At 32.0% G+C, this 58,487-nt stretch overlaps 3 protein-coding genes, 2 long non-coding RNA genes and 1 other non-coding gene across 6 annotated transcripts in view; 1 reads left to right on the plus strand and 5 right to left on the minus strand.

Moving 5' to 3' along the window:
- LOC138339635 (uncharacterized) overlaps positions 1-1,859 on the minus strand; it is a 3,711-nt gene extending 1,852 nt beyond the window's left edge. The window contains exons 1-2 of the long non-coding RNA XR_011212504.1: positions 1,511-1,859; positions 1-1,403 (exon numbers count right to left, since the gene is read on the minus strand). The exon at positions 1-1,403 is cut by the window's left edge and continues 1,852 nt beyond it. This is a non-coding gene — a long non-coding RNA (uncharacterized lncRNA). The remainder of the gene's footprint in view (positions 1,404-1,510) is intronic.
- A 14,838-nt stretch (positions 1,860-16,697) lies between these two features.
- Positions 16,698-17,755, minus strand: LOC101255763 (uncharacterized). The gene is made up of 2 exons (XM_069291079.1): positions 17,275-17,755; positions 16,698-17,194 (listed from the first exon to the last, which is right to left on the minus strand). The coding sequence occupies exons 1-2, from the start codon at positions 17,753-17,755 to the stop codon at positions 16,698-16,700; spliced, it is 978 nt and encodes a 325-aa protein (XP_069147180.1).
- Positions 17,756-18,247: 492 nt separating this feature from the next.
- TRNAR-ACG (transfer RNA arginine (anticodon ACG)) lies at positions 18,248-18,320 on the minus strand. Its single transcript has one exon. It is a non-coding gene; the product is annotated as a tRNA-Arg (tRNA).
- A 702-nt stretch (positions 18,321-19,022) lies between these two features.
- On the minus strand, positions 19,023-27,058 carry LOC101264999 (mitochondrial fission 1 protein A). Its single transcript, XM_004250859.5, has 5 exons — positions 26,849-27,058; positions 20,246-20,384; positions 19,874-19,995; positions 19,539-19,602; positions 19,023-19,464 (listed from the first exon to the last, which is right to left on the minus strand). The coding sequence occupies exons 1-5, from the start codon at positions 26,939-26,941 to the stop codon at positions 19,370-19,372; spliced, it is 513 nt and encodes a 170-aa protein (XP_004250907.2). The 5' UTR covers positions 26,942-27,058; the 3' UTR covers positions 19,023-19,369.
- Positions 27,059-37,702: 10,644 nt separating this feature from the next.
- On the minus strand, positions 37,703-39,169 carry LOC138339516 (uncharacterized). Its single transcript, XR_011212312.1, has 3 exons — positions 39,030-39,169; positions 38,240-38,354; positions 37,703-37,837 (listed from the first exon to the last, which is right to left on the minus strand). It is a non-coding gene; the product is annotated as an uncharacterized lncRNA (long non-coding RNA).
- On the plus strand, positions 38,509-47,389 carry LOC101265304 (uncharacterized). The gene is made up of 9 exons (XM_004250860.5): positions 38,509-38,794; positions 38,885-39,009; positions 40,509-40,616; positions 40,718-41,365; positions 43,713-43,783; positions 45,820-46,275; positions 46,356-46,445; positions 46,534-46,631; positions 47,071-47,389. The coding sequence occupies exons 2-9, from the start codon at positions 39,000-39,002 to the stop codon at positions 47,141-47,143; spliced, it is 1,554 nt and encodes a 517-aa protein (XP_004250908.1). The 5' UTR covers positions 38,509-38,794; positions 38,885-38,999; the 3' UTR covers positions 47,144-47,389.
- The last annotated feature ends 11,098 nt before the right edge of the window (positions 47,390-58,487 follow it).

The raw sequence follows: 58,487 nt of genomic DNA on the forward strand, positions 1-58,487 counted from the left end.
GAGATTGATAATCATGTTAGATTCCAAAATTCTAACAGAATCATAATCTTGTCCCTTTGTTGTAATTGTCGTCAAATAATCGTAATAAATATCATATTGATCAGAAATATACTCTGGGAATCTTGTATTCTCATCAATTTTCTTCATGGTTTGCAAATTCCCCAAAAGACCTTCTGGTAAATTCCCACTAAATCCATTAGATGAGAGATCAAGAATTTGAAGACGCGTAAACAAGTTTGTATTCCCTGAAGATTTGATGGGACCATGCAACTTATTTGATCTCAAGCTTAAAATCTTCAACTGAGATAGGTATCCCAACCAGTTTGGAAATGTGTCATTCAACTGATTGTTACCTAGATCAAGTAGTGTCAAATACTTGCAATTGATCAAAGATCGTGGGACTTTCCCCGTTAGCTTATTCCCGCGGAAACTAATGGCCTTTAAAGAGTTTCCAACACTAAAAGTTGTATTGATTGTCCCACTAAGTCTGTTGTTGCTCAAATCCAAATCAAAAAGGTATTCATTCATCTCAACCACGCATTGTGGGATTGTTCCCTCCAAATTGTTACTTCCCAAGTCTAGCGATATCAATGTTTTCATGAAGAAATATATCCACTGATATTATTGTGTGAAAGGAGAAGGAATTGTAGGCTCTCCTGGTTTAGGAGTGAATTCGGAATAGGACCTTTCAGCTTATTTTGTTTTAGAGTAACGGTAATTAATGTTTTGGACTTGAATTTTTCCACTGAAAGTGTTATTGCTCAAGTATGACCCATGTACAACTCATGAAGTGAAGTTAGATGGCTAAATGATTCAGGTATCCTATCAGCAATATTCACACTATGGAAGTACAACTCATGAGTGGTTGTGGGAAACCTAACCGGGATTGACTGATAAATGAAGGGATTGTAAGGTGAAAAACTCTTTCGGGCAATATCCCATGTAACTCTGTGCCTGAAAGTTGTAGAGTTGTTAAATGAGAAGAAGATGTTTACAGATTCTCTCTTAATTGGGTCAAGTTCTCAAGGAGCAGTTCAAAAGTGTGAGGTACAAGACTAAGCACAGTGTAGTTTAGAAAGGTGACAAATTTCAGAAGGAATTAGACCTGTAAAACTAGAATGCGTCAAATTTGAAAACTCACCAAATTTAGGTAAAATGATTAAAAGACAAATCAAGCCTTTTTAGATTGGAGGCTACTATTGGAATGAAACTTGCCTTGAAGTTGGCTGCAACAGAGGTCACTTGTCCTGTCGTCTCGTCCCATGAGCAGCAACTTGTGCTTTTGTTCCAAGAAAGAATTATTAGGATTCATGGCTTGAATTGTATAATGAGACAAGGATGAGGATAAAGCAAGTTGACGGAGACAGGCAAGGAATACAAGTTTTATACAATCCATTTCTGCACTAAAATGATCAAAACTTGTTACGTTGATAGAGAAGATATCTATTCAATAATTTAGATGAGGTATATATAGCACAAATTAAGCAAAGAAAAATTTACTACTAGTTACCTCACATAGTGCGCCACCTCGAGCTAATTTTCCACAAGAACCGACCCGCTGGCTGATGGAAGACGGAGCAGGAGTCCAGTTTGGTACAACAATGTCCGCGTTATCAATAGCTTGGTCCAATAATGTAACCATCCAAAGACTATATAATTTAAATTTTTCTTAGTTTGTGTATAGAACGGGGATTAAAGTTTGATTAATCAGAAAAGACAGCTATCATAGTAAGCATATAATATTTGGTTCATAAACCTTAAAGTTGAAAATTCAATAAGTTTATACGAAGCATCCTGCATTAATTCACACATGACAGTGATGCTCAGGTCGACCTGTCCTTTAATATAAGTCAATTGGTACCGTCTACCTTTCACCAATAGAGAGATTTATATGGGAAGAGTTCTTCCAATATCATCTATGCTAGGATTCTAAATATCGACAGTCAAAAAACCATTTGTTGTTAATGGGAATATTTTCATAGGGTCATTTTCGGTCAATCACAAGTGAATGCAGAAAACTACGAATAGTTCAATTCAAATGAAAGCAACAACACAAACTTCCACGACTTGTACATAACACATGCATCTCACAAAAAATATCGTTGTTTTACACTTTTAACGACCCTCTGCACGACTTTCATAAGTGGGAAGAACTCAAGTCAAAAGTTGAATTACGGTTTTACCCTCCTATAAATTAAAAAGTTATAATTAGTTTAATTAAACAATAATGACTTTTGAATTTTCTTAGATTAATTCCTACTACTATTATTATTATTATTATTATAATAATAATTTACGATTTTACCCTCCTATAAATTAAAAGGTTATAATTAGTTTAAACACTAATGACTTTTGAATTTTCTTAGATTAATTTCCTACTATAATTATTATTATTATTTACGATTTTACCCTCCTATAAATTAAAACGTTATAATTAGTTTAATTAAACAGTAATGACTTTTGAATTTTCTTAGATTAATTCCTATTATTATTATTATTATTATTATTATTATTTATAATAATAATAATAATAATAATAAAAGTGAAAAGCTTTTTACTTCAAAATCGGATTACCATTTTACCCCTACTATAAATTAAAATGTTATAAAATATTTAATTAGTCAAATATTAGAATTCTCAATAAGTTTTCTCTAATATATATTTGTATTCATAATCGAATTTTTATTCAACTTATAATTACAATATTTAATATGTATTAACCTCTCACAATTGAATTATTATTATTATTATTATTATTAAAATATTATTTTGCACACCTTAAGTATAAGTTAAATAAAATTCAATTAATTAATTTTTTAATTACATAAATTGAACAGGATTTGGAAGTGGAAAAATGGTTCTTTAATGCCCAGAGTCATACATGATTAATTGCTTTAATTAACACATCATGTATTACTTTATCAAACTCTTACAATTCCTATAATTTTTCTTCTCATTTTCTTAACTTGACTTATCAAATTCTAACACTTTTAAATTAGTAATCAATCTTTGTTAATATAACATCAGTAGAATTTGAATAGTTCATTAAGTATTTAAGTGTAGATTAATTAATATTATGTCAAAAGGAATTTCAAAGAACATAAAAAAGCACTATATAAAGGTAACAAATGATTTCCATTTTCTTCAAGTTTTGTTTCTTTAGTTGAGCATCTGACCTTCCTTCTAAGTTTCTTTCTTTTCCCTTAAATTTTTCCTTTTGCATGAACTAGAAAATGGAAAATGGAGAAACATGTATAGTTGATACATGTTGGAATTGAATAATTGTCATATCGATTTACATGCAACATTCAACATTCATTGAATGATATATGAAGATTACTATCTCCGTAAGGAGTGCTAACAGAAATTAATGAGCTATGAAAATGAAAAAGTTGATTTCTTTGAAATACTAATTTTAGAATTTTCATTAATTGGATTATTCTTATAATGTACTGTAATTATAATTGCTTGCGACTATAGATAAATGCGATGCTATTTGTATATTTGGAGGGAGTTATAAAATTATCTTGTAGTATGCCTTCATGGCATCATGTGTTTGGTATTGAAAAAATTATTTTATAATTTTTTGTATTTTTGTAATGTTTCTTTATATGTATCTTCATATTTGAACTTACTAATTTATTTTATAGAAATAATTAGAAATATATGCATCATATATAAATATAGTATCAATATTTTTTAAAAAAAAAATTCTTTCATTTTGATATGATATCATTGAATAAAAACTATTTTAGCTGCCACAAAATATATGAATCTTCACTTGAATAGTCGGATAGATTTATTATTACTTTTTCTAGCCGATATGCATGTGTATATATATATATATATATATATCATTTTTTTTATAGTTTAATCAATTGATGAACAACTATTTATTTTAATTCTTCAAAAATAATCTTAGTTGCTTTTTTTTGCTACTTTTATTTTCAAAACTAAATATACATGTAATTTTTAAAATATTATTAATGAAAACACGCGCAACGCGCGTGCACAGAAACTAATTATACTAAAAGTATGAAGCTCCATAGTTGAAAGTTGAATTACAAAAATATCCCTAATCATATTTAAAATAACCACATTGTCTTGATCATTTAACTAATGTATCAAACTTTTTCTATTACAACATTTATATCTTTTATCTTTTAAACTTCAATCAGTTATATAATCTTATACTCATTTCATATTCTTTGCACTTTATAAAGTTACCACCCTGTCAATTTATTTATCATTTTATTCTTACTCCTATTCTATTAGACTACACAAAAAGCGATTATTATCGCCCTCAAATTTGTTGAGTTTACCCTAGCATAAGGTAATATTATTTTTTTTTCCTTTGAACAAGTTCAATTTCTGTTTACTGCTTAAATTTGGTTTGTGTTTATGAAATAATGTGTATAGATAATATTTTTTATTTTATTTATTTCACACACTCTGTATTTTTAGCTTGCTCCAAAAAGTATCACCGTGGGAGTAGTTGTTGAACCAAATTCGTTAGTATGGAGTATATATTTCATGAGTCTGATTGTAAATCCAACTTTATTGGTTTCATTTAGTGTCATTTTTGTATGCTTTGTGGCCTCTCAATTCTTATTTAGTATGTATATTTATTTTTAAAACATTATTAGTACCATACCTAAAGTTGCTATCTTCGTGTAGAAATAGAATAATTCCAAGGATGTATCTCATTTTGTTACATGACAGATGAATAATATTACATTACAAATATATGTTGCATTTGAATCTACTTTTTTCAACTAATGACTGTTCAATTGCTGAATAGAGTATTATATACTTCATTTTAGGAAGTCTATATTAATATATTAGGATGAGACACGTGTCTAGAAATTAATTATATTAAAATTGAGAAGAATCTAAGTCAAAAGTTAAATTACAAAATTATCTCTTGACTATTAATTTATTATCTTGAAATTATTTAAAATAATTTTTTTATTAATATTTATTAGTAATTACAATGAAATTATTTATTAATATTTATCTTGTAATAACATGAAATCTAGTCTAGATTGAATGAATAATTAAAAAGATGAAAACCACAAATCATTGTAATTACTAATAAATTGAGGCAATTACAAGTCATCTCAATAATTTATTACTAATTCATTCATAAATAATAACACACTTTTAATATCTTAGTAATAATAAATCAAATAAATAAAATCAGTGGCATTAATCGAATAAATGGGGGGTCACTCTTTTCATATGCCAGTAATTATTCTAGGATATACATGTACAATTGAAATATATCTTTTCACATTTCAAACATTTAATTATTTCCTTATATTTTAATTAAGAATTAATTTAAGGAAATGCAAAAGTCATCTACATTTTTATTAAAATGATACAATTTAACATTTAAACTAAATAATTAAATGTTTTATAACATTTTAATTTATAGTAAGGGTAAAATTGTAATTCAACTTTTAACTTTTTTTGTTCCTTCTTATAATAATATATGATTATTAGTGGTAATGTTAATTCTCTTATTAAGTGTAACTATGATTTGCGTTTTTCATCTTTTCATCTTTCTATATATTAAAGACTATTTTAAAACTGAAAAATATAGAATTTAAACAGACATTTTTACTACTATTTAAGAACTAGGTGATAACCATTGAAAAATGAAAGATATTGTCATTCAACTGATAATTAAAAAACTATTACATCTATGATAGGCAAAAAAGACATGAAAAAATAGAATACATGAGGTGGGGAGAAGAACTTGAAGACTTCTTTTTAGACATTGCCTAAGTCTCATATCTTTTTCGATATATATTCTCCTTCACGAAGATTATTGTTGTTTCTAATTTTTTTTGCATTTCTAATAAACTCATTTTGGTGTTGTAATTTTTTAGCTATTATTATGAGCTTTTGAAATAGATGTATGTATGAAGTTCAGTGTTTAAATTATATATCTGTCAGTTTTATATTTTAGATGTAATTGCTTTTAATTTTGTATAATTTGATAGTACTATCTTTTAATTTTAGAACCTTAAATGATATAAATATTTCACTCTATCGTTTCTCATTAATAAGTGTGTATGTATTTTTAATATCCATTTATGGCTATAAAGGGTTATCACTAATATTTAGATCATAAAAAAGACTTATATAAAGTTAAAGAAGACTATATTATATTAATTAATTTCACATACTTTTTTGCTTGATGCCAAATACGCAAGCCCTTTTAATTTATTTTTGTTGATACATGAAATATAATTGGTAAAATTAATATTGTTTATCTAAGCATTTTCTATTTGATAGCACAATTTTATATTATGTAACAATAGTAAAAAATAAATGTGCAACGCATGTTGTCAGAAACTAGTATTATTATAAGTGGAAAGGTTTTTCTTTAAAGTTGAATTACAGTTTTGCCCTTATTGTTAATTAAAATATTTTTAAAACCTAATTAATTAAATATTAAGTAATAATATTTCAATTATTTTTTAGATTATGAGTTATTTATTAGCATGATAATTAAATAATTATTAATTATATTGTATAATGAATTAGCCAAAAGAAATAATTACAAATTAAATGTAAGAGCATGCATGATGAAGAACTCAATCACAAATTAATTGCAAGTGCATGTATGGTGTGATAAGGATAAGGATATAGAGTCCTAGTACGTTAGTATGTTTTGTTATATACATAGTTATTTCTCTTCTCTTAGGTCTCTTACGTTCAATAGACTCATTTATCTTCTATACTTGTTCATATATAAATGTCACACATTGTATCAATAATATTTAACGATTTCATAATCATATACAACTCTTATATGGTATCAAGAGCCTCCTAAACACTTTGACGAGTATATCCGATCATTTTTCTTTTCTTTTTTTCCAGCTTCCAACTCCTTTTTTTCAAGAATGTCTGCTACTCCCTCCTCCTTTTCCAACTCTCCAGCAGTCACTCTCAATCAAGGGGGTGTCATTCAGCCCTCTCAATTGATCTCTTTCAACCCTGCGTCTCAGCTATCTTTCAAGCTAACAGAAAGTGTGAATTATCCAACTTGGGAATCCCAAGTTACTACTCTATTGTTTTGCTATGAACTTCTTACTTTTGTTGATGGTTCACTTCTCATCCCAACTATGCATATTATGGACAAAGACAATACCCGAATTCCTAACCCCAACTTGAGATTGTGGCAGCGACAAAACAGTCTTATTCGCAATGACATTATGGCATCCGTTGATGCTACAATCGCCCCCCTTATTGCCCATGCTTCCACTGTCAAAGAAGCTTGGGATATTTGTAACGACCTGTTTAGTCGTTTTGAGCAGCAGATTTTATTTCTGGGAAAACTGTCTTGATCGACGGATCCCACGATGGACCGTCATGGGCACGACGGACCTTCGAGGGGGTCTCGTTCCAAAACACTTAGAATTCTGAAATTTGGATACTGAGATCGACTCTCTGAACTTCGCGACGAAATGGCAGGACGGACCGTCACAGGCGTGACGGGCCGTCACAGACCCTTGGTAAAAATCTAGTCTCTGAACTCTGTGACGGAAGCAGCAGGACGGACCATCGCAGGCACGACGGGCCGTCACAGACTGCGTAATCCCAGGCTGAGTCGGATTTCTTTAAATGTTTTAAGGGACGTTTTGGACTATTCCTGCTTATAATTATAAATTTAGTGGGTTAATGTTAATAATTTAACTACTTGAGGGTTAAAGGAGATAACCTTGAATTAATTAATGGATTAATTCATCATGTTTTATACTTAATTATATGCTAATTAGGGTAAAAGAAAGAGGGTTGAATAAGAAAAATAGAAAGAACAAGGAGAGGGAAAGAGAACGATCGAGAGAAGAGGAAAACGAAGAGGAAACAAAGCTTTGGGAAATTGCTTGCTTGATCACGAATCTTCAGTGGAGGTAGGTTATGGTTTTTATGCTATTCGTAGTAGACTCTTAATAGCGAATGATATGTGTTGGGTAGTATTGTAAAACCTTCTATATGCTTAATTGTGTGCCTACATGATGTGATTATATAATTGTGATGAATAAGCATGATGAGTCTATTGAATCTCTAATCCTAAATTTACCTTGTTAATGATGATGCCTTGGTATAAAAGAAGGCTTGATGAACTAAAGTAATGAGATTGATGATGTCTTGGTATAAGAGAAGGCTTGATGAACTAAAGTAATGAGATTGATGATGCCTTGGTATAAGAGAAGGCTTGATGAACTAAAATAATGAGATTGATGATGCCTTGGTATAAAAGAAGGCTTGATGAACTAAAGTAATGAGATTGATGATGCCTTGGTATAAAATAAGGCTTGATGAATTAATAGAATGAGATTAGTGGAGCGGGTGTCACGAACCGACACGTAGAATTAGGGGATCGGGTGTCACGAGCTGACACGTAGAATTAGGGGATCGAGTGTCACAAACCGATACGTAGAATTAGGGGATCGAGTGTCACGAACCGACATGTCACGAACCGATACGTAGAATTAGGGGATCGAGTGTCACGAACCGACACGTAGAATTAGGGGATCGGGTGTCACGAACTGATATGTAGAATTAGGGGATCGGGTGTCACGAACCGACACGTAGAATTAGGGGATCGGGTGTCACGAACCGACACGTAGAATTAGGGGATCGGGTGTCACGAACTGACACGTAGAATTAGGGAATCGGGTGTCACGAAACGACACGTAGAATTAGGGGATCGGAGTGTCACGTTCCGGCACATAGTAGTAGCGGAGCGGAGTGTCACGTACCGACACAAGAGAAATAAAGATAATGAATCTTGAAAGATGTTAATATACTCAATTTAATGAACCTATTTCCCAAATGAGTATAGTATGGAGGTTTGCGTCCTCATGGGTGTACTTGGCGTACTTATTAATGATTATAGTACTTGTTGTTGCTACCCGTTGAGTATTGTAGTTGAATTTATGATATTATCTGATATATACTGTTTTCTATTTTGAGTTAGCCGATGATATCTACTCAGTACTTGTGGTTGTACTGACCCCTACTTGTAATTGTTTTTCTTTGTTATTTGTGGAGTGCAGCAAACGTACCGTCATCTTCAACTCAACCGCAACTAGCCAGTCTTCGTCACACCATATTTCAGGGTGAGCTAAAGCTTCTAGCTTGGACTGGATCTTCTTCTTCATGTCTTGATGCCTTGAACTTCCGACATGGACTAGCTTTTTACTTATTTTAGCTTCTTAGATTAGTAATTTGAGGATAGATGTTCTTGTGATGATGACTTCCAGATTTTGGGGATAATAATAGTTGTTGAGTTTTTAGAAGTTATTTAATTGATTTTCAGTAATGAGTTTAAGTGTTCCGCATTATATTTCGTCATTATATTGAAATGTTGGGTTTTGTATTGGTTGGTTCGCTCACATAGGAGGGTAAGTGTGGGTGCCACTCGCGGCTCGATTTGGGTCGTGACAATATTATCCAAACAACTTATGCGAGCAAATCTCACTCAAGAATTTTCAGTTTGTGCAATACTCTGGCCTATGTCAAACGAGACGCACGCTCCATCAGTGATTATACGAGAGAAATCAAGTCCATTGCAGATGATTTAGCCTGCAGTGGTTCACCCGTTAACAATGAGGAACTTGTCATTAAGGTCTTGAGTGGTCTAGGTCCTGAGTACAAGGAGTTATCTTCAGCAATAAAAGCTCGTGATAATCCTATCACATTCGAAGAACTCTTTGATAAACTCCTTGCACAAGAGATGTTCATCAAACACTCAGAATCAAAGGTCGACAAACCCATGATCACTGCTCAATTTCATCAGCATTCCACCAATAATGGATCCAAAAATCGACAGCCTAACTCTTCTAATTGTAGGAACACTTCTCCATCAGGTTCCTACAACTCTTATAATCAATTTTCTACCCCGTATAACAATTCATTCACCCAGCAAAATACCACCAAAAGCAACACTCAACGAGTCCAATGTCAACTTTTTGATAAGTTTGGTCACATTGCAAACGTATGTAGGTCCAAGTCACACAGTGCTACTGAAGCATATGCTAATTTTGTCAACCGTCAGTCTTCTGCTTCCAATTCTCCAAGCCCTTGGGTTGTGAATTCTGGACCGTCGCATCATATTACAAACAACTCTCACTCTCTTCAGACTCCAACTGAGGAACGGATGCGATAATTATTGGTGATGGTAAAACAATTTCTATCACTCATATTGGTCACACTACTTTTTATCTTCTCCTAATCTTGCTGCCAACTTTCTTTGAAAAAATGTTCTTTGTTCTCCATCTATTAAAAAGAAGTTGATTTCGGTTGCTCAATTTTGTAGGCAAAATCTAATTTCCATTGAATTTTTTCCTTATTCTTTTGTTCTGAAGAATTTGAGCACGGGGGCATGTCTCCTTCAAGGCAAGAGTAATGGTGATCTCTATGAGTGGCCTACTGACATGACCAAATCAGTCTCTATGATGATCTTTATGTAGCAAGTGTTGTTGCTGAGTTAAATTGGCTAACCAAGCTACTGCAAGAACTTCAATTCAAGCTGCCTTGTCCCCCTCAGGATTTTTGCGATAACATTGGTGTCACTTACCTGTGCCATAATGCAGTCTTTCACAGTCGAATGAAACATGTCGCAATTGACTTTCATTTTGTTCGTGACCAAGTGGAAAGTGGAAAAAATTTCAGTTCATCACATTCCTACAGGAGCTCAACTAGCAAATGTCTTAACTAAAGCACTTCCCAAAAGGTCCTTTATCCACCTTGTTAACAACATCGGTCTCAAGCAAATTGAGCCTATGTTGAGGGGACATGATAAGGATAAGGATATAGATTCCTAGTATGTTAGTAGTTTTTTTATATTCGTAGTTATTTCTCTTTTCTTTATGTCTTTTACGTTCGATAGACTCATTTATTATCTATACTTGTTCATGTATAAATATCACACATTGTATCAATAATATTTAACAATTTCATAATCAGATACAACTCTTATATAGTGAAGAACCTAAGAGGTATTTGTATGACTTTATTTTATTTCAGCATGACTTTTGAGTTTTTGTATGACATTATATACTTATTAACTTATAAATACACTTGTGTGCCTCATGAAAATGTAGTAAACTTTGTCATGAAGTAATCTTAGTTATTTTTTTTTATTTTGCTTGTTTTGTTAAGATAATGAATCATGGAAATGCTAATGATATGAAAGAATTTTCACCAGCTTCATTATCAAGGTGTGAGGAATAATGAAAAACAAGAGATTATTTTGTTTCTTGTATCATTTAATATCTGTTGTCATTTTTCAAGGATTAAGTGATGTTGAATGAAATAAAATCTATATATTATGTTATGTTTATAGATTTTATTATATATTTATTCTTTTATATTTGGTTTATTTTGTTTGCTTTTTAAATTTAATTTTTTATTGTTTGTTTTATCCTTTTCACACCAAGGCCCAAATACATATTGCATGGAATACTACTATACCCGTCATATGATTATTATTAGAGTTGAAAAGCTAAAAAACTCTAATGTTATTTTTCTTTTTGATGGTGACGTACTTTGTGGTGACTAGGCGAACAAAAGTTGCACACCATATATATTTTTACATCGTATCATTTTATTATAATATTATTCTATAACTTCGAAAGAAAATTCTCTTGCACCTATGAATTACCTTTAATGTACTGTATTTTATGTTATTCTTTAGAAATATAATAATAACTTCAAGGTTTAATTAATAATGTGATTGCATATTTGGAGATACAAGCTTTAAAGGAAAAAGTATATTCAAGGTTTTAATATGTATCTAACTATACTATTAGATAAATAGAATATCTTAAACTAAAGTAGTTAAAAACTAAATAAATCTTATCAAATTGAATGGTCACATAAAGTTTAAAGACATATTTTTACTCTTCAATCAAATTCCTTCTTTTGGTATTTTTGTGGTAGTTTACTCCAGGTGATGTTGATTAGTAAAGTTGTTGTTTCTTTATGGTATTAAGTTTAATTCTGGTTACACTTGAATATGTAATTGCATGAATTACTATCGATAATTTTTATTATATTTGAGATGATATATTATAGATGAACTTGTATTTTAGAAGATTAATTTATTGTTTGTAGTTTTTTGTCTAATTTGACATGGCATCGCATGAAGCATGTTGATCTTAATATCTTGTCATGTTACATTTGATATTATATATACATTTTAACTAATTATTTCTATTAAATTCAATTATGAAAGCGCTCTAAAGTTTAATTCAAGCAAAAAATAACCTATCTCTTTCAAAAGTTCATATACTCATCCCCACATTAATTTCAATATTATTTTAATAAACTATTACTTAACTTGGAATACACGTGCAACACACAAGCTCGAAAATTAGTATATAAATAAGAGGCTAGAGAGAAACTTAGCCAATAGACTAAAGCAAATGAGTATTTTGACCGTTTTCACATTTAAATTTTAAGTTGATGGAATGGAGTGGTTTTTCATATGTTTGTTCCGTTCATTAATTTACTTAATATCTATTTTTAAAAATAATATATAATAATATAAAATATAAATTGAAAAGGTAGTTTTTGTTGTAAAGAAAGCTCAGAATATAAGAAGAAAAAGATAAGAAGTATAAGATAAAGGAGAGAATATTCTTATTCAAGTGTGTCCTACAATGGTGAATGATATCTCTATTTATAGTGTTGAGATATCATAATCAAAGGTCACCTTAGAATTATACATAGTTATCATCAAGGTTCATATCACCTTGAAATCTTATCATATTGGAAACACTAATGCATGAATCCAATTAATTGTTGGATAAATCTAATGGATCATCCACATATACAATGGATTTACAACACTCCCCCTTGGATATCCATAGATTATGTGCCTCGTTAAAACCTTACTAGGAAAAACCCAGTGAAGGAAAAAGAGTACACATATCTCATAATACGCTTTGAATGTTGCCTCGTTAAAAACCTTACCAGGAAAACCCAACTTGGGAAAAAACCATAGTTAAGGAAAAGAGTACAACGCGTATTTCGCTCCCCCTGATGAAAACTTTACTTAATATCTAGGAGACGGTGCATTCCAATCTTGTATCTCAACTTCTCAAACGTTGATGTTGGCAATGCCTTAGTGAATAAATCAGCAAGATTATCACTTGAATGAATTTGTTGAACTTCTATCCACCATTTTGTTGAAGATCGTGCGTGAAAAAGAACTTTGGTGAGATATACTTTGTCCGGTCTCCTTTGATGTATCTTCCTTTCAATTGAGCTATACATGCAGCATTATCTTCGTACATTGTGATTGGTATATTCTTTTTCAAAGAAAAACGACACATTTCCTGAATATAATGGGTCGTTAATCTCAACTAGACGCACTCTCGACTTGCTTCATGGATGGCTATCATTTCTGCATGATTTGAAGAAGTGGCTACCAACGTTTGCTTCATTGATCGCAAAGATATTTATGTGTCTCCACATGTAAACAAATAGCCTATTTGTGATCGAGCTTTATGCGGATCATATAAATACCTTGTATCTGCATAACCTATCAGTTCTGACTTGGATTCATTGGAATAGAATAAACCTGTCTATGGTCCCCCGAAGATATCAAAGTATGTGTTTAACACCATTCCAATGTCTTTTTATTGGGGAAGAACTGAATCTTGCCAAAAGACTTACTGCAAAACAGATATCTGGTCGAGTATTGTTAGCAAGGTACATTAGTGCCCCAATCGCACTAAGATAAGGAGTTTCATTACCAAGAAGTTCTTCATCATTCTCTTGAGGTCGAAATGGACCTGTATTGATGTCAAGCGATCTTACCACCATTGGAGTACTCAATGGATGTGAGTTATCCATGTAAAAACGCTTTAGTATCTTTTCTGTGTACGTTGATTGATGAACAAGTATTCCATTTGACAAATTCTCAATTTGTAGGCCAAGACAAAATTTTGTCTTGCCGAGATCTTTCATCTCAAATTCTTTTTTCAGACACTCAACAGCTTCTAACAACTCTTTACAAGTGCAATGATGTTCAAATCATCAACATACACAGCTATTATTAAAAATTCAGACCCCAACCGTTTAATAAAAATGCAGGGACAAATCGGGTCATTTTTGTACCCTTTCTTTAACAAATATTCACTCAGACGATTGTACCACATCCTTCCTGATTGTTTCAATCCATACAGAGATTTCTGAAGCTTTATTGAACAAGTTTCTCTTGAATCTTTGTATGCTTCAGGCACTTTGAATGCTTCAGGAATTTTCATGAAAATGTTGTGGTCCAACGAGCCATATAGATAGGCTGTGACAACATCCATCAGACGAATTTCAAGTTTTTCATGAACTGCCAGATTTATGAGATATCTGAAGGTTATTGCATCTACCACTGGAGAATATGTCTCCATATAATCAATGACAGGTCTTTGAGAAAAACCTTGAGCAACGAGTCGGGTCTTATATCTCATGACTTCACCTCTCTCATTTCTTTTTCGTACAAAAACCCATTTGTACCCCACTGTCTTGATACCTTCAGGTGTTCGAATTATCGGTTTAAAAACTTCACGTTTTTTTAGTGAAGCCAATTCAGCTTGAATTGCATCCTTCCATTTTGGCCAATCATTTCTCTGTCTACATTCGTGAATAGATTTTGGCTCAAAATCTTCATCTTGTTGCATTATTTCAATAGCAACATTATAGGCAAATATGTTGTCAATCACAACATTATTTCGGTTCCACAACTTTCTCGTCGAGACATAATTCATTGAAATTTCATTGTTTTCAAAAGTTCGAACCTCCTCATCATCATGTGTTAGGACTTGGGTCTCACCTTGAGAAATTTCTTTCAACTCATGATCATCTTGATCATTTCTTCCTTTTCTCTTTCGAGGATTTTTATCATTGGAACCAATTGATCTACCACGCTTCAAATGTGGTCTAGACTCATTTGCCTTAACAATTTGTCCCGTCGGGATATCAACTCGAACTGGAGCATTAACAGCTGCAGTATGCGATTTAGTAATCCTTGGAAGATTAGTAACTGCATCTGGTAGCTGATTTGCAATGTTCTGCAAATAAATTATTCTTTGAACTTCTTGCTCACATTGGTTTGTTCGAGGATCCAGATGAGATAGAGATGATGAATTCCAATCTATCTCTTTTCCCAACGACTTATGTTCTCCCCCTAATGTTGGGTATACATGACAATCAGCAAACCTTGCCTTAAATAAATCTCCAGTCATAGGCTCCAAATATTTTATGATTGAAGGAGATTCATACCCAACATATATCTCCAACCTTCTTTTGGGCCCCATCTTTGTGCGTTGTGGTGGAGCAATTGGGACATACATCGCACATCCAAAAACTCTAAGATGGGAAATGTTTGTCTCTTGATCAAAAGTCAATTGTAATAGGGAGAATTCATGATAATTGGTCGGCCTTATGCGCACAAGTGCTGCTGCATGCAAAATAGCATGCCCCTCATAGACACAGATAACTTTGTTCTCATTAGTAATGGTCTAGCTATCAATTGCAGACGTTTAATCAATGATTCTGCTAGACCGTTTTGAGTGTGAACATGCGCAACTGGATGTTCAACTGTTATACCAGTAGACATACAATAATCATTAAATGCCTGAGATGTAAACTCACCAGCATTATCAAGACGGATTGTCTTAATTGTATAGTCTGAAAATTATGCTTTCAATCTTATTATTTGAGCCAGCAATCTCGCAAAATCCATGTTGCGAGTTGATAATCACACATGTGACCATCTTGTAGAAGCATCTATCAAGACTATATAATATTTAAAGGGTCCACATGCAGGTTGAATTGGTCCACATATATTACCCTGTATATGTTCCAGAAACGCAAGGAATTCAATTCCAACCTTAACTGTTGATGGTTTAATGATCAACTTTTCTTGAGAACAAGCAGCACAAGAGAATTTCTTTGATTGAAGGATATTTGGGGTCTTTAAGGTGTGTCCATGTGAATTCTCAATGATTTTGCGCATCATATTAAATCCGGGATGGCCCAACCGGTCATGCCAAATGATAAAATCATTAAAATTAGTAAACATTTTGTTTACTACGACATGTGATTCAACTGTACTTATACTTGTATAGTACAACCCAGAAAAAAGTGCAGGTAATTTTTCATGCACAATTTTCTTCTCTACATTAATTGTAGTAATGTAAAGGTATCAACCTTTCCTTCATTAGCCGTCACAACATGATAGCCATTTTGGCGAACAACTTTGAAACTTAATAAGTTTCTTTGAGACTTACTACAATATAATGCATTATCAATGCTTAATATTGTCCCTCTAGGTAGTAATAAGGTCGCTCTTCCGGAGCCCTCAATTAATTTTGTACTACCTGATATTGTGTTGACATATGCCATTTTCATAACCAAATTAGAAAAGTATTTCTTTTCTTTTAATATTATATGCGTTGTAGCACTATCAAGAAGGCATACATCTCCATTACTCATCTTGAATCCAACTAACAACTGGAGATTTCTATTAATTTTCATTAAAATAAAATACATTAAAAGAAGGAAGAAACAAAATTAACAACGGAAATTTAAATACTTCAACATAAATAACATAATAATTAAAAACACACAAGTAAAATATTAACAAACTTCATTCCCCGCTAAAAGATCAAACATTAGTTTCGATCTCCAAGGAAGTCATCAACTTCCATATGAGTAATGTCACCAAGGCCATCAAAAACATCATCCTTTAAAGCCAAATTTGCTTCAACATCCTCATCATATTTCTGAGATGTTCCCGTCTTATTATCATCTTTAAGAGTCATATGTGACTCAGCTCGAGCATTGGAAGAGGAAGCACCACTTTTATTTCCTTTCTTTTTAAAGGAATTTTGATAGAGGCTTACAAAATGGTCATGTGTGCGACATTCATTCTTCCAATGGCCTTTCATGCCACAACGACGACAATTACTTTTTGAGGGGTTATTTTGAGAACTCATGTTGTTCTCCCTTTTATTATGACCACCACCTTGACGATTAGTGTATCGTCTTTTATCTTTGCCACGTCCCCGTGCATTATTATAGCCCCGATGATCATCTCTTTTTACTTCAGATTGATCATGTGCTTCCACCACATTTGCCTCCGGTAATGGAGCAGCTACAGTGGGACGAGCTTCATGATTTTTCATTAAAAGAGCATTATGTTGCTCAGCACCAAAAGACATGAGATTAATTCAGAATATTTTTGAAAACCCTTTTCACGATATTGTTGCTGCAATATCACATTTGAGGCATGAAAAGCAGTAAGTGTCTTTTCCAACATGTCCTCATCTTTTATAGTCTCCCCACATAATTTCAACTGGGAGGTTATCCTGAATACAGCAGAGTTGTATTCAGTTACGGTCTTAAAATCTTGAAACCGTAAATGCATCCACTCATAACGAGCTCTTGGCAACACTGTTGTCTTTAGATGGTCATATCTCCCCTTTAAATCAGTCCACAATTCAAGTGGATCTTTTACCGTCAGATATTCAATCTTCAGGCCCTCATCAGGATGAAGACGAAGGAAAATCATAGCCTTCGTCTTATCTTGACTAGATGCTTCATTTCCCTGAGTAATAGTGGCATCAAGACCTTTAGCAGCCAAGTGAATCTCAGCATCGAGTACCCATGAAAGATAATTTTTTCCAGAAATATCTAATGCCACAAACTCAAATTTGGATAAATTCGACATAATGAAATTATGAGAGAATATGTGAATAAAATAAAATTATTTATATAATACGTTTGCAAGTAGCAACTTCGTGCTGATAACGTGTTGTAAAAAAAGCTCAGAATATAAGAAGAAAAAGACAAGAAGTATAAGATAGAGGAGAGAATATTTTTTATTCAAGTGTGTTCTACAATGGTGAATGATATCTCTATTTATAGTGTTGAGATATCATAGTCAAAGGTCACCTTGGAATTATACATAGTTATCATCAAGGTTCATATCACCTTGAAATCTTATCATATTGGAAACACTAATACATGAATCCAATTAATTGTTAGATAAATCTAATGGATCATCCACATATACAATGATTTACAACAGTTTTTATAATATTTTTCTTCCTTTAATTATTTGATTTGGTGTGGCTAACCACTAAAATATCTAATTTTATTTTTTTCTATAAATCTTGGAAATTCACAAGAAAATTAATTAAAATAAAATAAAAAATAATAACGACTCTGCTGGGGATCGAACCCAGAATCTCTGGTTTCGTAGACCAGCGCCTTATCCATTGGGCCACAGAGTCTTATATGATACTTATCATCATTAAATATTCTTATAGAGATATGGAGAAATTTAGTCAATGTCAAAAAGCTAATGTAATACAGCACATTGTTTGATTAGTAATTTAAAAAAAGTTATAATATATTTCATAGTAGGTTTTATTAGACAGGCGAGGACAAGGTAAATAATTGTATTAATAGATTTATTATTTCAACTTAAAATTCTAAGATACAAGATATTTGAAATCTGACAAAACAATTGACTCAAAGAAGACGGATTAAGAGAATCAAATAGAAAGAAATTGAGTATATAGCATATAATTACGGGTGACAATTAGACAAGTTGGATAAATTTGGGCGAGTCAAAATGGATCAAGACCCAACCCAAATTTGTTTAGGCCAAAACGGGTCATGACCCAACCAATAACATAAATGAATTAAGCCGAATTGATTTTGATTTTGCCACCCTTACCTATATTCCCTTTTTTTTCATCTTTCCTTAGTCTCCATGTTCTTAATCCTTTCCTGTACCTTTTAAATCTTGTAATATAAAACACCCTCTGTAAAATAGTTCTATTTTTTTTTTTATTGATTAATCTTATGTCAAAAAGGCAATGAAAGAAGTTCTCCACTTTTTCATGATCTTGCTATATTTTACTACGTTTCATTAATAAATTTTAAGAAAAAATCAGTTGAAGCATATTATTCTTACGTTTCAATTCATCTTGTAAAAGAGTTAAGACTTCATAACACAAAGAATCATCTTGTAAAAGAGTTAAGACTTCATAACACAAAGAAACCTGTATATCAAAGGGATAAAGGATCTAACTTTCTGCTACGATTAACAACAACATCGACAAGTCACTGTTGTTTTTTCACATATAAACTAGACAATCAAGTCAAGCAAAGCCAACATACATCATTTTGCTTCAGTTGCAGTATGTCAGTGTTTCAAACAAAGAAAGATAAGTATCGAAACTAAGTGCTAGCGAATAGGAGTTGATAGCCTCAGATGTATACACGAACCAGAGTGACGAAGTATCATATGCATGTTAGTGATTTTACTGATGGATCATTTCTTGCGAGACAAAGCCGCTACAAGTCCACCAGCCAGGAGTCCAACAGCAGTTACAGCAGTAGCAGCAATGCCAATGCCAATTACTCCATCTGCTTCGACAATGAATATACATAATTCATAACTTCATTCTTCGACTGGAAATAAATAAAATTCGGCTTAATACCTTTTTTAATTTTATCTTCAACAGTTTTCCGGAGGGTCAAGGCCTGTCTCCACTCCGGTTCAATCTATAGATTCAAACAACTACTAGTTAAGGCAGAATGATTAAGAAAGAACTTGAAAGGTACTCAGCCAAGTCAATGAAATAGTAAAACTTCAGAGTTGCATGACACAATGAAGTTCGAGTAAGAATTTTTGAATTTCATAAATCAAGCTGCAGAAAGATAAATTGTTCAAGATAAAAGTAGGGGAACAAAGAGATAAATATCTCAGATTTTAATGTCAAAGTGAAGAGGTGAATAAAATATACTAGCGAAGATAAAATAACAAAGATCAAACCTCCAAACAACGATCAACAAGCTGCCTGCTTCTTGCATAGTCCCCGCTTCTGTAGTAGCCAACGGCCAGAAGATAAATCTTTTCCCTCATTTGCAGGGGACTATTACTGCCACCCAGAGAAGCTGCAAATGACAAAATAAGTTGGAGCTTTTGCTAAGGAAGGAAACTAGCATAAGAAGGGTGAAAACAGTGAATTGCAAAGCACGAGGCAAGAGTAGAGGAGTCAAAAGGTGAAATGCATAAGAGCTAGGGAAAGGACAAACATATAAGTCGAAGTGTTTATCAAAGTTCACGTGAAACTCAACTCTCCAAGCACAGGGTATGGAAAAGGATGAATGGATTCCAAAAAAAAAGGGATTCCAATGATCTCACTTTCAAGCATTGCTATTCCACGTTGTACATCTTCTGGACGTCTTGAGTGAACAAGAGCCCATGATAGACGCATGATGCATTCATTTTTCAGTTCATCAGAGGAACCTTTTCCTGCCTCAGCAACTTCACGTTCACAACCCTGTACATAGATTGCCCTTGTGAGAGACTCAGATACCGTTAATATAGCCTTCAGATACAGCTAGTAAATGCACATGGAACCGAAAATCTATTACAAATTACACATTATTCTCTTGAACAAAGGCAGCCTCTTTCAGCAAGATATTCAGAGAGAGCTTTTCAAAAACTAAATAATAGTTGACACCAATTCTGCTATCCTTCAACCAGCACTCTCCCTTTTGTTTGTGTCGTAACAATCAACACCATGCCCCCTATAGATTGATGGCACGGCCAGAACGACTTTTGCTTTGAAGTTTGAACAAAGAAAGATGATTCAAGAAATCACCACTGATGCAACAGGGAGCCAAGTGAACAGACACCTCTACAACATGCCTAGTGTAATCTCACAAGTGGGGTCTAGGGAGGGTAGAATGTACACATCTAAGCTTTTTATTTCCATTGTCGTAAGTGGAATGGTTTGTGGCCAAAATGGACTTCAGATGTTTTTTAAATGCTGTTAAGTTGAACAATACAATTAATTAGTTGGTTTGTTAAAAGTTTGTTAGTTAGTTTTAAAGATAGTTTCTAATTAATTCTAGTTAGTTGGAAAGATGTATATAAATAGTAGAATATCTTGTGTAAATGACCAAGTCGGTTAATACATTTTTTCTCACTGTTTCTTCCATTCTTTTCTTCATCTCACAATTATTCTCTCAACTGCCATAACAATGGCAAGGTAGCTATCACTCAACATGGTATCAGAGCCACCAATACTCTAGCTGCTAGAGAGAGTTTTTTTGTTGTTCTGCATCATTCAAATTGGACGAACAGTGGAATACCGACGTCGGAGATAATCGGAAACTATGGTGGATGCAATTAGGTCATCGGAGGTGCAAGACAACTCCAATCGAGAACAGATCTCCAATCGAGAACAGATCGACAAATTCACTGATATACATCCAAGGAATCCTTTATATCTTCATCCATCTGATACTCCAGGTAGCATTTTAATCCCTCAACAACTTACTGGTATAGAAAATTATACTGGGTGGAGTAATTCTATGAGAGTAGCATTGTTAGCTAAGAATAAAATTGGATTTATTGATGGTACTTGTTGTAAACATCACTACAAAGGAGATCTGAATCATGAATGGGAGAGATGTAATGCTTTTGTGCTATCGTGGATCACAAACTCTGTTTCGAAGGAATTAGCAAATGGCTTAATGTTTTCATCAAATGCCCATAATGTTTGGAAGGATCTGAAAGAGAGGTTTGACAAACGTAATCTCACTAGAATATACCAGGTTCATCGCGAAATCAGTACAATGAGTCAAGGAACTTTTACAGTTTCTGAGTATTATTCCAAATTGAGAAATCTTTGGGATGAGTATGTATCATTGGTTCCTTTACCTGCTTGTGAATGTGATAAGTACAAGGTATATGCAGAACATATGGAAAACCAGAAGCTGATGCAGTTTCTAATGGGACTCAATGATAATTTTGCCCAATCAAGGAGTCAGATTCTTATGACTGTTCCAAGTCCTAGTTTAAACCAAGCTTATAATCTGATAATGCAGGATGAGAGTCAAAAGGTGCAATCTAGTTTGATATCGAATTGTGTTCTACCTGTACAGAAGCTTAATATCCTTGAGACTACTACTACTGCTACTGCTTTAGCCTCCTTACAGAACAATAAGTTCAAGCCAGAAGCTGGGGGATTGTATTGTGACTATTGCCATTTAAAAAACCATACGAAAGCTAACTGTTACAAGTTGATCGGCTATCCTCCAAACTACAAGTTTCAGAAGAAAAGAGGTGTGAATGATAGGAGCTTCAGGGGTCAGAATTTTGAGAATGATAGAGTGCATGGGACCAATCGAAGAACTCAAGCAAATTTTGTGAACTGTGCTGAAAATGATCATGAAATAGGGGGACAACTTGGTGCTCCTGACATTTCTTCATTTCAAGCAGCACCAAATTTCACTCCTGAACAATATAATCATATACTGAAAATGATTGATAAAGACTCGTCTTCTCAGAATGTTGTTGCCAACATGGCAGGTATAGCTCATGAAGCCTCCTCTACATTTAGTACATTCAATGCTTGTTTTCCTACAGGTCATGATACAATTCCTTGGGTTGTGGATACTGGAGCAACTCATCACATGGTTTCTAGCTTGGATGTTCTTTTTAGTGCAAATATGGTTTCATCTGAGTCCAGCAATGTCCATTTACCAAATGGTCAAACCACTATTGTTACTCACAGAGGTTCTGCCACACTATTTGACACCAATGACCTGCATGATGTCTTATATCTCCCTCACTTTTCTTATAATCTCTTGTCAATCTCTAAACTCACTAAAGAACTAAATTGTTGTGTTTGTTTCTATCCCAATTTTTGTCTTTTCCAGGACCTTTGCAATGGCAAGGTGAGGGGGATTGGTAAGGAAGAAGGAGGTCTCTACATACTTCCATCTACCAAAAGGCCATCACTTGCCACTGTTGATCCTTCACCACCGGTTGCTACTGTTTTTCAGTCAACTGCTTCATCTACATCTAATCCATCTACGTCCAATCCATCTGATATATCTCTTTGGCATCTCAGACTTGGGCATGCTCCTGCCACTGTACTCAAGAAAATTGATTTTTTGAAGCCTCACCTTCAAAATAGTATTTTTCATTCTTGTTCCATATGTCCTCTTGCAAGGCAAACTAGATTTCCTTTTCCTCATAGTGTTACAAAAACTGTATCTCCTTTTGAACTTCTTCACATGGATGTTTGGGGACCTTATAAACAATGTACTTATAATGGTCATAGATTTTTTCTTACCATTGTTGATGACTATTCAAGAATGACTTGGATTTTCTTGTTGAGATTTAAAAGTGAAGTTGTCAATTTCATTACAGCTTTTTTAACTCTCATTAAAACTCAATTCTCAGCTTCTGTCAAGAGTGTTAGATCAGACAATGGTCTTGAATTTGTTAACAACCAATGCAGTACTCTTTTCTCTTCCCTTGGGATAATTCATCAAACTTCTTGTATACACACACCCCAACAGAATGGTATTGCTGAACGAAAGCATAGACACCTTCTTGAAATAGCTAGAGCCATTAGATTTCAGGCACACGTACCTCTGAAATTTTGGGGAGAATGTGTACTTACAGCCACTTTTCTCATAAATAGACTTCCTTCTTGTGTTTTAGGTGGGAAATCTCCTTATGAATTGTTTCACAAACAAGCTCCTAACTCAATCATTTGAGAGTTTTTGGTTGCTTGAGTTATGCTACCAATTCTGTCACTTCTGATAAATTTTCTCCTAAGGCTATTCCTTCTGTGTTCATGGGATATTCAGACACACAAAAGGGATACAAGTTGTATAACATTGCTTCTGACACCTTTTTTGTGAGTAGAGATGTTCTTTTCAGAGAAACTGTTTTCCCTTTCAAACATCCCAAACACACCTTCTTGGACTCTATCCCTCCTTCTCATACTTCCTCTTTCCCATCATTTTCAGGTGGTTATCCACATCCTGCAGATGATATTTTTCCTTCTCCCACTGCTTCACCTTCTTCTGCATCAGTCCCTCTTGACTTTCCTTCTCATACTCTTGAAGTTTCACACATTATACCTTCATCTGTTCCTACACATTCTACATCCAGTACTTCTATTACTACTTCATCACCTAGAAAGTCTTCTAGAACAGTTAGGCCCCCCATTTGGCATACTGATTATGTCACCACTTCTAAAACTCCTCATTCTATCTCTAATTTCCTGAACTACACCTCCATACATCCACATTATTATGCTTACCTTTCAACCTTTTCTTCTTTCCCTTCTGAACCCTCTTCCTTTGATAAAGCTGCACAACATAGTGGTTGGATCCAGGCTATGAATCTTGAAATTCAGGCTCTCACTGACAACCACACCTGGGAAATTGTTGACTTACCTGCAGGTAAACATCCCATTGGGTGTAGGTGGGTGTACAAAGTCAAGTATAAGGCTGATGGTAGTGTTGAGAGGCTCAAAGCTCGACTTGTGGCTAAGGGGTTTACACAACAGGAAGGTTTAGATTATCATGATACTTTCTCTCCGGTTGTTAAAATGGTAACTGTGAGATGTGTTATTGCCTTAGCTGCTCAGTTCAATTGGACTCTTTGTCAAATGGATGTTTACAATGCCTTTCTTCAGGGTGATTTGTTTGAAGAAGTTTACATGACTCTACCACCTGGTTTTGGCAGCCAGGGGGAGAATAAAGTGTGCAGGCTGCTTAAATCATTATATGGTTTGAAACAGGCCAGTAGACAGTGGAATTTAAAGCTTACTACTGCACTTATACAGTCAGGGTTCACTCAAAGCAAACTGGATTATTCCTTGTTTACAAAGAAGGATACAACTGGTGGCATGGTTATCATTCTTGTGTATGTAGATGATCTTTTAATTACAGGAAATAATGAGGTGTTAATTCAGGAAGCTAAAGATATTCTACATCATAATTTCAAAATGAAGGACTTAGGAGAATTGAGGTATTTTCTTGGAATCGAATTTGCAAGATCTAAGAAGGGTATATTAATGAATCAGAGAAGATATGCTTTAGAGTTGGTGGCAGAATGTGGTTTATCTGGTGGCAAAGTAACCACAACTCCACTTGAACAAAATCAGAAGCTTACAAGTCTTGAATATGACAAACAATTCAATCTCACTAATGATGCTGAGCTAGATGACAGGAGAGTATATCAGAGGTTAATTGGGAGACTTTTGTATTTGGCCATGACAAGACCTGACATTTCTTTTGTTGTTCAACACTTGAGTCAATTTATGCATGCTCCTAAGAAGTCACACTATGATGCAGCATTACATGTTGTAAGATATATCAAAGGACAACCTGGTTTGGGATTACTGATGAGTAGTAAGAAAACAGGAAAGATTGATGCCTTTTGTGATGCAGACTGGGCATCTTGTTCATTGTCAAGAAGGTCAGTAACAGGTTTTGGAATCAAATTTGGAGAATCTCTGATTTCATGGAGATCCAAAAAACAAAGTACAGTCTCCAGAAGTTCAGCAGAAGCTGAATACAGGAGTATGGCGACAACTGTAGCAGAGTTGGTATGGTTACAAGGTTTATCGCAGGAGCTTGGGGCATCAGTTGAGCTGCCAATGGAGTTGCACTGTGATAACAAAGCAGCAATGCAAATTGCTTCCAATCCCATGTATCATGAGCGAACAAAACATATAGAGATAGATTGTCACTTTATCAGGGAAAGGTTGCAAGATGGTATGGTGAAGACAGAGTACATAGCAAGCAAAGATCAGATGGCCGATATTTTCACCAAAGCGTTGGGGAAACAACTGCATAGTGATATGTTGTTCAAGTTGGGAATGTTGGATATCTTCCACCATCCAACTTGAGGGGGAGTGTTAAGTTGAACAATACAATTAATTAGTTGGTTTGTTAAAAGTTTGTTAGTTAGTTTTAAAGATAGTTTCTAATTAATTCTAGTTAGTTGGAAAGATGTATATAAATAGTAGAATATCTTGTGTAAATGACCAAGTCGGTTAATACATTTTTTCTCACTGTTTCTTCCATTCTTTTCTTCATCTCACAATTATTCTCTCAACTGCCATAACAATGGCAAGGTAGCTATCACTCAACAAATGCCTCTTGTTCGTGTTCAAAAATCGTGCGAGAGTTACATCTGACCTCTAAATAGTCGTTAGAATTATAACAGTCCTCCAACAAAGAAACGCAACAACAGTCTATAAAACTTCTACAAATAGTTTACAGTAAAGTTGGGGCCACTACTCACTTTAGCCCTAATTCCTAGAAGATTTCCGTCTCTCGGGTAGTTGTGCTTCTCTAACATATATCTCTTTCTCGACTAGTGCTACTGATTTCTGCTACTTATAGGATTGAGATCACAAGCAATGTAACTCAAAAGCCAAATACATATATACCTTTCTTGATTAATCTTTGTTTTCCATCCAATATGCAAGACCTCAAAAACCAACAACTGAAAGTAAAAACACGAAAAAAACAAGCAAGAAAGCCGAAAAAAGAAGAAGGGAGAAATCACTTGCTATAGCCAACTTACAAAAACTCTGTAGACTTATCATGTATATAAATCAAATCCATTGCAAATATATTCATATAAATCAAAATCTCCTCCTTATCCAAAATTCTACATCCAACTTAGCCCTAACCATTTTTACCCCCAAACCAAGACATCCAGCTATGGTAATCCTTCAACATGCACTGAAACGAGTTTTTTTCCATAATCTGCCACAAAACCCTTCTGGGTTACCTCTTTTCACTCTGAACTTCAAAGCAAATAACCAAATACACAAAATTACAGACAAACAAACAGAGATATAGAATGAAATAGCAAATTCATTGAAAACCCCAGACAAACAGTTCTTCGTCTATATCCAATCAGCTACAGTTGCCGAAATCAAATTGCAAAAAAAAAAATGGTAACTAGTGTACTTACAGTGACGATATCGGAATCGCACCAAGGAATCTGATCTACTCCGATGAAAAAATTTCCGACCGACTCGAAGAAATTTCCGATCTTAGAATCCATTGGTGTACGTTGTGCTGCTGGTATTGTACGCAACACGAGGTGCTATGGTGGGGGGTTTAAGAACGAAATGTAATATATTAAAGCAAAACACTAACTTAAGGTATTGTTTGGTATATTAAAAAACACATATAAAATTATTTTTTTCGAGTTTTATATCTAAATTATCTCTTATTAGTTTAAAAAATGTGTTTTTCTCTTTTATTTGAAAAAATAATAATTATCACCTACATGAACAAAATATTATATATTTATTAGAGCCGTCAAAATAAGCTTAGCCCATGAGGACGGCCCAACCCTATTTATTATTGAAGTAGGATTGGATATGATTTTTCAAGATCATTTAAAACTAAGACTTATAAGCACAATCCATATAAGCCCTTACGGCTTGATTGAGGTCGGGACGGAGTCAGTCCATTGGCCAAAACTCTTTATTTAAAGATAATTTACAACAATCTCACTAGTATATGTGTTAATTACTTAAATACACTGTATGTTGTAATATTATGAATCTTATCATATTTTGATACGTCTAGATTTGTGTATCTCAGAATACATAGACTCAAAATTAAGTTAATTTGTTATAGATACATATCCAGGTGGAATCACATGTATCTAGAATATATAGACAAATTTTGCGCCATTGTCTCCCTCTCATCTCGCTTATCACTCTCTTATCTCACTCACATATTTGGGATATACCACACCAGATACATGTACCTCGCATATTTAGTATTCTAGATGCATGTTAACTACACTAGATTTAAGATAGTGTTCACTGTTTGTCATATTTGATTTAAATCTACTCAATTTCTTGATGTTCAAGAATTTTAAGTTTGAAAAAAAAAATAGAAGGTTAGCCCGCTCAAGCCCTTGATCCTTCTAGGATTGATTTGGTTGAACAGCTTCAAGCCCTTCCAGATTAAGGGTCAGTCACTTACTAACCCTTTAAATTCTTTGATCCGCGAAAGTTGAACCGAATATATTGATCTGTCCTTTTTAATAACTCTAATCTTAATAAAAGGATAAATATATTACATGTATTAATTATAAATATAAATTAAAGTAGTATAATCCCAAAAATCTTACTTCATCTCCTCCTTCCCTAACTTTTTTTTTAAAAAAAAAAATCTACCTTTACTATGGAACCCTTAGCTATCAACTGTTTTTCTCTTTAATGCTGATGTATGCATATGTTTTTAGCAAAAGTGTTTCTTATTTGCCGCAAAAAATAAATAAATATTTTTGTCATATTTGATATGCAAGTAGAAAACAATATTTTTCTAAAAATATATGTATATATCATATATAGTAAAATGAGAAAAATATATAATTAAAAAAATTAGGAGAGGAGGATTAAATGAGACGGAGTAGAATATTTTATTGTAATTTTTTTAAAATAATATTTTTTTCTAGAAAGTAGCGGCTAGTTGGATGATGGTGAAGTATGAATTTTTTGAAAAAAAAAAAGAAAAGGACGAGGGATTGTCGGGGGGAAGGGGTATGGGGATGAAGGTGGTGGAGTGGGGCAGAAAAAATATTTTAAATTTTATCTTTTTTAAGAGAAATAATATTTTTTGAAAGATAGTAATACTTTAATATTTAACTTCTAACTAATATTAATTGTTTATTTATTTTTTATCGTGTGCAATATTTTTTTTCATGTAGATTATCATGTAATAAGTATTATTTCAAATAAAAGATAGAATGTATTACACACACCACTGAGGTGTGTCTCAAAATAATAAGTGATTGTTTAGATATGAAATGCACACTTTCAATAGATTAGGTAAGATACTCAAAAAAAATCTTAATTTAGTTGCGCTTTTAAACTTATCTCAACTAATTATTTAAAGAAGGTAGATTGAATTTGAGCTAAATATGATGAGTTAAATTGTTAAAGTAATAAATGAATTATCATTTAACCCTATTTAAAATTAAGAAAAATTAAGATGGTCTAAAAAATAAAAAAATTAATCAATCATCTCGATTTTTTGTTTCCCTTCGCTTGATTTTACTTGTCCTCCCTATTTTTGTTCATTCAATTATAATATATTTATAGTTGGGATTTGAATTTTTTTTGTTGAATATGTTTCTCGATTTATATCAAGTTTATTAATGGCTAAAAATGATTCTAGAAATAAGAAAATTACTCAAAACACATACAATTACATTATATATTTGTGTACTGTGTATTTATATAACTTTTTCTTCTTCTTTAAGTATGTATCGCAAACAGATGCATTGGATATTGACTTATTTGATAAATAAATTAGTGCATATCTGACACAAAATATATGTATTGAATATTTTATATGGTATCTATAATGAATACACTAAATTAAATTGATATTAGAGACAAAAAAATACATGAAATTGTGAACCAAAAATACACTGTAAAGTTATCTTCATAATATATAATAAGTTTGATTTCAAAGAAAAATATAAATAGTTAAATAGAAATAGTAATATAATTATTTTTCAATAGTCATAACAAAACACACAAAAAAATATGACAATATTCTAAAGGATAAGACTACGGGCCCGTTTGGATGAGCTTAATAAAAGCAGCTTTAAAAAAGTACTTTTGAAAGTGCTGAAACTTATTTTTAAAATAAGCAGTTATGCGTTTGGATAAAAGTACTGAAGTTGTTATGCCAAACGTGAAAAGGGAAAAATAGAAGAAAGAGATGGTAGGGTTATATGGGTAATTTGGAGATTGTATAAAAATATTAAGAGAAAAAACATAAAAATGTGGTCAACTTAAAACAACTTATAAGCTAAAAAAAAAAGCACTCCTACCCCAACTTTTAACTTTTGGCTTAAAATAAGTTTTTTTTAATTTAAAATAAGCTATTTTGAGTATTGCCAAACAGTTAAATAAGTCAAAAACCAGCTTTTAAGTCAGTTTGACCAGCTTTTAAGCTGAGCCAAACAGGCTCGTAACGTTAGTGATCCGCTAGAATTTTTAGGGAATTTTATTTTTTTTGTAGTACATATTTTATAAACATAATTTGTATTTAAACTTTAAATAGATTTTGAATTTGGCTCTTGTTATTTTTTATAGGGAAAATTGTATATAATAGCAAACTAATAACCTAAAATAAATGGAGTAGCTAGGGTTTGATTTAATTGTGCTCCATAGCAAACGTTAGCTAAAGTTTGTCAGGCGTCTCTCTCCCAAAAATCTCGCTCGCCACTCTCCATTCTCGCTCGCCTCTCTCGCTTTATACATAGAAGTGTATAAATTATGTTTCTGTTTTGTATAAAGCTAGAGAAAATTGTATATACACATGCAAAAATATATATCTTCGTGTATACACTTAATTATACAATATACAAACATTTTACTTCAAATATTGCAGAGAAAAAGGCCAACAAATTATACAATTGCGAATTATACAACTGAAGTGAAATACAATTTTATCTAGCTTTATACAACAAAAGTGTATATATTGTGTTTCTGTTTTTTGTATAAAGCGAGAGAAAAACATATATCTTCTTGATATACACTTATAATTATGCAATATACATACATTTTAATTCGATTCAACTGTATGCAAAGCAAATTTTATAAAAATATTGCAGCGAAATAGGCAGCGAATTATACAATTGTGCATTATACAATCGCAGTGAAATAGGATAGCGAATTATACAATTGCAGCGAAATAGGCCAGCGAATTATACAATTTAGGCCAGCGAGTTATACAATTGTATATGTATAGCGAATTATACAGTTTATGTTTGCTATGGAGCGCAATTATGCAAACTTTGCTATAGCATATAAATATAAATTTTTTGTTTGCTATATGTGAAAGTTGAAAATTATATATAATAGCAAACTAATAACCTAAAATAAATGGAATAGCTAGGTTTGATTTAATTGTGGTCCATAGCAAACATTAGCTAAAATTTGTCAGCGTCTCTCTCCCAAAAATCTCGCTCGCCACTCTCCATTCTCGCTCGCCTCTCTCGCTTTATACACAAAAGTGTATAATTTTGTTTCTGTTTTGTATAAAGCGAGAGAAAATTGTATATACACATGCAAAAATATATATCTTCGTGTTATACACTTAATTATACAATTTACAAACATTTTACTTCATATATTGCAGAGAAAAAGGCCAACGAATTATACAATTGCGAATTATACAATTGCAGTGAAATACAATTTTCTCTAGCTTTATACAACAGAAGTGTATATATTGTGTTTCTGTTTTTGTATAAAGCGAGAAAAACATATATCTTTTTGCTATACACTTATAATTATGCAATATACATACATTTTAATTCGATTCAACTGTATGCAAAACAAATTATACAATTGCAGCGAAATAGGCCAGCGAATTATACATTTTAGGCTAGCGAATTATACAACTTAGGCCAGCGAATTATACAATTGTATATGTATAGCGAATTATACAGTTTTATGTTTGCTTATGAAGTGCAATTATGCAAAATTTGCTATAGCATACAAATATGAATTTTTTGTTTGCTATATGTGAAAGTTGCCCATTTTATACTCTATTTTATTTTAATTTTTTAATTAATTTTTATTTGGCTCACAGACTGGGCCTTATCCATATATCTCAAGCCCTAAAAACCAGAAGACTTATTTAGGTCGGGCTAAAAGACTTTTTTTTTTCTTAAATGAACTCTAAAAATCTTAGCTCAGCCCTATTAAATTGCAGAAATAGGCCAGACTAGCCCAACGAGTCTAGCCCATATTGACAGCTTTAACTAACACCATGTAATATTGTTTTGTCGATATTTATAATAATATTTTTAAATTATAATTTGATTTAAATAATTATAAAAAAAATATACTTTTAAAAGAAGTGGGTTGGCCCGACAAGTTCGTAGCCACATACTTGTGGATTGGGCTAATCATTTTCTAGCCGATAAAAAAATGGATCAACCTGATCTAACCCTTTAAATTTCAAAGCCTGTATAATTTAACTCAGATTGGATAACCTAACCCAATTGACAGTAATAAGCACAAAACAAATTCCTCCTAAAAATTTAAGTCAAATCTAATTTAGTTAAAATATTGAATAAATTGAACATCGGTAAATATAAATTGTCGAACAAATTTGGACAAGTAGAAAAAATACATTAATTAGATATTTAAAAAGTAAATTTCACGACTTATAAGTGTCTTCATTTTGCATACATTAGTGGAGCCGTATTAAATCAGAGTAGAATGAAAAATTTGACTTCGTGCGATCTGAAGATCACGAGTTAAAATTTTAAAATTAATTATTGATATGAATTGTTAAAATTATCTTCGATGATTTATAGACATATTTGAACTGTGGAGTTTTTCATTGACGCATGTGTTAGTGTAGGCTGCTAAATTTAACTTGATATGATTTATAGGTCATAAATTCAAACCATTCAATCAGTCATTAATACTTATACTAGGGTATATAAATTTCGATCGAAGTAATTTATTGATTACCATATTCAAATTAAATAGTGAAATTAACGGCTAATGCTTGTGTTGGCTAAATTATCCTTTTATGATGTATTTTTTTTTAATTAGTATAAATATAGTATTTATAAATTGTCTATCTTTTTAATTTATTAATAGTATTTTAAATTTGATTTTTTGATTTGAACAGAAAAAATAGTATGACTATTCTTATCATTGTTATTATTATTGTTGTAGAGATAAATCAAGTTCCTAAAAGGTATCACGAAAAATATGTTTATATATTTGACAGAGTGAAGCTATAAATATCAATATGGGTTGCGGTGCATGGTGGAATCACTTCACCCTTAATAAGAGGTCACTGGTTCGAGCCCTGGTATGGAGAAAATCTTGTTAAATGTATCACCCCTGAACAGATTCTGCATTGCGCAATCCAAATTTAATCGAAAATTCAATATGGACTCGAACACCGAATAGAAAACACAAAATTAAAGCTATAACCATGATAAAATTAGTAGAAAATAGGATTGGGAAAATTCTATACAAATACACATTGTAAATATAGAGTTATGGTAGATTGTTAGAATCAATATTGTGAATGTAATATTTGCTTAGATAAGCTGATGGAAATATTTATTTAATTTTTTGTATGACATTTGTTTGATTGTGGATTGTAATATTTTCTTCTTTGTAAAAGTAAAAAACATTGTTGAATTTATTCCTTCAATATTTAGTAACTTCATTTTGTAAGTTTTGTTTAAAGTAAAATTATAAATGTTCCTATTCTTGAAAATATTCTTTTTCCTTGCTTTTTAGAAACAGAATCACTATCAATACATTAGTGATATATTTACAAATCAAAAATAGACTAAAAAATAATTAATAAAACAAGAAAATATATTTGTAATATAACAAAGCACAAAAATTAAACCTAATCTAAGAATCCACTTTGTCAACTTGCCCGTTTGGCATTAGATTTTCCAAATAATATTTGAGAAAAAAATTGGCAAATAGTGTTTGTCCATACAATTTGTCATTATTCGATAAATATAGCAAAAAACACCCTTTATAGACATAGTTGTTTGCGTTGGTATTACATAATTTTTTACGTGAACACCAAAGTAGTGATGAAATATTCAGTGAATATTAAATGATGATATGGTTGTTGATAAAAATGATGAAGAAAAAGTCATGTGCTTTGTCTATTTCACGATGTACGGAATGATACTTGTTGCATTCACTCTAATACTATCACATTGCTCTAGTGTCATGGATATTATTTGCTATTGTTGCAACGAAAATTCAATTGACTTGTAGTACAAACTTATGGTTAGTTTTGATAATTTTTAAAACTTATGGATATAAATCATATTTTCTAAAAAAAAAAGTGAAATATATTTTCCAAATACATGGTGAAATTTCACCCAAATAACAATTGCCAGAAATATATAGAAATCTATGACAAAACGCTAGCTAAAAAATCTTGACTTATAAAAATTTTCGCTATCAATCTAATGTATATGAAGAAAATTTCAGACAGTTCTTATAATACAAAACTTCTTGAAATAATTCAATCTTTAACAATTAATTTTAAACTATTTAGCTATTTTAATTAAAGACAACAATTTTTAAAAAATCTCAGACGAATTTCGGATAACACTTCATAGAATTCTACACTAAAAAATTGAATCATTCATCGTTCGCATATCAGCTTGGACTGAGTGATGTATTATTTGCTTATATGTGTTGATGATCATTTTCAAGTGTAAGAATTATATCGGTTGTGGTTTAGGGTCATATAAGACCTCTAGCACTAAGTCGAGTTCATAACCTTCCTAGTTAAGTTTGTGTTGAATTAATGCAAGTGTCAACTTAAAGAATTGAGTGGTCCATCACCTATCAAATTAAATGTTTATGAGTCTTCTTTTCAATGCCACCGAGATAGCATCAATCTGAATTTTTAGTAAAACGTTATGTATGTTTTACTTGAGACAATCCAACCAGAATTTTCAGGACCTGAGTTTTACGGCTATGACTCGTGAATCAATCGACGGATGAAATTTTGAAACTTGATTTTTCAATCTGTTTTTCACAAATCATAAATATGCTCGTACAATGAAATTCTAAGACCTAATTTAGTCTAAATTCCATGAATGAAATCTAGGGATTGTAAATCAAACCACAATTCATAGATGGTCCCATTAAATATTTCGATAGATTTTTAATTAAGATTATTTTGATATATTCCAATTCTTTTTATTCCTAAATCATGTTGTTGTGACTTATCCTAAGTGGAATTAAGATAAATTAGTCAACAACCCCCCCACCCCACCCCACCCCCCCTCCAATTCACTTTTAACATCAAGACAATCAAATTCAGTGTATTGTAAGTTCTCTCAAGAAAGAAATTAGGGTTCTTGATCTTCAAATTTAGTTCAAGTATTCAAGCTAGGATTTTCATTTTAGGTATGTAATATTTCATTAATGAGATTCCTTTTTACCATTGAGTCCCAAAGAAAACATTATTTCCTCGGTTAATGATTCTACAGAGTTTTGCGTTCCTATGAAAAATATGATTTTCGTCACATTTTAGTTCTTTTTCATGGATAGTTTTTTTTTGGGAAAAATTGTATAAAATAGCAAACTAATAACCTAAATTAAATTGAATAGTTAGGGTTTGATTTAATTGTGCTCCATAGCAAACATTGGCAAAAATTTGCCAGGCGTCTCTCTCCCAGAAGTCTCGCTCGCCACTCTCCCATTCTCACCTCTCTCGCTTTATACGCAGAAGTGTATAATTTCTGTTTCTGTTTTGTATAAAGCGAGAGAAAATTGTATATACACATGCAAAAATGTATATCTTTGTGTTATACACTTAATTATATAATTTACAAACATTTTACTTCAAATATTGCAGAGAAAAAGGCCAAAGAATTATACAATTGTGAATTATACAATTGCAGTGAAATACAATTTTTTCTAGCTTTATACAACAGAAGTGTATATATTGTGTTTCTATTTTTGTATAAAGCGAGAAAAACATATATCTTCTTGCTATACACTTATAATTATGCAATATACATACATTTTAATTCGATTCAACTGTATGCAAAGCTAATTATACAATTGCAGCGAAATAGGCCAGCGAATTATACAATTTAGGCCAGCGAATTATACACTTTTATATGTATAGCGAATTATACAGTTTTTATGTTTGCTATGGACCGCAATTATGCAAAGTTTGCTATATTATACAAATATGATTTTTTTGTTTGCTATATGTGAAAGTTGCCCAATTTTATTACATGATCTTACTTATAAATGTATAGTTATTTCTATGAGCCCTTAATTTAAGAGAAATTTATATCTGTGAACTCGTGATAATCATATTCCATGTTTTATTTGAAATACAGAAAATCATAATGATTAGCCTAATACACACTTTTCAGTCTCATGTATATCAAATGCTTTCAAATAAAGTGTGTGATAGTTTATTATTAATTAACAATATTTATGAGTTATTTAATTTATCATTATTATTCAATTACTTCGTTTAAATTCACTTTAAAAAATTATTTAGCACGGAGCAGATATAGGGATGAAAGCTCACACGTCAATATAGGATTACGACCTTTAATAACAATCTCTAAATTCTAGAACTACGTACCATTGTAGGTTAAGGGTCACCGTCAAACAAGAGTTGACTCTTTAGTCCTTTTGGACATCAGTTTGATAGAACCACGTCATTCATGTTCTTACTCTTTGTAGGATACAAAACTCCCTCCTAGTTTACATGTTGCACTTCATTTAGCTTAATTGAGTATGTCAATTGTTGGTATCTCTCACAATCTAGCTTTTAGATGGTGCATTGACCTAATATTAAGTTATTTTAGTTTAAGCATGTATGAGTCATAGATTTTATCATTTGGTATTGCATCAATTTCATGTATTTCAATTTCATGTTCAGTTCAACATATGGGATTTGTCGTGTTCAATTATTACAATTGTGATTCATGTCTCACATAATCAATACATTCAGATCATGTATACTTTTACAGTATATTATTTAATAATATAGGTTTACATGCTCAGTATCCAACTCACAGTTAGTACTATTTCATATCATTTTAGCAATAGAGTTTGGTTAGTCTCTGTCTTTTAGGGATATTCTTTATATTTATTCAGCTATTTAGTATTTCAATTTTCAGAAAATTGGAGTTAGTTGGGAATGTCCCAACAACTCATCTTAGTAAAGACTTTCAGACAGTGTGTGTGTGTGTGTGTGTATATATATATATATATATATATATATATATATATATCAATGTTAAATGTGATAATTGGTTGGATTGTATCGAATTTGGATTGGTTGAATATGAATTGAAGAAAAACGATTTAGATTACAATCCATCCAAATATAATATGAGTAAATATGGATTTGCTCAAATATGATTTGGACAAAATAGTTTTAACCCATTTAAATAAATTTATTTTTTTAAAAAAAATTACCCCTCCCCCTAGGCAACCCCAACCCGGGCCCCTCCCCAGCTTCCACCAACTTATTGCTAAAAAATTTTATTTGCCATAAATAAAAGAAGTTTCTGCTTTAAAAAAAAATAAAAAAATTATACCCTCCCCCAGGCACCACCTCCCCCCCCAACCAGCCTAACCCTAAAAAAATTTATTTTCCACAAACAAGAAGAATTTTGTTTTTTTCGAAAAAAATTTATCCCCCCCCCCCTTCAACTTCCATCAACCTACCCCTAAATTATTTTTATTTTCCAAAAATAAAAAAATAATCTGTTTTTCAAAAAAAAAATTACCCCCCCCCCTCTTTCCGGCCTCCACCTTCCACCAACTGATCCCTAAATTTTTTAATTTTTCAAAAACAAAAATTTATATGGGTTCGATATGAATTCTCATGTTAACCCATTTTGTCCATATTTGTATGAGTTTAAATAGGTTGAATACCATATTAATTCATTTAAAAAAAATGAAAGAAAATATCAGTGATCCATTTAATTTAATATGGGCAATATGATTTCATTTTACTTATATGGGCTGAAATTGCCACCTCTAATCAATGTCATACAAGACCATAGGATAACTTGATATCAATTGTTACTTAAAGTTGATTAGGAGATAATCTCGGATTATTACATATTCTCTCAATAGAACGAACATGTAATAATGTTGATACTGCACAACAAAAAGCTTTCAAATTTCATTCTCCTTAATTCAATCTCTAGAAAAATATAAGTTGGTTATTAACTTGATTTATAACTTTAATTAAGTGACTAACAAACACTTTTGAAGTTTCAGTTATTCTTCATAATTCATATATTGTTTGTGTTATTTGAATCCGTCACCTGACTCTTAAACTTGAAATTTTTGAGCTTTCTCCATATTAAGAATCTTCCTTCGTGCAAATGGTAACTCCTGAAATAAAGAAACGTGCAATGTATCTGCAAATTCAAAAGCTAGATTAGTTAAAAATCTATCATCACATTACTTTCTTTGTATACTTGCTCTATTGTATTATTGCATCCTCTTCTCAATCGGTATTCATGTTCCACTGTATCATTATCTCTTCTTCTCAATTTGTTCATGTTATTAACAGTCGATACAATCTCTCAAGATATTTTTCAAAAATCTCATTCAATATTTTCTCCAGGCCAATAAATTGAGTTGTCGGATTATTTGCATTAAAAACGATTCATATAATAGGCCGCTTCTTCTCTAATAACAATAGTCTCTGACTCTGTGCCGCTAAAGCTTAGCTGAATTAAAAATAACTTGTTTGAATTATTCAAAAATCACAAAAAATATGAATGTAATAGTGAAAATAACTTAAGATCAAGAGATACACGAATCTTATCGCCTAGTTTTGGTTGTGCATCCTTTCCCGCGCTTGCTTTGTACTGAGGTAGATCCAAGAAATTTGTAAAATGTTTTTGGCTTAACCATCTTACGTACCACTTACTGCAATCATACAACGAAAAAAATGATAAGTTAAGCACAGTGACTAACTGCACAGAATCTTACGATAATTTAAAAAAAAAAATAATTTATCTTCTCGGTGATCTTTAACCAACCATCCAGAATCAAATAATATAAACTTCACCATTTATAAAATAAAATAAAAAGTTTAATATTATGAAGCAAATATGAAAGTATTTCTTGATGATTTTTTTCTTCTTCTAAACTATAATGTATTTTTTTTTTGTCCTCATTATCTAAGTGATATCAAATTCACAAAATTAATTGAAATATATAGAGAGAGAAGAGGAACTTGTAATAAAGAAGAGAAGAACAGAAGCGAACAAGCAAAGCAAAACCACAACTTCTTCCAATTCCATTTTCTCCATTTTTTTGCTCAAGAATTCTCTTACCCTTTTGTTAATTTTGCCTCTCCAATCTAGGTGTGTGTCAAATTTTAATTTTGTTGAACTTTTTTTTTTTGGTTTTTGGGTGTATATAAATCTTATTTTCCATCTTTTTGTGCACAAAAGGATGCTTCAACTCTTGCATTCTCCGCCTGGTATGGCACCAAGATTGGATTTTTAAGGTGTTAGAGCAAGGATAGAGGAAATAGAGAAAACCCCAGAAAAGTTCTGGTGAGAAAAAATGATGGAAGGTACAAAATTATACTTTTACCTTATTTCTGTTACAGATCAAATATCAGATGTAATTTCTGTGTGTTTTTCACCACTCTGTTGGAGATGGGTTTTAGGAATTTTTGGTTTTATGTGCTGTTTTAATTCAGTTTCTGCATTGTTGTGAGTTTAACGATTCTGCTGCTTCTGTAGGTTTCAGTTTTGTGATAATGGGGTTTAGATGTTATCTTTGTGTGATCAGTTGTTGTTGTGGGGTGTGTGTGTGTGTGGGGGGGGGGGTTGCGCATTTTTTGTGAGTAATTAAGCTTTGATGTTCTTTTTGGTTGTGTGTGGTAGATAATGTTGGTAGCTATTAGTTGATGGTGTATAAATATTGTAAATCATGGTTCATGACTGAAGAAAATAAAAAAATTAGTTATGATGTCACTGATCTGATGGGCATAGGGTTCTCACTTAACCAAACTCAACTGATTTGGGATTGTTGATTGATGGTTGATTACTAATTGTTCCAGAGGATCAAGTGGATTGTGTAATGTGCTAGATTGAATACTTTGAGATTTATGTGTAATGTAGTTGTTTTGTGTTTTTATCTTTGTGTGTGTTTTGCGGGACTGGGGGTGTGTACGGAGTTGGAGAGTTTCCCTTGTATATGGATTAACTTATTTGTAATGTGATATTAGCAATGTCCTGACTATGGAAGTGTTAATTGATTATGATGATGTGGAATGATTGAATTTGGACTTTGGAGATAACTAAGAATTATATATATAAAAATGATTGATGGATGTGATGCTCCACTACAACGGTACATGCATAGCAGGATGACATTCGGAGAACTTTAAGTGGTTGAAACTTGTGATGGTGATAGCCAAGATTACATTTTTGTTTCTTTGTATGTTAGGTGCATGAAGATCATTGGGTATCGATATGCAGCATATTTGCATTGGCAAATACCTTCTTTCGGTTCATTATCCATCACTGGAATGAAAATTGTTTTTCCTACTTTAGTCTCTAAATATGCAATAAAAGAAAGGAAGATCTTGAGGAGGGTATATAGTCAGTGCAACTATGAAATCTATGTTATTCCTTTTCCACCAGTTCTTTTATCCCGCGTTCTTTAGTTGCCCTTTTTGTTGCCTCTAATGAAATGAATTCTCTAGGTTAGGCAGCGGTGGCCAAGTAGAGTTTATTTATTGTACATGGAGAATTCGATTCAACAGGTCTCATTTGTTCTTCTTAGGATGTAGAACTGTTTGCAACAGCTGGCAGTTGTGGCAATCATTTAATGATATTCTGTGATGGAAATATGGTGTACCTTCATGTTATGATGGTCCTTTGAAGAAAAAGGGTCATTTTGAATTACTTGTCCTGAGGAGTACTCTTGTTCTGTCTATTATATGGCTTTCTTAACAACAGAAAGTTCAGTTTGAAGTAGAAGTCGTTATTTTTGGAACTGTTGATAGTCTTTATTTCCAGCTTGTATAATAGTTAAGTTGTTGACGCTGTTAATCTTTTGCAGATTTAAGCGAAGTGCATTCTAAGGATGATAAAGGTCAGACCGAGAAAAATCCCAAAAGAATAATCAAGACGCGTGCTCAGATTGAAGCTCTAGAGAAACTTTATGAAGGTAATTGACCGTACATACTATTTTTTTTTTGTTTTGCAATGACCTAGAACATCATATCAATTGTTAGTCTTAGAAATAAGAGAAAACATGTAAATTTTCAGAACACAAGTACCCTACCGACGAGCTGAAAGCTGATCTGGCAGAGTCATCAGGGTTAACAGAAAAACAAATTTCTGGATGGTTTTGTCACAGGCGGTTGAAAGACAAGAGGCTGTCGAATGGGGAAATATATATAAATGGAAGACAAGATCGTTCGAGTGGTGTCATTCAAGATCATGGTAGCGGATTTAGGCAGGATTCTTGTGGTAGCACCAAGCAAGCAGACGATAAGAAATTTGATCATCGGGAAGTTGAGAGTAGAAGATTAACTGGCGCGGAATTCTCAACTGCAGATGTGGCATATGAGGGTGGAACTCATTTTAGAGGAAAATCTAATTGCATGGATGATGACTCTTCAAGAAGCAGTTCTTCATTACGGAATGAATGTTTTTCGCAAAATGCAGAACCATATGATAAAGCAACTTCAAGATACATATCACAGACTTTAGCTACTGATTTTAAGGGAGTAAGACCAAAGAATGGTCCATCTGGGTACTTGAAAGTAAAGGGTCAGGTAGAGAATGCTGCAATTACTGCTGTGAAGAGGCAATTGGGGAGGCACTACCGACTGGATGGTCCACCACTTGGTATTGAATTCGATCCTCTTCCTCCTGGTGCCTTTGAATCATCAGCGCCAAATCTTGTCAATGGTGAGGTCAATTTTTTTTTTAAATTGTCCTATTATTTATATGCAAGATATGCCTGTCTGGAACTGCTCTTGTTAAGATGTTTTTTTTTCTTCTTTGTTATGCTCACTTCGTATTCATCCTAACTGCTTACTTGTTGACTTGCATCATTCTTAACATGACTACACAACCTTCTTCTCATCTTTTTTTGATAAAGTAAGGTATTTCATTCAGGGCATCAAGAAGATGCATAGTTACATCTAACAAAGAAAGAAAAATTGACAAAAAAAAAACTGAGATAAAGAAAAAGGTACCCCTTTACAGTTGTTTGTCTTTCCAAAGCTTTATCTCAGAAAAATATGACATGGTTCCTGGATACTTTTTCTTTTCTCGGTAAGATGATGTTTTATCAAAGCAAGGGGTACTGCAAAAGTACAGCAAAAGGATTACATTCTCAATACAAAGTTACAGTTCATAGTTTTATGAGATCAACAAGCTCAGAAACCTAAATTTTGTAAGCACCTATATTTTACAAAAGATATATGCTGTTTTTCTCCATTGAAGCATCTTATTTATTGCAAGCCAAATATTCCAGAAAGGGACAGTGCTCCAGGTCTTTGTACATATGCTATTCATATTTTCACCCTGCCAACTGAGTAGTAAACTCTTCATCTCATATGGCATATCCACTGTAGCCCTAAAATCTTCAAAAACATTGTCTAGATCTTCCAGGTAAACTCACAGTGAAGAAGCATATGGTAAAAGACTCTCCTGCTGTATTACACAAAAAAAACATATGCAGCAGAGATGAAATACCGCCTTCTGCAATAATTCTTGTGTTAGACATGCAATTTTTACAGCCATCCATCCAAAACAAGCAACCTTCTGTAGGTGCCTTGATCTTCCAAAGCATCTTCCGTGCCATTCCACTTCCTAATGGTCACTCTTTTCCAGCAGCATGCCGTAACTTTTCTGTATTCCATCTTGGGGAAGCATACTTGATGTCATCCAAAGTATATGATTCCAATGAATTTTGCAACTGGCTGACTTCATTACTTTCCCAAGTCATCAAAATGTCTTTAAAATTCAGCTTCCATCAATTTCTTGCAAAACAATCATTACACAAACAGTTTTTGTCTATTGTTAAATTGTACAAAGTAAGGAACTTTGAAGTTCTGAAGAAGAAAAAAAGAAATACAGATTGGTTGGACTTTGGAGTCGCCAGAGAAGTCAAGCGGTTCGCCGGAAAAGTCTAGCCGAGTCAACTTGTTGGAGTCTAAGAGTGCAACTGTGCAAATTTGGAAAGAAACCCTAAAATTACCTTTTTATTTATAAAATCCTAAACTGGTCACCTTTTTTTAAAGAAAAAACAAAAGGCTTCACCTTTATCGCCATGGCTTCACCTTTGAAGATCACCTCGCCACAAAGCTAATAGGTAATGAAGGGTCTCCTTGCCTCTCGCCATTGTTGACGAGGTGATTGCCTTTCACAACACTGTGACTCAACCAGTGTTGTGAATTGCCTCGTCGCCAGGCAACCCTTCATTGCCTTTTAGCTTTGTGGTGGGGCTATTTTCAAAAGGCGACGCCGCAGTGATAATGGTGAGAAAGGCGTTGTCTTTTGTATTTTTTTTAAAAGGTAATTTTAGGGTTTCCTTTTCAAATTTAGACAATTGCACTCTTAGATAGCGACTATAACTCCTACCAGTTGACTCGACTAGACTTCTCCAACCAATACGTGTTTATTTTTCCTTCTTCAGAGTTACTTCTACATCTGTTTTTTTCCTCATGGTTTTGACTTTTGTTCTGTTTTTTCCTCATTCAAGTTCTAGACTTTTAGTATGTACTATCTATTTTCAGTTTTTGAATTGAGATTTTGATTATTTATGTATGCAATTAAGTATTTTAATTTTTTGGTATTAATTGGCGCTGCACTTCAAAAAGGCGAGCGCCTTGCCTCGTGGCGAGGCAGACCTTTGTCCCCTTTCGCTGTCCAAAATACTTACCTGTTTTTTTTCCATCAAGTAATAACATTTCATTACCAAAGGGCAACAATTACCATTAATACTTACAAGTGGTATACAAAACGGACAACCTCACAAATAAAATATTACAGTGGTGTATGACATCGACGAAGTAGTCAACCTTGAATCTGTATTTATTATAAGAGTTATGAGGGATTTTCGTGCTGAATGTCAAGCTCTTATTAGTATGTCCAGTATCACCTCAATTCTGGGTTATACATCTGCAAGTTTATGTTCTTTGGTGTTACATTACTTTTTTGTACGCCTGAAAAATGGATTCTCAAAATGTAACTTAGTTTCCTGATACAAAGTTTTGCTCACTGGTATTGTCATATGGATGTTTCGCAGACTCTTATTACTCTCCAGAACCTGTTCCAGCTTGCTCACCAGATATGTCCAACGTCTACAGGCGGTCAAATGTAAGTTGATCTTGCTACATTCCTCTTTATCGGTTTGGTAAACCTCGATTCGTAATTGCAAAACCATGCATACTGCACATTTGCACAAGAATTCTTAAGTTTTCTGCAACTATATCAAAGCTAGAATTTAAACGATATTTTAATCCTTCCCTACCGGCCATCAAGGCGAAGGAACTAAGGAAGTGCTATGTTTAGAATTGTGCAATAGCTTAACTGCACAAATTGGTATATATTAATGTTAACTGTACTTCAAACCATTGTGTGATATGGAATTTTTAAACTTATTTGAAGTTTGTAGGCTTCTTTGGTAAATCTTTAAATTGTGTAATCCACAGTAACTTTTCTTCACAAAAAACCTTAGATGGTGCATCTTAGATTGACTAGAGTACCCTTTTGATTACTGCTATGGAGGGGCAAAATTACTGACTTCTTATTATCTCAAAAAATCTTGTTCAAATTCAATAATATTTTCTTGCCTTGTGTCTATGTTGAATTACTTTTTTTTGAGGATAATGTCTTTGTTAAATTACAGTGCATTATGGTTTGATTATTGGCCCAAAGTTTCTAACTTTACCAAAAGAAAATATCCTAAAAAGTGTGCATACAATGTACAGGAGCTAACTATCTCTTGTATGTATATGCTTCTCTGAATGCTTATTAATGAAGTATCTTACTTCATCCAAAAAAACAGGTTACAAAAAGAACAGTTGCTTCATTAAATAATACTCCTCAATTTTCCTTCATTTTGTTGGAATTTCTAGATTTTTTCTTCCTTTTGTCCATGAAGACTTGTTTCAACTGAATTATGAGATAGCATATTGAATCTTTTTTTTCATGGTAAAACTTTTCTAAGTTCATAGGGATTAATATCTTCAGTTAAAGATGGTGATAACAGTGAACTTATCAATTTAAGGATTGTTATAGCAACGGAAACTTTTCAAAGGAATGGAGTTTCTAAAAGCTGTTTCATTGTATCGATTTCTTTTAGATGTTATAGTTATGCTCTTTCTGATAAATAGTATAGTACACTTCTTAAAAATTAACAAGACTAGTCACTCTCTTAGAATAATGATGCTTTTTGAGGGACTTACCAGTACTCTGTCTAAATTACCAGCTTAGATTCTTTATATCATGACTAACTAGAGATGTCAAAATTGGCCCTCTCATTTGTTTAACTTAGCCCATATTGGCCTGCCCAGTTCAGCCCATATAAAGCTGGGCTGATTTTTAGCTTAAATTGGCTCATGAATGAAGTTGTCTAAAGTTTAAAAAATAAACACTTCTTTTGTTTTATATGTTATGTATAGCTAATAACCCTAGCAAAAGCAAAAGTCTTATTCAGTAGTTGAACAATTCTTTAAGGAAATAAATAAATAAATTAAGACTTAGTTAGAATTGGGGTGGTTGGGCTATGTCCCAGATTTTAGCCCATCTCAGCCCATATAATTTTTTACCACCCCATTTATTAACTCATCCCATTTTGACCCACCAAGAATCAGCCCAACCCACCCATTTGACACTCCTATGACTAACTATCTCAAAAGATGGTGGAAATTACTGTCCTACAATAAAAATTAGTAATTAACACAAACTTTACCAAAAGTAAAGTAAGGTATGGTCTGCTTGAGTTCTGTTGATTAGTTTTGAAGCAGCTCTCTGTCACGAGAATCAACACATTTGGGTTTCGGAAGGTTGTTTTCACTAATCAAGAGAATTCCTAAAGAAACGTGTCCAGTGATTACACCAATGATTTTATTAATCACATTAGTACCTTCCTTGGAGATCAAAAATTAAGTCTAGAGTAACCTCTGTCTTGGGAATAAAAAATGGTAGTTCTATATGTATTTTGTTTAATTTTTCTAATGTGATACATCTTTATCTACAAGGGCTCAGATTAGGATGGACTGCTTTACTTGCTTTTCGTGGCCGCTCATCTTACTAAGTTCCCATATATTACATTTACTATCTGAACTAAAGCACTCTTGATGTCTTGTTTCTTGAATTATACATATTTTGCTTTTGCATTGCCCCATCAGGGATTCGGACCCAATTTCAAGTCCAACTCTCATGACTCTGATCTGGATGGTTTGAGCTTCAAAAGAAAATCTAATTCTACTCATCCTGAATATCGCTTCAACCCAAAGCCTAAGCTGAAGTCCTCCGAGTATAATGAATATCCTGAATGGAACTCATCATTAGACATGTTTGAAGGTTCTGCTAGAAAAATGACAGTTGATAGCAGAGACAGCTGTAAGCTTATGGCAAAACATGGACGTGGAGAGATTAGAACTAGTACTGGTTCAGGCAATGATCTTCGAAGTCCCTATGTTGGAAAAGTTGATCGGGAGCAAGTGAAACCACGGTTTAGTAGCCGTAGTGAAGTGAGTCTTACGGCTTTGGAGAAGGAACATTTAGATCGCAAGCCTTCTGATTTTAACGGAAGCGGGTATCCTAATTTCAGGGAGAGAGAGCTTCACAAAATTGTTGAAAAGGTATAGTACTAGTTTCACTTTATCCTATGTGTTCTGCGGTCCCGCCAAATCCTGATACATTTTCTTGAAACGATATATAGGACCACATCAGTGGAAAGAGGCCAGTAGTTGATGAGAACTCTAATCTAGTTCGTGTGAAGGTTCAGGTTCCCCGGCACAATGAGATAACAGTAAGTTTTTTGCTTTTTGTTATTACATGGAACTTCTTTTTGGTTTTATCCATGGTTATGAATTCCATAAATCCAACTTCTATTAAAGATTGTTCAACGAGCACCAGTTGAAGTTCCTGACCATCAAGCGTACTTGAGGAGAGCATCTATGATAGGAATGCCACCGCAGACAAATCATCAGATAAGGTTTGGCCAACTTAAAGAACTTGATTTTACACAACCTAGTATTTGTTAATCTGCCTATGTATTTTAACATGATTATTTTATAGGATTTTGGGAATTTGGCTCTACTTTGAGATGATCATGTGACTAAATGTCATGACTTTTGAGAATCATATTTATCCCTTGAATGACTTCTATTAGAACTGATGTAAGACCTTCATTGGTCAATTTTGCTCCATCAATAGAAGGTTGATCATAAAAGAAAGCACAGAATAATATTTTCTAGTACCATGTGCATTATTTCCTTGGGTAGTGTCTATATGATGTCATGTTATCTGAGGCTTTCTACCTGCTATGAAAAATCTTAAAAGCAACACATTCTTTGGTTGCGCTCATCATATTAAAGCTGAGTTAGTATGTTATTTATTATGGTTAGTAACGACTCTGATTGTGTTTTCTGCAGTACTGCTGCCGAGAAGCCACCTAGCTTTAGTGAAGATGAAGAAACAGAAGACACCAGTTCGTTCGAGGGTTAAAAGATTTGCTTTTGACTGAAGAAAAGAAACAGGTCCATTAGTTTTAGGGATATCTCGTTGGATTTCTGTGTCGACACAACTCCTACAGTTCAAGATAACTTAAATTGACTTGTCTGTACTCCCAACATGTGAGGAGATCTTTTGGTGCTTGTATAGTTCAAAATATTAGTATCCCGTTTTGTTACCTTGATATGCTGAAATAGGAATACTGCGATTAATATATGTTGTCTTTCAGCTTAAAAGTAAGACACTTCTGTTATACAGAAGATGCCCTTTTCGCAATATGAGCATGGGGGTCATGCTGATCCACTCGGTACCATGCCAAAGGGACATATACCGAAGAGCAGAGTTATCATATGAATGTTTTACTTTTCAAAGTGATCATGAAACTGATTGCACCAGTGTTCTTCTATGGTCAAGTAGTTGTTCTGGGAACTGAATGTTTTACTTTTCAAAGTGATCATGAAACTGGTTGCACCAGTGTTCTTCTTTGGTCAAGTTGTTGTTCTGGGAACTGATTTGCTATCAGTTTTTGGAGGCAACAAGTTGAGGTAGTTTATACAGTAGATATAGAGATTGCCATCCTGGAATTTTCCTTTCGTTGTTTGGCTGTTGCTTCTTCTTATAGCACTGGATATTACTTGGAGGTGATTTCAACAACTGAGTAAGCTGGCCTGTTGTATAATAAAGAAGTTGCAATAATTATTATAGTTGCTCCAACAGTTAGCCTAATTGTTGCAAACAATTGTGGGTTGTTGTTTAGATAGTTTGCAATGACCACTACAATGAATGCAACAACTATTGGAGCTGCTTGGACAGCTTTTACATAACTTTACTAAGTTGCTACATAATTACTTAAATTGTTGCAATCCCTCCCCTTTCTGATACATCCCTCACCTGTGTATCCAGAAGACTAGTGATTCTTGTTTGATACATTCCTTCCCTCTCGAATATATCCCTCACCTATGTGTCCAGAGAAAGTTCGATAGCTCTTATGCAATATATTTTTCATTATTGAAATCCCTTAACAAAAATACTTTTATCCTAGAGTTTTTTTCATTAAAATAAAATTTGATTGCCTTAAAGACTCTTAATAAGATGATATATTCATATAATTTTAGATTTTGTGTGATTATTTACTTAGTTGAAAATAAGATAAATAATTAATTATCTAATAAACGAGTCATATTCAACGTCCCTACTTATAATTTTCTAGCTATATGGATTAATATTAACATCAACAAATTAAAGTAAGAAAATAAACATATCATAACATGTTTTGTCTTAACACTAATCACTAATTACTCAAATAATGTTAAACGGTTTTTTTCCCTCCATTAGTAGAGACAAATTCAGAATTTGAAGATAAAAAAGATATCATCACGAACCAAAAAAAAAAAAAAACCTTTCCATTATGGAAGGAAAGAAAAGGTGTAACTTATTTGAAAGTGAAAGATACTTTGCTTGAAAATCTTTTCATTTGCATGTGGGAAATGGTTGTTGACTTTATAATTGACAAGCACATTACCCAAACATAATTTTGTAAAAAAGGAACTAGGGGACCATTGTAATTTGCATAATTCTTCCTTGTGGATCCTTTTTTTCCCAAAAAAAAAAAAGTGCATGAACTTGTGGTGATAGTTATTATCAATGGGTTGGAAAGACAAGTGTTCTTGTCAAGGATATTTTGGTGATATTGCAATTTGTTTTAGGAAGCTAGTTTGGCCTCTCTCTTTTTTTTTTTGGTCCACACATGTTTGTTTGTGTTGAGTTCGAAAGTGATTAGGGTGTTATGTGAAAGCTTATAGTTGCAAATCATATAGTTGATAAATCAGACGATAAATAAAATCATACTAAAAACATATTATTAATGTGGTTTGGTCAAACAACTGAAAACTAATATTAAAAGACATAAACTCTATTGGGAGATTTAATCTCCCTACAAACTAAATTCTCAAACGTTTACATTGTGGATGCTATTGCGATGTGCTACGAGAATAGGAATCTTTAATTTATAGATCTTCAAATATATTTTTCTTTCAGTAAAAGTAAAAAGAATTATGGTATTACTTTAATTTTTCTTCAAAAGAAAATTAAAATTATAATATGATTTAAAAAAAAAATAAGGACAAGACCCTAACAATATTGGCTATACATTGGAAGAATAGTAATGTATTAAGTATACTTTTATTTGGAAAAAGATAGAGTTGCTTATATATGTTATATACTAGTACTTTTAAAATATAGTTCAATTTGAAACTTAGATAGAATATAATAGAGAACAGTGACATTTTAATACTCAATAATAATATATTTAGTGTAATTCTACAAGTAAAATTTGAGAGAGTAAAAGTGTATGTAAACCTTAAAGGTAATCATTTCAAATTTTAAACACTAGTCATAATTAAATACAACGATAATTGAAATATAAAAAATTCTTAAATAATAAACAAGTTCAAAAAATAAGAAACTACAAAACTAATACAATTATTTAATATGACTAATAATAAAAAAGAACAAGACAACACTCTGACTATTTATGAAATATAATTTTGATTATTTATAAGAGAATAAGAATTTATTTTCAACTTTAAAATTGTGAAGGGAATTTTTCTATTGGAGAGAATTTGATTCCCATATGGCCTTATGCTTGGAAGGTAGGAAATGAAGAGAAAAGTAGAAAAGGTAATATAAGCTTGAAAATGGGGAAAAGAACTAGTTGGATACATGGATCAAACAATTTTTTATTTACTATAATTTTAAAAATATTTTTTTTTATAAACAATAAGATTGGTGTTTTGTTTTAAATTAATGTCTTAATAAAAATTTTAAAAAATGTTAAGAAATGGAAAAATGCACGAGTACTCCCTCAACCTATGTTCGAAATCTGAGAGACACACTTATACTATACTAAGGTCCTATTACTCTCTGAACTTATTTTATAAGTAATTTTCTATCTCTTTTCGCCTACGTGACACTAACTTGAAAAAGAAATTCAATCAACTTATAATAACTAGCATTAATATTTGGTCAAATTTATTAATTGACTATCTCTTAGCATGTGCATTGCATGTATATATCCAATACTATGGCATATGATATAATAAAATAACTAGCATTAATATTATTAAAATAAGTTTGAGTAAATAATTATACATAAAAAATAAAGTATAAATTTTCTTTTTGTATTATTAATGTAAATTCTAATTGCGATTCACAAAAGTTTTGTCAAGATAAGAAAATGTATCCTTCTACATTGATTGTGAATATATTCGTAGAGAGTTTTCATTTGTTACAATTATTACTCTTTTTTTTAAAATCAAAAAAACTTATAACCATTATTTTTTTTAGGAAAAAATTCTCTGATATATTCTTCAATTTTGTCATTTAAAATTTTCGTGTAGGTGTATATTTGATCATTCTCTCTTTTTTTTTTATTTCTTTGATTCAACAACTACTTTAGATTTAATTTTTTTCAATAATATTCTTGTAAAATTTATCATAGATTCTCTAATTTTTTTCTTAGAAATAAAAAAATTAAATTATAATATAGCCACCAAAAAGTTAGATCAAAATTTTATTCTTGCTTTTTTTTTCATTCACATCTTTTCTTTTTCTTTTCATATTTTTACACTACTAAAGAGTGAAAAAATGAAATAAGAATACATAAGAAATTCAAATAATGATAATAAAAAAGTAAAAAATAATCATGTGTGAAAAATAAAATGATTAAACATGCTCCTGAACTGTGCTAAAAGGATCACATATATCTCTACATTGATTTTTTAAAAATAATAAATGATATATGTGAGTCACTTTTGTAACAATCACGAGTGGATATGGTATCGTATATATCAGCTAACCATGCTTTACCAAAACTTATAATACCATGGATTTGGTATTATGGTATTTGGTATGGTATATGATGTGCATTTTAGTTTTTTTTTTGGTTCTTAGTGCGATATTTGGTATTTATAAATGACATACTAAAATATCAAATATCATACCGACATAAACAATTACATAAATAACACATGCACACACAAATATGCGATTTAGTATTAATATATACAATTACATAAATAACACATGCACACACAAATATGCGATTTAGTATTAATATAAAATAAATGTTTAAAAGTTGAAACTTTGACTGCTTTATTTTGAATGAAATGTATTTGAATTGTTATTAATTAACAAAACGAGTTGTTTGTACTTTGTTTTGCATATATATTTTTCTACATGTGTAATGTGTTAGTATGATACAATTGAGATACTTTTTTAATTGTCGAAGTCATAATACTCTAATATACGAGTATATATTAGTCGAAGTTAAACTAATTATGATTACCGATTTACGATACCTTAAAAGATAAAAAATAAACTTCATACCGAACCATACCAAACTAAATTGGTATGGTAACATAACCAAATACCAAAATTACGATATCGAAACTTTCAAATACCGTACTGTACCATATCATGTCCATCCCTATTAACAATAAGAATATATATATATATAATATATAATATATATATATATATATATATAAACACTTAGTAAAAGTCTAAGGTTGTGACAAAGTGGTAGCAAAGCCAGGTTGATACTAAGAGAATGATAATGAGTGAGACATCAACACTTCTAGCACTACCAAAGTCAGGCAGAATGGTGGAACAAAGCACCGAAAGGAAAAAAAGAACCTTAAGAGTAACAGGGAATTGTTACTCGAACATACACCAAGTGAAGCGTTGACATCTCATCCACTTTTGACCACTGAGGCGAGTGACAATGAACGTGGAGATGAGCCCATCAAATTCACGTTCGGAGTAGAATGGATCGTGATGGTCGACATGGAGATCTTAGACAAGCTTGAATGAGGTCGATGACAAGTTCAATACTCTTGGAGATTTCATCATTGGGAAGAATGACAACATCCACAAAGAGTTGGAGTGATGACAACATTCTGAATATGAGATGGAAGTCATCACTTCCTTGGAGTTTTGGATTGTGAGTGTGTTAAGTACAATTAGAGCAATGAGAATCGAGATGAAAACACTTAAAGAGGGGATTGGAGTTGAAGGACTAGCGTCATTCTACAAAGATAGGGAGTCCAAGATTCAGGATCACAAGCCATCAATGTTCAAAGATTCTCGTGACGCATAAAAAGTGAAGAATTTTCTTTGACACTCTGAGAATTACTTCAAGTGTAACAAAGTTAAAAGAGGTGAGAACATAATCAACACATTGTGTTGTACTTTTCGGAAATGGTCATGCTCTAGTGAAAGTGAAATGAGTTCGAGATAGGGAAGGGGATTTGCACCATCAATACATGAGAGAGATTCTGAGTAGAGTTCAAGAAGACTTTTCCCCCCAACAATGTCATCTATGATGAAAAACATAAATTTAGGGAGTTGAAATAAACAGAAGCATACGAGCATATGTGAAGGAGTTCACCACCTTCACGCTTCAGATTTCCAACCTCACGGATGAAGATATATTGTTCCACATAATAGATTGGTTGCAAAATTGGGTCAGAACAAAGTTGGAGAGCTGACAGGTTAGGGCTACTGATGAAACCATCATGTATGCTAAAACTTTGATAGACTTTAAGCATGAAAAATGTGATAGAGAAGAGGAAAATAAGATGAGAGATAGTTATAACAAAGGTGGAGGAAATCGTTGCAAAAGCAAGGAGCAACAACCACAACATCTATAAGTTCGATGGCAAAAAGTTAAAACGTCAAAATAATGTTGATAAGTAGGAACAAACTACAAAGAAAAACGATTTATCATTTATGATGGTCCATATGATTGTGTAAGTTGCTCTAAACTAAAAAACCTTGGTGTCATATTACGGGAATGGAAAGAGAAAAATGAATAAGAATCATCGTAAAGTTGGGGCACTAAATAGTCGGGTCTTATTGTACTATGTGGAGTTATCACAAAGCAATTAGAGAAGTTAAAGAATACTTTACACAATATGTAAATATCACAATCAACCAATGAACGATTCACTCGTGCTATGGTCGACACTAGTGCAGAGGTCAACTTCATATCCAAGACCACAACAACAAAGTTAGGATTGAGTTACAATCTAAGAAGTACCTACCTCAAGACAGACAATGCAGCGTCGATTTCTATATGCAGATTATGGAGTAAGCATCACGTTAGGTAAGTGTCAAGGTAAAACCAATTTTATTGTATCTCCTTTAGACATCTTTGACATAATTTTTGGGCAAGAGTTCTTCCCCTTACCTCCAACGATTGTTGGTGATGGATCAAGAAGGATTACGTATGTTTTCCTTGGTTAATTTAGTTAAGATGGAAGGAAAAAACACAATTTTTGGCTATACAACTCGTGAAAGGGTAAAAAATGGAGAAAATGCACAAGTACCCCCTTAACCTATGTCCGAAATCTCAGAGACACATTTATGCTATACTAAGGTCCTATTACCCCCTTGAACTTATTTTATAAGTAATTTTCTATCCCTTTTCGACCTACCTGGAACTAGCTAGAAAAAAAAAGTCAACCATGATTAAGCCCACAAGATAATGCCACGTAGGCTCAAAAGGGGTAGAAAATTATTAATAAAATAAGTTCAGGTGGGTAATAGGACCTTAGTATAGCATAAGTGTGTCTCTGAGATTTCGGGCGTAGGTTGAGGGGTACTTGTGCATTATCCCTAAAAATGAGGGGTCGATGTTCTGCAAAACCGCTACAAGTTTTGAGGCAAACAAAGACAAAATGTCATTGTCGTGTTCCACATTTTTGGGAAGGAAAAATCATCGAAAGAAGCTACATGAGAATGATACGAGGACTTGTGGCTATTCAAATATAAGATCCGATAGTTTATGTAGCAGCAATGCATCATGGTCATTGCAATATCAGGTAGAGAAGAGTGACGATTCGTCATGTCATCACACCAAATAGGTGCCCTATAACACAAGATTGTCATGTGGATGACTTACATAGGAAAAATGATCGTTCAAAGTACAAGGTTCTAGAAATACACGGAGAATTCCTAGGAAAGACCTAGAATTTCATGGAAGGTCTTTGAAATATTCTAATTGTGTGAAGTATTCTAAAAAAGAGACCTACTTTTAATTATGTAAGGACTTGTTTAACAATTATTATTTTACATATTTAATCCCTAAATAAGTATTAAAGTAGAGCGGCACCCATTTGCAAAACATCATACAATATAAAAGCTTTCTTATAAACACTCTTGTGTCTTTTTTCATTCTGTTAGTGATCTAAGTTTGAAAATGCTTACTTGAGCTTACAAGATCGTGAAAATTGTGAGTGAATTGTTGAGTGCAAAATGGAGTGTTAGTTGAAGTCTAAGCCCGTGACATTAGGCTATCATATAATAGATCTTACAACGAAAGTAATATAATTTAAGCTTATATGTAGTTGTTTTAAGTTATAGAATATCAAAACATGAATTTTTTTAACAGAGTACAATATTTATTTTTTGCGCAATGAATATATCTACTATATGTGTATATGTTCAATATAACTATGGAGATAATAACTTTGCAGAAACATAAACAACAGAGTTTAAAACATGTACGCAAATAACAATCAATATCATAAATATAAATTAATGATTGTAAAAAAAAAAAAACCAGGATAAGTAAAAGTAGAACCCCTTAAGAAATTACTCCCCTCTAATACCTGAGATTTGATGAATTAGATCCTCTTAGGATGAAACTGTTTTATTCACCAGCGTATTGATACAAAAACAATAGTGTCAGTAAGCTACTCAATAGGAAAGTACACTGATATTTAATTGTGCAGAAGAAGTAGTTCAGAAGTTTCGTTGTTTTAAAATGAGAGGAAATTCCTCTATTTATAGACAACACAGGGTAATGTGAATAAATATTTATTGTGTCTTATCGGAAATGTCACAACTCTTTGAAAAAGTCATGATCCTTTATGAAGGTCACAACCTTTCATAACCGTCATAACCTTTTGTAAAAGTCACAACTCTTCATAAAGGTCATAAACTTTTCATTAAAATCAGAACTCTTCCTAAAAGTCACAATGTTTCATAAAAAAAGTTTAGTTTTGAAAATAAATGAATTAAAAGAGAATTCTTGTTTGTGGTGGCACGACGTATGTTGTCCTATGATTCTCTTTTTTATATATATACTCGTAAAATTGCTATCTAATATCATGCAATTTATAATATAATACTTAAAATCCATCAGTCATTAAAACTAAAACAATATATTATCTGACGTACAAGATATCGTAGTAACAAACATTAATAATATAAATGAAAATGAAAATTATTACATCTTATCATTTAACTTTAATTACATAAGCATAAATTAGTGACTGTAAAAATACAAATTAGGATCTGTAACATAAGCAATGGTGTCAATGAGTCACTCAGCATGAGCAAAGTACAAAAATATTTAATTGCGAAGAAAAAGAGGTTCAAAATTTTCGTTGTTTTAAAATGATAGAATATTCCTCTATTTATACACAACAAATGATAGTGTGAACAAATGTTTATTGTGCTTTATCGGAAAAGTTATAACTATTTGAAAAAGTTGCAACTCTTCGGAAAGACACAACCTTTCATACACAACTTTTCATAAAAGTCGTAAATCTTCGTTAAAGTCAGAATTTTTCATAAAAGTCATAATTTTTTATGAAAGTCGCAACTTTTTATAAAAGTCACAATTTTTCATAAAAAATAACTTTTCATGAAAGGAAAATGCTAGTTTTAATAATAAATAAATTAAAAAGAAATTCTTATTTGTGATGGCGCCATGTAGACGTGTCTAAGACTTATATATATATATATATATATATATATATATATATATATATATATATATATATATATATATATATATATATATATTGAAGGGACATAATTAATATTAATTATGATTAAATATTTTTTGCTTGTTGGATAAGATGAAGAGGTTGTAATTTATATTATTATATTATTACAACAATCGCGACTTTTTTTTAAAAAAAAATATAAATGATGATATTTATAATGTTAGTCCCTTCAATTGCTTCAAATTTAAAATGGTTTGTATTATAGGCCAGTTAACTTATCGAGTTTTTTGCCAAAATCACTTTTAAATTACAGTGTAAATTTAAATTACATCTTTGAAATATATTTTTTTAGACATTTTTAAAATTTTTAAAAGTTAATAATTTTTATCCTTCTGTTAAAATTTGTTAGAAAACTAATTGATTACACAAAAATCAAGTTACTTCGTATTTATTATCCTGAAATATTTTTAAAATATTATCGTGAACTTTTTCAACAATTGAGTTTAGTTGCCTATTATTTCCATTTATTTTTCATGTGATTTAATATTTTAAAAAAAATTATCAGTTGAAATATGTTTCTTCTCAATTGAATATGCTAGAAGTGGTGTTTGTTGGAAACTTCCAATAATGAAGAATCAAACTCGAAAATAAGACATAATCAAAATTTTAATCACCTCACTATCAGATTGTCTCAAAAATTATTGATCTAACTAGTGAAACTATTCGCGCTTCGCGCGATTATATAAAATATTTATAAGATAATAATATGAAATATATAATATTTACGTTAGTATCGAATATATAGATAATATTTATATTTCTTCTCGTCTGTGATATTATAAACTTTTGTAAAACATATAATATAGATTTGTTTGTTTTGTATATGTATATATTAGAACAAAATATTCACCGTGATGAAGTAAATGAAATAAGGAATAATATGTTGAATAACAATATATTGTATTAGGTTGAAAATATTTTAGATGTTTTAATTTTCTCTATCTTTTCTAGGAGTAGTGATGTTCTATCCAAACTCTGATTTTGTCAAAACAATATTGTTTTCTTTTATTTTATTATTACATTTGCTTATTATAATTTTTTAAACATTAATTAAAATACTTATAAGATTTACGAAAAATGAAGCATATAAAGTCATGATTCATATTTAGTATTAAACTTTACAAGTAAGATGAAGAGACACGAGTTATAAATAATTTAAATGTATAATTTTATTAGCCACTAAATATATTACTAATTATGTATTGATTTTATTTGTAAAATAAAAAATTAAAAAAAAAGGTGTGAAAATACAAAAAATGAACAGAGAAAATATAATAATTGGTGATTACATAAAAATTATAAATGCATTTCAAAGCAAAAAGAACGACGACAGATTGTTACATACGCAAAAAATGACATCATGAAAATAATAATATATTTTTCAATTACTTTTTATAATTTATAATAAAAGTGAAACTAATCATCATAAATTTTGTTGTTGTTAAAATTAAATAATTATATTTATTTTTTTCATAACAAAGCGAAAATAGAATAGTAAAGGATCAAATGATTAGCATTGACAATATAATACATTTAGCTAAATTATTTACATAAATTAAAATTTTAAAAACTCTAGCGAAAGTAACCAAGTTGCTAATAAATTTCAAAGTGAAAAAATAATCTCTCATTATGCTTCATTTTTTTTCCTTGTACCATCTTCCTTTGCAAAGAGATCCGCCGTCATGTTTTCATCCATATGTCAAACTCTTCATATATGCAACCAACTGAATAAAAAAAAAAGCATATACGAATTAAAAATAATTATGTCAAAAGAAAGAACGAAATATAAACCATATTTAATATATTGATATATTATCTTTTCAATAGTAATAACAATAGTAAATAATAATTATTTCTTGAAATCTAACAAATATTATAATCAAACTATATTATATATGGAAAACTAACTATTAGAAAGAGTAATTGCATACGGACAAAACATTGTTAAGAATTAAAGAGATTTTTCAATCATACTTATTTGATAAATTAGGGATAATGCCCAAGTACCCCCTCAACCTATGCCCGAAATCTCAGAGACACACTTATACTATACTAAGGTCCTATTACCCCCCCCTGAACTTATATTAGTAATAATTTTTTACCCCTTTTTAGCTTACGTGGCACTATCTTATGGGCCCAATGATTGTTGACTTTTTTTTTCGAACTAGTGCCACGTATGCTGAAAAGGGGTAGAAAATTACATATAAAATAAGTTCAGGGGGGTAATAGGACCTTAGTATAGTATAAATGTGTCTCTGGGATTTCGGGCATAGGTTGAGGGGGTACTTGGATATTTTCCCGATAAATTATAATACAAACATAAAAATATATATTAAGAAAGCATGTCTAAGTACATAAAAATAAAAAGAAAGACTTAAGAATGAAATATACCTTACCTTCATATACCTTTTTTTTTTTGTTACATGTTAGTTAATTCACAAACAAGTATTATGAAGAAGAGAAATTATAACTTTGTATGT

Source organism: Solanum lycopersicum, chromosome 11 (assembly GCF_036512215.1).
Source record: "Solanum lycopersicum chromosome 11, SLM_r2.1".
NCBI lineage: Eukaryota > Viridiplantae > Streptophyta > Magnoliopsida > Solanales > Solanaceae > Solanum > Solanum lycopersicum.

Excerpts from the sequence above, each read along its gene's own strand:
- LOC101255763 (XM_069291079.1), bottom strand. The coding sequence starts at position 17,755 with ATGTCGAATTTATCCAAATTTGAGTTTGTGGCATTAGATATTTCTGGA. Across the intron at positions 17,195-17,274 it reads GCAACAATATCGTGAAAAGG|CTCGTCCCACTGTAGCTGCT; the intron begins GTTTTCAAAAAT and ends AAAATCATGAAG.
- LOC101264999 (XM_004250859.5), bottom strand. The coding sequence starts at position 26,941 with ATGGATTCTAAGATCGGAAATTTCTTCGAGTCGGTCGGAAATTTTTTC. Across the intron at positions 20,385-26,848 it reads GCGATTCCGATATCGTCACT|GGTTGTGAACGTGAAGTTGC; the intron begins GTAAGTACACTA and ends ATCTATGTACAG. Across the intron at positions 19,465-19,538 it reads TGAAGATAAAATTAAAAAAG|ATGGAGTAATTGGCATTGGC; the intron begins GTATTAAGCCGA and ends TTGTCGAAGCAG.
- LOC101265304 (XM_004250860.5), top strand. Across the intron at positions 41,366-43,712 it reads AGCGCCAAATCTTGTCAATG|ACTCTTATTACTCTCCAGAA; the intron begins GTGAGGTCAATT and ends GATGTTTCGCAG. Across the intron at positions 43,784-45,819 it reads ACGTCTACAGGCGGTCAAAT|GGATTCGGACCCAATTTCAA; the intron begins GTAAGTTGATCT and ends TTGCCCCATCAG.